A 72,089-nucleotide genomic window follows, 5' to 3' on the forward strand; every position below is an offset into this window, starting at 1 on the left:
TATTTTTTTTCTCCAGCCTTTGGAGTTTTTTTTTGTTTTCTCTGTCCACCCTGGCCATCGGACACTCTTACTCTTATTCTATGTTAATTAATGTTGACTTATGTTTATTTTTTATTGTGTCTTCTATTTTTCTATTCATTTTGTAAAGCACTTTGAGCTACATTTTTTTGTATGAAAATGTCCTATAGAAATAAATGTTGATTGATTGATTGATTCCCTGCATGGAGTTTCCATGTTTTCCTGCTGGGTTTCCACAGTGTGCTCTGGTTTCCTTCCAAAGATATGCAGATGTGGTGACACTAAAATGACGCCAGTGTGTGTATGTGTGTGCTTGTATTCACCTTGCAATGAGCTGATGCCCCGTCTAGGGGTTGTTTCTGCCTAGTGCCCAATGCTTGCTGGAATAGACACATTCCTGGATTTAATCATTAAACATCCTTTTGAGAGATATTGCGGTAAGGTGTCATCGGAATTTAATAAATGTTTCAGGCAATTCACAACACAGCAAAGCTGAACGTGTTCTTACCGTGATAATATCTCACACTGCCACCTGGTGGATTCTTCCAGATTTCCGTAAAATACGCACACAAGTATAATCGGCACAACACTTGAGCGTGCGTCACGTGAAGCATAAACCTGGCCTTATAGTCCCTGGATATGCCTTCCTCTTTTTCATAGGGTTCAACTTCTTGTCTTGTGTCTTCTGTGTTCATGTTTGATTCTTTTGTTTGGGTTAATGTTATTTTGGTTTATTATTTCCATTCTTCTTTGTATTTGATTTTGTCATTGTATGCATGCCTCTGTTGTATTCCCTGTGTTTTGCGGTTGGTTTCCGTGGAGGCGGGGCCTCTTCTCCATTAAGGGACTGTTCCCAGATCTATAATGGCTCATGGGAATTGCAGTCCCTTGCGGTACATTGTATGCGCTCTGGCAAAGGTGTTTTCATCTTTCTGTGAATATTGTGAATTGTTATAATTGTTCGGTGTTTCTGAGTTGTTTTTTTTTTTATAAATGTTTGCTCTGTTTAAGAATTCTGGTTACTGGACTTCATTTTTGTTGGTTGAGGATTGCCTTTTCAGAAACTTCGTTTTGCCTCTTTCAGCTCTTTTGAGCTTTTGTTCTTTTTTTGACCATTTTATGTTAATAAATCTTCAACTTTTTAACGGTTCTTGTGGACTTGTCTCTACTCCCAGTGTCCCCTGGGTGGACTTTATATTCATGTTTCTTTTATTCTTTTTTCATTCTTTTGTTTATGCTGGTTATGTGTATATATTTTTTTTATTTTTGATTTTGTATATGTATATACGCCGCCTTTGGTATGTTTCATGTGTTTTTTGGATGGTCCCCCAAGAAGCAGGGCCATCTGCCAATCACCACCAGGAACTGCCCTCCGCCGTATAAATTCAGAGGGTTTCTGGTGGTTCATTGTGCATGTCGGAGTCGGTGAGTTGTTTGTGCTTTAGCGGAGTGGTGGCTCTGAGGCTAAGGATCTGCACTGGCATTTGGAAGGTTGCCGGTCCAAATCCCGTAAAATGCCAAAAGGGACTCTGCTCTGTTAGGCCCTTGAGCAAGCCGACCCTTAACCTGCAATTGCTAAGCGCTTTCAGTTGTGAGAAAAAGCACTATATAAATGCAAAGAATTATTATTGTTTGCTTGTGCCTTTTCTTTTTTTGGAATTTTGATCCTCTTGCTGGTCTTTGACCACCCAGTTTGGATTCTGCATTGCAACTTTGTTTGACTTGGATTGCCTTTCTTACTGGCAATTCCATTTTGCCATTGTGCTTCACAAAGCTTCATTGTGATTGGAGTACCTTTCCTGACGAAGAATTCCTTTATTTTATAAATGATTCGGTGCTTGTTCTTTATTACTAGCCAGGCTTTGATGGTGATATCCCCTTCTAGTGGCTATTATTTAGAACTGTTTGTTTTGGAGCCCTTTAGTGCTCGGGACTCCTAGTTCACGACACAGCTGGATTTCCCCCCTGGAGGAAAATACTTGGTGTTTTTAGAGACTCGTTACTATTCTTATTATATTTAAGCCTTATGTTCATTTTTGAGGCCTAGTCAAGCCTTAAGCCTACCATTTTCCTAGGGCAGATTCTGGCATGTATTTTCTGGGTCTTTTTGAATGCACAACCTTTTTGCCATTTGTGTGCTGCTGCAGCACCACACATAGTATAGTAGACTGTCAGTGCTTTCCTCATCAAGGACAAGGTGACAATGTAGCTCCATTACTTTTATAGTGGCCAGCAGTGGTGGGAAGTTGTATTCACAAATATGATGAGGAAGGCTTCAATGTCTTGTGATCTTTGTTGTGGGTGAGTCCCTGTGCCTGGTTGTACCTCCTTGGAGTCAGTTGCAGAAACTTCTTCCTCCTTGTTCTGTGCTGCTGAATCTTCAAGAATCATTTGGTCCGTGGCTCCTTAATGGTGTTGTTATTGTTCAGTCAGACAATTCTGAGTCTCCAGATAGCCTGCTGCTCGGTTAGCTCAGACAGCTCTCATTTCCGATCTGCGTGATTGTGCTACTGTCAAAAGAAAGCAAATGGGACTCATAAAAAGGGCTGGTAATTCTCCTGAGAAATCCACATTTAATTGACAACTCACTGAAGGAAAAAAAACAAACTCTGCTCTCTAGTACGAAGAGTAAGATACTCCTGCGTTGGTTGAGCCAGGGTACCATCTGAAGTTGTTTATCAGAAAAGACATAAATCCAGTGTGTCTTCAAGGTGAAAAGTCCAGGGGAACAGAAGGTGGAAGGCTGGCAGTGAGTCTCAGGTGACATTCAGGGCAGTTCCTCTTAGTTGTTGTCCTTGTAACTCTCGAAGAAACAAACAAGCCAGTAAGTGACGGTGAAACCTAGAAATCCTCCCCTGATGATACCTCTAAATCAGTCCCCAAAAGGCTTCTGCACAACACCTTCTGCACTGGTGACCCTCAGCACACACTCATGGGGATACACATGGCCCAAAGCAGGAAGGACCCGCTACCTGCATAGCCTCATTGGTGTCATCATTTTCACCAGGATAGTCTGCAGAGGCTTTACCTGAAAACAAGCAAAGAATGGTGACAGGCAACATCTGCCATTTGTCAATATAAGGGCCTCTGCTTCAACTTCTGTTCTGTTTTACCAAGAGAGAAATTAAAGACAGTAAGGATTACGTTATGAGTGCCTGCAAGATTGTAATCATATTCACAGGGATGGGTGTGTGATCAAGAAATATGGGAAGAAGTGGAAGGACATGGTGACACCGAGTTGTAGGTAAGGCTAAGCTACGCTTCATTTGTCTGACTAACATCTGCCCTCGGTGTTGCTCTGCTTTGATGGATTTTAAAAACACGTGAAAGAAAAAAAGGTCAGGTAAACACAATGCAAATAATGGAAATCTGCACCTATGGGGAATAATCTTTGGGGAACACTTTTTCTCAGTTTTCCATTTGTTTTAGAAGCGCCGTTTGAATGCATGTCTAAGTTTATTCCTATGGAGAATTCAGTTCTTTCATTTCCATTCACCTCTGAAGTCATTTTATTATGCATGAATGTGTTTTCGTGTCTTTCCATGTTGATATTTTTACAGTTGCTAAGTATGGAGAAACAAAACTGCGCACCACCTAATGTCAAAGTTGTGATGGTATAAAGAGTTCATGAGCTAGGGGTCCCAAAGTATTGTGACGTTTCTTGCCATTGCATGGGCTGTAGGGAGTGAAAGTGATGATGGGGTGGAGTCTTGGGGGGGCACCAGAGAGAGAGAGAGCTGAGTGACAGGGATGAGGGTTAATTAACAGTGCGTGGAGAAAAGGGGAGGTGGTGGTCGGAAGTGGCAGTTGTTACTGGAGCGAGAGAAAGACACCATCAAGTGGTGAGGGGAGCGAACAGGTAAAGAGGTAGATAGGATGAAGATGAATTATCTTTGTTATTTTGGTCGTGTCCCCGTGACCCAGACAACGGGCGGTGGTAGGGCACCGTTTATATCGAGGCATATTCAATAAAAAGCCAGTCGGCATTTGGAAGTCCCCATCGGACAAGCGGCTCCAGAGTGTTAATTCGCCAGGACGAAAGCACTTCCAGAAGGAGAGGCAGATCACCATTAAACCCCAGCTTGTAAAAAGATGTCTTAAGTCTTAAAATAATAATACAATCAATATAAAAGATTTATCCTTCACACAACTTCTCTTTCACAAGAGTAAAGCTCTATATAAGACAAAAAGTAGTTGCTGTAACACAAATGGCAATTCAGGCAAAGAAGTCTCAATACAGACACATGAAGAAAGTTCGAAAATTGAGCAACAAGGTCAAAAATCCAAAAGAATTCTCAAAGCACAGAACTACACAAAGATACACCCCTCACTCCTAAGGGCCTTCGAGATGAACCACCTGCAACTATGGGAGACCCTCCAGATCCTGGTGGTGACTGGCAGGTGGCCTCTCCTCTGTCTCATCCACTTTATTGAATGATTTGAGAATTTCTCTAAGTGACTTGAGCTGGTGTTATGTTTCTAGTTAGAGGTTTATAGTGTGACGAGAAAAGGAACCAGGACTCTTTCTTGGTGCTGCAGTGTGGCTCACACAGTCCTTGAGTCTGCTCCACAGCTGGTCCACCATTACCAGGACCACCACAGGCTCACCCACCTGCTTATCTCCGAGTTTACCCCTTAACAGGGATGGCTGGATGGTATGGAAGGCAGTAAAGAACTGATTTTATTTGTCATTATAAAATACAAAGATATCTCAATTTTTTAAAGGAAGCCATACAAATGTTACATCTGTACATTTAGTTTTATTGGGTAATTCAAGTAGTTTTACAGATATAAGCTATTAAAAAATTATACTGTAAAAAAAAAATATGGCACTATGGGTAACACGGGTTGGGTGGCATCCCCGCTGGGATGGATGGCTCCTTACTGGGCTGGGAGGCCCTTTTAATAGAAGGATGTGAGCAGACGGATATCCCACCCAGATGGCTAGTTGTACCTTTCCTGGTTGGGAGACCTTTATGATGGATGGACAAGGGGAGAGTGCTTCCCAGGGCCATGTGCTTCCCCAGTACACCGAGTGGCGACATCCTTCTGCCGTGTATTCCATTTGAATACTCGCAGATCTCCATGGACTTGTAGTTTTGGTAGGAAGCCCTGTTGGGGTTCTTGGGTGCCACTAGTGGGAGCTGCTGGAGGAAGACTCTCCTATCACAGGAAGGTCCCGACTGACACAGAAGAGCTTCCAGGATGCAACGTGATAGTGCTGGATGTACTCCAGGGTCCGGTATAAAGGAAGCTGCTCCACTTTACTTGGGGGTCAGAGTCAGGAGAGGAGTCAGACAAAGTGAAGTGGAGTGGAGTGAAGAAGGGAAGAGGAAATACTTCTGGAACTGCGGACTGCATTAAGGTGTTTATTGTCTGTGGTTTGGGATGTTGCAGCGCCTCCTAGCGGATCACAACAGTTAAAAATAGGTGAGCTATGGGTGCAAGCCAAAACCTTTAAATGACAATCATTTACCACATTAAAAAAATAACATAAAATACCCCTAAAATCCATCCATCCATCCATCCATTTTCTAACCCGCCGAATCCGAATACAGGGTCACGGGGGTCTGCTGGAGCCAATCCCAGCCAACACAGGGCACAAGGCAGGAACCAATCCTGGGCAGGGTGCCAACCCACCGCAGGACACACACAAACACACCCACACACCAGGGCCAATTTAGAATCACCAATCCACCTAACCTGCATGTCTTTGGATTGTGGGAGGAAACCCACGCAGACACGGGGAGAACATGCAAACTCCATGCAGGGAGGACCTGGGAAGCGAACCCGGGTCTCCCCTAAAATCCCAGTATTTTTATTACATCATAAAGTATGGGGCCCTTCGCTGCAGTCCACACCCTTATCAACACTGCTCCTTTACAGTAATGGCACTTCACTGGTTGTGCGGTTCAGTGCTGTGAAGGGCTCTTTGCACATTCATTTGGTTTATTGGCCTTTGACCTGGCTCCTATGCTCTGGATAAAACAGAAATCTTTAATGTCTAGTAGGCAACCTAGCAGGATACATCAGATCAAGAACACCTGAACTGAGCTTGAGTAAGCAGCAAGATTAGGAACCTATTGGGATTTCACAAATCTGTTATCATCTGTTCATGGTCACTTATGGAGCCTGTTAGGGATCTAAGCAGATAAAAGCTACTTCTGAAACTTCATGTAGGTGTTCCATCTGTGGAATCAGTAGGGGGCGTCAAAGTACCCTAAACATAACCATGCAGACACAGTCACAGGTTCAAAACTCAGACTTCTTTTTATTAAACAGAGTTCCTTCATCTCCATTCAAACGGCACAGTACTGCACCGCAATAGTCTTCTTCTTCCCTTCACTCCTCCCAGGCGAGTGTGGTCCAATTCTGCTACTGACTCTGACTTGCCCGGATGAGGGAGAGCTTCTTCCTTTATACAGAACCAGAGAATACTTCCAGCACCACAAGTTTGTCCATAAGAAGCATGGCTGTGCCAAGTGGAAGTCCCATTAATTCCTGCTGTGGCCCCTGGAACTCAACAGGGCTGCCTCACTGGACTGCAGTTCTCAACATGCCCTGTAGATATCTGTATGGGACACTGCCCTCTAGTGTGTCGGGGGAATAAACAGTCCCAGTAAGCTGCCTTTCTGCTGTTCCCCCTGTTTTATGTTAGGTTAGAATGATGACCAGAAGGGGCTGGCCGGGTGGTCTTTTGGCCTTGGAACCCCTGCAGATTTTCTTTTTTTTTCTATCCTCCTTGCCATCTGAACTGATCACTGAACTAATCTTTGGAGACTTACATCATGATATTGTAGATAAGGATGCTACTCTTGTACTAATTACATATCTGCTTCATAAGATCGTATAGATTAATTTGTTTTTTTCTTTGTTACTTTTTTATTATAATTTTATTTGGTTTTCCTGTAATGTAACTTTCTTTTTGAGATCTTGTGAAGCACTTTGAGCTCCATTCTTTGTATGTAAATGTTGTTCCAGTATACTGACCTCCCAGCCAGTTAAAGGATCCTTGATCAAGTCCTTCTGGGATGCCAGCATTTCCATTTCTGTCCATGTCCTGACTGCAGCAGAGACCACCCTTCCTATCCATTGTCAGGGTCCCGTGTCCTTGTTGAAAGTTATTTTGGGTCTGCTGATTTACAGGAGTGCACAGCACACCGAGCCCATAAAGATCAATGCATTCATTGACATTCAGTTGCCCTTCTCGATTAGAATGACTGACCTATAAGCAGCCCAGCGCGAGTGCGTCTGCAGCGGTCCGCGCCCGAGTATAAATGAGCCTTTACTCTGTGACGTGTGGTACTCCAAGTGCTGTAGCTCTACGAAATGTCATAAATATCGCTGAAGAGACATTGGAACTCAGATCTGCCAGTGGAAGACATCTAGTATTCCCGTTGTCTCTGTGGGGCTGCTAAGATGGTAAGACACTGAAATCCCCCTGGGCACCATTTGTTCATCTTGTTGCCCTCTGGCCTCTTGCAATTTAGTGCAATTTATTAATCCTCGAGGGAAAAATCTCTTTTTGTTTGACCTATGGAGGTCAGAGCGCAGGGTCAGACATTGTATGGCACCCCTGGAGAAATTTTAAGGTTAAGGGTCTTGATGAAGCACACAACTGAGTAGGGACCCTCTGGCAGTAACGGGGTTTGAACTGGCAACCATTGCAGATCCTCAGCCTCAGGGCCACCACTCGGTCTCTGATATTGGGACAATTATTGAATTAAATTTAGCACTGAACTTTATCATTTATTCTTTAGTGGACTGGTTTACTCGGCTAGCACAGGTAATGTTCATGTGGATGTTCATGACTATCTATATTCTTTTAATGCACTCTGTGGGTTCTTATCAGATTGTTTATATACAGATAGGACAGGCTATGTTTCGGTTTCATTTACACTTATGTCTTTGTTCAAATGTATGTTTTACCGGGAGCTGTCATCAAACATTGTGCAATGGCAATAAAGATGACTGTGTTTAACTAACCCACTGACGCAATGAGGCCCCCAAAATCTCACATTACAGTGCCTGACATCAGTCCGCAGGTATGAGCCCAAACGAGTCGGACTGGCCACCCTCAGCAGAGCACAATTGCAGGGGTGAGCTGGGTGGGGACGGCGTAAGATATGTGGGCTATGGAGGCGGAGGGTGTCAACTCTTCTGTCAGCAGCGTCCTTGTTTGTTTCTGCTCTTTGTTTCATTCTTTTATGGTCTGTTGACTTGCACAGTTGATTTTACTAGGAGGGTTAAGTGGATTTGAAAATGACTATGAGAAGGAAAGGATTAGGTTTTCTTCTTATAAAGTGTGTTTTGAAAACAAAGAGTGTGAAATTGAGTACTGAGTTTATTTATTTCAAAGTCAAAGTGAACTTTATTGTCATCTCAGCCATATACAAGTATACAGACAGACGAAATTGTGAAGCTCAGGGTCCACAGTGTAACAACATGAAGTGCAAATAATACATTAAAAATAGAATTAAAATTAAGATTTAAATTTAAAATTAAAACACAAGACAAGACATTGTGCAAAAGACAAGACAAAGGAGTAGCAGCAATATTGACGTGTAGTTAGCAATATGAACATTGATGCAATGTATGGTATTTGCAATCTAGATACATAAATATAGTCAACAGATATGTAATATAATAAATAAATGATAGATATAGATAATACAGAAATGATCAGTGTATGATAAGAGTTGTTTAAGACGTGCAAACAATGACAGGTCAGAGTGTTTCAGAACAGAAGGATATCAAGAGTGTCAAAATATTTAAAGGTCAGTATGACATTTTCAGTTCTTTTCTCCATGCACATCAGTCTTTATCTATCTATCTATCTATCTATCTATCTATCTATCTATCTATCTATCTATCTATCTATCTATCTATCTATCTATCTATTTATTTATTTATTTATGTATGTACTGTATCTTCAGTTTCTGTAGGCTTTGCTGCCATCTATTTTAAGGGTTGAATGAGTGGATATCGCAGCAGGACCTCTGTGGTGTGGCAGTGAATAAAGAGCACATTCACAAGCCAGTGCTTGCTAAAGACGGATCAGAAAATGAATGAATTCCTTTGGGCTCATTAGCTGGCATTGTCACCTCACATCTCGTGAGATCTGAGTTCAAATCCCAGAATAATCTCTTTGTAAAGCTTCCATAGATGGATGGAGACCAGTCCCTGTGTGCAGATAGGTGGGACCTTAAAAACCCGTCCTACAGTGCAACATTCATAAAACACTCGAGCTCTCCGGTTACTGTTGTTCTCTGTTGCAACATTAGAAGCAAAGACACAAAGGAATGATTTGTATGAAAATGTGCTGTATAAACAAATGTTGTTGCTGTTCTTGAATTGTCAGAATTGTGGTGTGGCTTCACCTGGAAGGCCCTGCTTATTAGCCCAAGACTAAAGGAAGAAGTACTATCTAAGGTTTAGGTTTACTTTATTAGCACTGTATGTAAAATTGTGTTGCAGTACAAGAGATTTACATTAGCTGTCCTTTATGACAGCAACTGATTGAACCAGACGCACGCATGTAGAATCCCATTCATGTACAATTAAAACACGCGCTAAAATAAAAAGTTTCATGAGAATAATAAATAATTCCTATATCTAAGATTTATTGAGCTGTATGATTGATGCTGGAACAAAGCTATTTTTATGTGTTTTTGTTCTGCTTTTGGGAACAGTAAATCCTTTTCCAGAAAGGAGTAACTGAATTTCAACGTGCAAAGAATGAGAGACGTTACTTAAGATCAACCTTGCCATATACTTTAGCTGCCTCGAGTGCACAAATGATGAGCCCCCAATCAGCCTACGTGACCATTTAACAATTTGCTTTATCTCTCTGTTCTAAAAAAAATCTTAGAAGGTTGGAAGGAGACGAGACGTGATTTTCTCAGAGAGACACTTTCACGTCTTGCATGATGAGTCTTTGTGCCAAGAGATTTACCCACGCACTGGCCGGAAATCAAACAAAGAGTAGATGACAGAGTAGAACGTCGTAAAGAATTCAAAAACGTTGGCGCAGTACACATGCAGAGCGGGTTAGAGGTAATGGAAGTATGAAAATTTGAAATTCTCCAAAAATTATAGTAAAGATCGCATTAGCGCAAACAAATGGAAATTATTACTCAGTGAAATAACGGAACAGCGAAAAGAGATTGAATATATTGTTCGGATTTAAACTTTAAGTCGGAGACTTGTAGATTGTATAATTCATGTTGCCATCAGGGAAAAAAAAGTAGTGTTTCTTCCCAATGAAGAGGCGAATCCACGAGAATTAAAAGATTTGTTGTTTGGTGAAAGTGAAATCCCGCGAGAGAAATCATTTCTTATTTGTGTGAATGCTATTCTCAGACACATTTCTTGTAGAGAGAAAGAAACGATATTCCCTCACGGCAGTTATATGTTGCGTTGTCACGATGTAATTTCAAACACGGAATCAAAATTCAATGCGATATTGACGAAAAGGTAAAAGCGAAAAAACATCAAATATATGGATATAGATGATATGACAGAAGTGCGCCATGTGAGATGCAGATCACGCGGCAGTGCAGCAGCAGCAGCAAGCCAGCAGCTGATCGAGCAAAAAAGAGATAAAAAAAAATGTATTTGTTTCCCATTGTATCACCATTTAAGAGGGGGTTTCGGAGGAGAGACTGCGTCTTCTTGGGGTGCGTTCAGCCCCCCATTCACAACGCAAGCATCAGAGATGCAAAGTGGCCGGAGTTGGCAAGCGAAGCGAGCAAGGGGCAAAGCCCCCTAGTTTTGTTTAAAGTAAAGCTTTCCAAACCAAGATGCCGGAGAGAAAGATAAAGCAGATTCAGTAACAGCAGAGTAAAGCAGTCTTAACAGTCTCAGTCTGCAAATAAAGCAGTTGTCTTAAACAGAATAAACGCTGGTGTGCCCTTTGGCATACAATATCACAATTTGCCTCTAGTTTAGAATCAATTATTGTCCAAAACATTTGTACGATGTCACACACTCTACTGTACAATCTGACCATTAATACGTTCACCTTCATGATTACTACTGTTATGTCCTTAGCTTTAGATACATTTAACTGAAACAACATAGGATTCTAAATATGTTCAATTTTCTTTAAGATTTCTGTCTTTATCAACATTTCAAATGATTTAATTAAGATGGATGTGAGAGCCACCGGCCTAAAATCAATGAGTTTTGGGGGAACTGATTTTTGGAATAGAGACCACCTTAGCATCCTTCCATACCTTTGGTACATGTTCTTTATATAAAAACTAACTAAAAAGGTAATGCAATATAGGGCTTAGTTCATTTGCACACAATTTAATGGTGAATCTGCAAATATCATCAGGGCCCTGACTCTTTCCGTATCTTTATGTTCTGTTTTAAAATGCAGACTATCTACCAGATTCTCACTCAATATTTGAGAATCATTGCTAAAATCCTAGATGTTAAAATGATTGTAAAAACAAGAGCTTTGGCAAGGTCTATATCTGAATGAAAACCCTCCAGTGTAATTGAGAATTATTTTTGTTCCTTATTCCTGCTATGGTTTTCATTCTGTTCAGAGCTGATCCAAGTTCATTTGCTGCCATCATATTCTGTAGTTTAGATTTATAGCTTTGTTTTGCCTTTAAAATTTCTACTTTTAGCTTTTTTGTAGCTGTTTGCAAATCAGGCTGTATTATTGTGATATTCCCCTCTCCTTACCCTTTACCTAGTGGTAAGTGTACTCATCAGATTTGTTACTGGCTTGATCTAGTGTTGCACCTTAAGAGTAACACATGCATACATACTGTAGCTATACATACACACAGAGAAACTCAACAGTGCCCTATGAATGACACACGCACACAAACACACAGCTGGTTAATCACTAGCACTTTAAACCACACAAGTGCCTTAGGAATAACACAACTTGTCACTCTCCTAGGATTTCATGAAACATACACCCAGACCCTAATCACAACAGTGCCCCATGTATGACACAAACACACAGCTGAATAACCTCTGGCACTTTAAACCACACAAGTGTCTTAGGGAGTAACACAGCCTGTCACTCTCTCAGCACTTCAAGAGACTGACTTATTATTGGCACGAACAACATAAAATGTTTTAAAGATATCTCAGACCTAAATATTACATTTGGTCTACTAGAATACATTTAAACATACAAAGGCTCAGCATCCTTGACCATAGGCCATTTATAAGTCAAGAACACCTTACTTTACGTACTGTTCCCTACTTTTAGGTGGAGCTGACACCCTCAGCCTTAATAAACCTCACAGAAATCTCAGGCTGCTCCAGGTGCTCAAAGAAATCTACCTTATTACTTCAATCACTCTAGACATTAAAACAAAGCATAGAAAGTTAAAAGCAGCATGGTATTTATTACAGCAGTGGCTCTCAAACTGTGGGACGGGCCCCCCTAGGGGGGTGTGAAGATATCAAAAAAAGAAAACAAGAATCAAAAATATGAAAAATACATCTATTGAAACCAAAACAAATGAACTTAAACTACAGGGTGGGCCATTTATATGGATACCCCTTAATAAAATAGGAATGGTTGGTGATATTAACTTCCTGTTTGTGGCACATTAGTATATGTGAAGGGGAAAACTTTTCAAGATGGGTGGTGACCATGGTGGCCATTTAGAAGTCGGCCATTTTGGATCCAACTTTTGTTTTTTCAAAAGGAAGAGGGTCATGTGACACATCAAACTTATTGGGAATTTCACAAGAAAAACAATGATGTGCTTGGTTTTAACGTAACTTTATTCTTTCATGAGTTATTTACAACTTTCTGACCACTTATAAAATGTGTTCAATGTGCTGCCCATTGTGTTGGATTGTCAATGCAACCCACTTCTCCCACTCTTCACACACTGATAGCAACACCGCAGGAGAAATGCTAGCACAGGCTTCCAGTATCCGTAGTTTCAGGTGCCGCACATCTCGTATCTTCACAGCATAGACAATTGCCTTTTAGATGACCCCAAAGATAAGAGTCTAAGGGGCTCAGATCGGGAGACCTTGGGGGCCATTCAACTGGCCCAAAACGACCAATCCACTTTCCAGGAAACTGTTCATCTAGGAATGCTCGCACCTGACACCCATAATGTGGTGGTGCACCATCTTGCTGGAAAAACTCAGGGAATGTGCCAGTTTCAGTGCATAAAGAAGGAAACACATCATCATGTAGCAATTTCACATATCCAGTGGCCTTGAGGTTTCCATTGATGAAGAATGGCCCCACTATCTTTGTACCCCATATACCACACCATACCATCAATTTTTTTGTTCCAACAGTCTTGGAGGGATCTATTCAATGTGAGTTAGTGTCAGACCAATAGCGGTGGTTTTGTTTTTTAACTTCACCATTCACATAAAAGTTTGCCTCATCACTGAACAAAATCTTCTGCGTAAACGGAGGGTCCTGTTCCAATTTTTGTTTTGCCCATTCTGCAAATTCAGTGCGCCAATCTGGGTCATCCTCGTTGAGATGCTGCAGTAGCTGGAGTTTGTAAGGGTGCCATTTGTGAGTAGCTAATATCCGCCGAAGGGATGTTCGACTAATGCCACTCTCCAGTGACATGCGGCGAGTGCTACGCTGTGGGCTCTTGCTGAATGAAGCTAGGACAGCCACTGATGTTTCTTCATTAGTGACAGTTTTATGCGTCCACATTTTGGCAAATCCAACACTGAACCAGTTTCATGAAACTTAGCAAGCAGTTTGCTAACTGTAGCATGGGAGATGGGTGGTCTCGTAGGGTGTCTTGCATTGAAATCTGCTGCAATGACCCGGTTACTGCATTCACCAGACATCAACACAATTTCTATCCGCTCCTCACGTGTTAACCTCTGCGACATGTCAATGGCTGTAAACAAAGAGAAACTTGTAAATAACTCATGAAAGAATAAAGTTACATTAAAACCAAGCACATCATTGTTTTTCTTGTGAAATTCCCAATAAGTTTGATGTGTCACATGACCCTCTTCCTATTGAAAAAACAAAAGTTGGATCCAAAATGGCCAACTTCAAAATGGCCACCATGGTCACCACCCATCTTAAAAAGTTTACCCCCTCACATATACTAATGTGCCACAAACAGGAAGTTAATATCACCAACCATTCCCATTTTATTAAGGTGTATCCATATAAATGGCCCACCCTGTACATTCTGATACTGAAAAATAAATATAGAGTTAGATAAACGTTGATAAAAGTTCGTATAATAAAATCGGCATCTATGATATATCATTAAATAGCAAAATACCCGCGCTTCGCAGCGGAGAAGTAGTGTGTTAAAGAAGTTATGAAAAAAAAAGGAAACATTTTAAAAAATAATGTAACATGATTGTCAATGTAATTGTTTTGTCACTGTTATGAGTGTTGCTGTCATATATATATATATATATATATATATATATATATATATATATATATATATATATATATATATATATATACACACACACACACACAGACACACACACACATATAAACATATATACATAAATACATATAAATATACATATATATACACACATACACATACACAGATATACATACATAAACACATATACATATATATGTGTATATATATATATACATAATCACATAATCACATATATATACATATCTAGTATATATACTGCTCAAAAGAATTAAAGGAACACTTTTTAATCAGAGTATAGCATAAAGTCAATGAAACTTATGTGATATTAATCTGGTCAGTTAAGTAGCAGAGGGGGTTGTTAATCAGTTTCAGCTGCTGTGGTGTTAATGAAATTAACAACAGATGCACTAGAGGGGCAACAATGAGATGACCCCCAAAACAGGAATGGTTTAACAGGTGGAGGCCACTGACATTTTTCCCTCCTCATCTTTTCTGACTGTTTCTTCACTAGTTTTGCATTTGGCTACAGTCAGTGTCACTACTGGTAGCATGAGGCGATACCTGGACCCTACAGAGGTTGCACAGGTAGTCCAACTTCTCCAGGATGGCACATCAATACGTGTCATTGCCAGAAGGTTTGCTGTGTGCTTACGCCATGTTATAGTGTGACTTCTACGCATGGCGTTATGCATGAGGCCCCAGGTCTCTGTGGCTTTCAAACCCCAAAACACGATATGGCAAAAATTGGTTCACCCCAAGGATCGGGTGCCCCGGCACAGACAGAGTAATATAGTTTACGCAGTTAATTGCCAAGAGGATTGCCGTGAATCATACATCGGGGAAACCAAACAACCATTGGAGAAGCGGATGGCACAACACAGAAGAGTTTACATCTACAGGACAGTGGTCACTCTGATGAAGATGTGTACATCTTGGACAGGGAGGAGCACTGGTTTGAGTGAGGAGTCAAAGAGGCCATTTACGTGAAAAAGGAATGAACATCTCTGAACCGGGAGGGGGCCTAAGGTTCAATGCGGTGATTGCAGCCATTCCCCAACTCTCTGTGAATGGTACTCATGGCCATTGGTCAATGGACAATTTGCATATCATTGATCACACGGCCCATTGTTAGTCAATGGTGCTAGTTCGGTCATTAGGCCAAGATACTATTTATAAGGTTGGAGAAACCTGCAGTCAACCGAGACTGAGGAAGTCACTTGGATGAGTGATGAAATGTATTGGAAAAAAATTATGCCCAGATGAACAGAATCAACTTTTTAGAAAAAAGCAGCTAACAGTCATATTTAAATGGCATGTCACAGCCGGGTCAGACTGACAGTAAAGCACCAAAATCACCTCAGAGGCTTCCTGCTTATCAATTCCAGATGCTTGTTATGCTGGTCTAACCACCAGCAACAGTGCAGCCCTGTCAGCCTGGCAGCTTCAGTCCTCTGCTGACACCGAGATTTGTGGGACTGCGCAGCACACGCCTCCAGTGCCTGTGCCTGTGCCTTGTAACTTGTGAGACGTCTGCTTGCGACTTAGAAAAAGTAAGAGACAACTTGACGGGTTTTAAGGGTGAGCTGCCACACGTGATAGAAGGGTGTGAGTGCAACATATCAAGTATCAAAGAAAAGGTAATACTTAATCTTGTTGTTTGTTTAATTGAGGAAACGAATGTGCTGCTCTGTGAATTGAGTAAAAGTCACAAGGATCAAGAATTCAGCGTAACAAATCCAGCTTGTCATTTGCTCCTCCAATGGTGAAAGACACTGTTTGTTTGTTTTAAATCCTTCTGCAAGTTCTGCAAGTGCGAGACGTCCACGAGTACTACGCTCGACTTCTTGAGAGATTTAAAAACTGCAGTCATTTTTCAGAAGTTCAACAAAAATACAAACTCCCTGGATGTGCTGATCTTATTCATTTCATGGAAGAGTCACAAGAAACGTGAGACAAGGATTTATTAACTGGGCGTGTAACTGAACAAGTGGAGACAGGAGGAAGGGGCGCTTCAGGTAGACTGATTTATGTTTTCTTATACTAAATAAAATGAAGCAAGGCATTTGTATATACAGTATTTGTATGTATTTGTTGGGTCGACATAAACTCCTAAATCCTGGTCAGAGGTTGCTTCCTGTAGCTCATCTTCATTTATAAATGATGTTCCTGTTGTCCACATGTAGCACTTTGCACTTTTCTACATTAATTTAAACTGCATTTCCCAGGTGAAGTTTGTCCAGCTCTTTCTGAATTGTTTTCGCTGCCTCCTCAGTGTTTACCATTCCTTCAGTTTTAGCATCATCTAAAAATTTCACAGGTTTACTTACTACATCAAGATTGAGGCTATTAATGTAAATTAGAAAAGATAATGGTCCGAGGAGAAACCCCTGAGGGACTCTACTGATGACCCCATTCTCTTTTTACCTGTGCTCTTTGTCTCATGCTGGTTAACAAACTTGAGATCCAGTTTTTCAGGTTACCTCTGATGTGTCAAACTTTTTGAAAGATGTAGTCTTTTCTGTTGTATGCTTTGTTTTTATCAAATATTACATTTGCCTGATCAAAAAAATCTAAAAGATTGGTTTACCAGGACTATCATGTTCTTTACTAAGTTACTTTCATACAGATACTTTTCTAATTTATTTTGTATTATAGTTTCCTAATTTTTCATGGTACAGAAGTAAGACTAAACTGGTCCGTATTTATCAGATCCATTTTGTCTCCCTTCTTGAAGACTGAAGACACATTTGCAGCTTTCCAGTCCTCCAGTACTTCTCCTTTCTCAATTGACGGCTCAGATATGTCTACTAAGGGTGTTTAGTTGACTCCTTTCAATGCAACTGGTAGACCATTAGGTCCAAGGGTTTTATTAGTCTTCAGTGTGTTTAGTGCTCCCATTTTAAAATCTGTGAACTGGGAACTTGGAACTACTACTGGTGCAACATCACTGGAATTGATGTAATCAGCTGTTTTTAGGTAGTCAGCCCAACCTTCAATAGTTCAGAAACACAGCAAGGTGATCTTTGAAGGTCTCAGAAGTGCTACGGCCTATTGCTATTAGACACTTGTACTGGAGGACTTACATCCAAAGGGGATCAACTATCTGATCAGTGGGAGTTTGAACTATAAAGAAAGACTGAAGAAGTCAAACATTTCAAATCTAAGCAAACAGAGATAAAAGGCATTTTCACACCTAGTTTATTCTGAGCAGTGTTTCTGAAATCTGGAGGGAATTCCCTCCCTAGTCTGATTGGTTTAGGTAAATATGAACACACCAATCCGAGTCTAGCGTGGACCAATACAACCCTTCAGGAACCGTTCTCGGTGTGATAATAAATGAACTCTGCAGCGGTTCACATGAGATATGGATGTGATGTGACACAGGACCAATCTGTGGTTACCACGTTGCACTATTTCTGCCAGTACTTAGGTGGATATAAGTGGATAGGACTGGCAAGCTTTGTTGGGCTGAATGGCCTGTACTCGTCTAGAGGGCTCTAATGTAATTTCTAATGTAATCTCATCATAAACATAAATTCATATCTGTATACATATGGGCGGCACGGTGGCATAGTGAGTAGCGCTGCTACCTCGCAGTCAGGAGACCAGGGTTCGCTTCCTGGGTCCTCCCTATGTGGAGTTTGCATGTTCTCCCTGTGTCTGCGTCGGTTTCCTCCCACAGTCCAAAGACATGCATGTTAGATGCATTGGCGATTCTAAATTGTCCTTGGTGTGTGTGTGTGTGCGCACCTTGCGGTGGGCTGATGCCCTGCCCAGGGTTTGTTCCCTGCCTTGCGCCCTGTGTTGGCTGGGATTGGCTCCAGCAGACCCCCCGTACCCTTGTAGTTAGGATAGAGCAGGTTGGATAATGGATGGATGGATATATACATATTCTCATAAAACAGTTCGTACAAGTACCAGTCTGCAGCAGTGCTTCTTAAAATTGCCAACAACTCCCAGTAGCCCTGGCATTATTACACCATCGGGCAGATTCAGAGCGTGTGGGTTTTGCTGGAAAGAAGATTAATTAAGTGGGCTTTTTAAAAAGGAGTCAGAAAGACACTGAGGGGCTTGCAATTATCTGTCAGGGTTTGTTTCTACTCACCACACAAGCCATTAGGTTACATCCACCACTACCTTGGATTACAGTTTTGTCTGTTATGTACAGTCATGTGAAAAGGTTAGAACACACCACGGAAACTTTTCACTTTCAAAATGTTTGAATATGCAAACAGTGCCTACAGTTTAAAGTGATATAAAAGTGCTATTCAAATGACACCTATAATCGACACAGTTTCAATCTAAATTACAAAAATGCAGAATTCCACATGGAAAAAGTAAGTACACTCTTAGTGCGGAGATATACTTGATGCTATGCGACTTGGAAGCTCACAGATGCTGACTATACTTGCGTGCCTTATTTTATATACAGCCAGAAGATTCCACCAAGAGGCAGTTTACGAGATATGATCAAGGTGAGAAAACAATGTCTGGTTTTGCTGTGTTGTAACTTGAGGGAATAAGGATGTTGAAGATATAAATTCATTGCATTCTGAAGCTGTTATGAAGGTAAAAAGACAACAACAGCAACACAGAATATGGAATGTGAGACCTTTAGATGTATTGCTGCATTACGCTGAGGAGTATGTGATGACTGCATTGTCTATGAGAGAAATGGATGAAGAAAAGCACCATGAATACTTTTTTATGTCAGCATTTAAGTTTGATGATTTGCTTCACTGCATCAAACCATTCATCAAACATTGAAGCAGGCACATTGATCATGTTAGAGCAGCATTACGACTTGCCATCACATTGCGTTAATTTGCAACAGCCAAATCCACACTTCTTTTCTCAAACATTTTCCGCTTTGCATCCATTTATCAACACTTCAAACCCATAAAATTTGAGTCAGGTTTTTTGGATAAGGTGCTAGTGATTAGAACCTCCTGAGGGGGTCTGCAAGCGGACCTGACTGTCCTATTTAAACCACAGATATCTAGGGTCTGGTGTTCTCTTTGCTATGTGGTGCCATCATGCCAAGATCGAAAGAGATCACTAAGGCCTTCTGAAAGAAGGTTGTGGATGCCTTTGAGGGTAAGGGATTTAAAAAGATCATAATATTATTTGAAACAAATCATTCTACAGTAAGGAAACTCATCTACAAGTGGCATAGATTTTGGAACATTGCTAAATGTATCCAGGATTGGTGAGTCCAGTAAATTCAGCCCAAGAGCTGATCATCTGATACTAAAAGGAGTCTCCAAGAATCCCAAAATGTAATTGCAGGGATCTGCAGGTAACTCCTACAACAGCTGGTGTCCAAGTGCATCTGTCTACAATGAGAAAAAAATTACACACATTTCACCTGCATGTTAGGTGTGCCAGGAAAGAGCCTTTGCTGTCCAAAATGAAAATCAGAGCAAGACTACAGTGTGCCAGTGAACATCCAGGCAAAGACCAGACCTTCTGGAACAAGGTGCACTGGACAGATGAATCAGACATAGAGCTGTCTGGCCACAGTAACAGCAGACATGCTTGGTGCAAATCAGGGGGAGAACCTCTTAACAACTGTGAAGCATGGTGATGGAAATGTTCTGGTTTGGGGTTGCTTTTCTGCCACAGAGCTTGTGAGTACCCTCTCTGGTCAATGTGATCAACCATTGACTGGCTTATGTCCCCATTCACTGCCATCCCTCAGAGCTCATGGTCTCTTCGCCAACTGCAGTTCTTTGGTGTCCATGAAACTCTCAAAGTGGGTGGTCGCTACTGAACATCAGCAGTATTTAGCAGGGAGTACCTCTGCCCCCAAAGAGCCAGTACAGTACAATCCCGCAAAGTCGCGGTTCAGAGTTCGCAACCTCATTCATTCGCAGATTTTTCCTTAGAACCTAACTAATAATTGTTAGTGGAAACCGCAAATATCCTCTGCAATTTTTATGGCTTTTTTCATGGCAATACTGAGAGAGAACCAGAAGCAACTGTAGAGAAAACTGCGGCTTGGGATGGTGAAAGTAGCCAACAGAATTTGAAACTGCAACTCCCAGCAGTCCCTGCAGTGGCTCTTATTGGTCTTCTGCTGAGGGTGCTGGGCATAGACATATATAGGTAGACGCCGCATTCACTGTGCTGCCCAGTCGACACGATACATCAGTGCGTCAGCCATATTGCGAGTGGCAAAAGTGCCATTTAAACTAATGCAGGTAGACGTGGAAACCAGTTTTTATGATGAAAAAACAATAACGTTTAAAACAGTATTATTTGCATAAAACAGACTTTGACGAATCGTTTAAATAATGCAATTATTTATATCCATTTATACACTAATAATGGCAATTATTAAATAATAATAATAATTATTATTAAATAATTCCTCCCATACAAGTAACATTTCTTAGACTGCCTTCTTCCATCTCCGAAACATTCTAGACTTCATCCTGGTCTTATGCAACACAGTACTGAAGTATCGGTTAATCCCCGAGTCACCTCACGTATAGGTTACTGTAATGCTATTCGAACTGGCATCCCACAAAAATGTATCCATTGCTTACAACTTCTTCAAAATATAATAATAATAACCTGCTGTTCTAAACCCACTGAACATATCACACATATTCTCTCTCAACTTCACTGGCTCCCTGTTAACTACAGAATACGATACACAATCCGCTCTTAACATTTAAAGCTCTCCACAACCTCACTGATCTCCTCCAGACTGACACTCCTCTCCTCACCCACTCAGATCCTCATCTGCAGCTCGACTTTCTGTACCACACGTCAGACTCAGTGCTATGGGAGCTCGAGCGTCTCTCATTGTGCTCCTCGACTCGGAAATTCTCTTCCCTCTCATATATGTCAGCTCGATTCAATAACACATTTTAACACATCTTTTCAAACTGGCATACCAATTGTGAATTTTGCATTGTTACTGCTAGTTATCTTTGTTTGTTTGCTAATTATTGCTTTTTGATTTATCATTCTCTGTTTTAATTTTACAAATGTTGTTTAATTTTATTGTAAGGTGACATTGAGTGCTAAGAAAAGCACCTATTAAATAAAATGTATTATTATTATTATTATTATTATTGAGATGAAAACTTGACCAATGTCTGAATATCAAAATAGTAAGACTGCAACTGGCAGTCTGGTGTTTCTTTTAACAGTGAAATTATACACTCAATGACAAAAAGAAACAATTTTACTGTATACAAATTGACTTAATAATTTCTGAAAACATTTCACTCATTCCTCTCTCAATCTCTCTTTCTGTCACACACACACACAATGTGGTTACTTAAATATATACAGGACAGGATCTCAAATCCTTGAAACAGAACTGTCTTCCATAGCTTTTTCCGTGTGTTGCCACTCTGTAATTTGAGAGGATTCAGTCTGGCAATATGGTGCAGCCTTAGTTTGTGGAAGACAAAGACAACTGAAGACGTGAGCATTAAATGATGGCTGTCAATTTCAAACTGTGTTTCCTCGAAGTGCTCCTTCATCTGAACCAATGTGAGCCTGAACAAACTGATTGGTCAAAGATCCACTGACAGCTTGTCCTAATGTCGACTGTCGGATAACACGCTCAGCTACTTTGACCACCTTGACTGGACCCTCAGAAGGAATCACCAGACCTCCTTTGTTTTTTAATGTGAGCGAGTGGTAGCTTTGATCATATGATGCCGGTACAGCCTCTGTTACCAAACTAGCACGGCACACGTCACAGGACAGCTTTCTCAAAATCCCATCTAAGGGCTAACTGACCTCCCACTGCTTCCTGAGATGGGAAACCTTCAAAGTTTGAGAAATGTTAACAGCTAACAACAATCTACATAGTTAGTGACTAAATACGTTTAGCCAAAACGTTGTTTGGAGGCTCACTTGAGCACATAAAAGCATAGCTTTGCTATCTTAGCCTGGCCTAGCTAAAGTTAAGATTATAAAACAGGATTTTCTAATGGCCAAATATAACCAAAACAATTGTTCAGCCTTACCTATGAAATGTAATCCCGCGGGATCTGATTTGGACCGTACAGCAGTTTGTTACAATCCCAAGCAGCACATGCGTGAGGCATCTTTATCCATTACTTCACTCCACAGCAGTGCCACTCGCAATTTGGCGGCGATTTGATGTACGTTGCTGCTAGTCACGCGGCGTCTAGTAATTCTATATCTATGGTGCTGAGGCTGTTGAGGTCAAAGGGTGTCAGTGCAGCTTTTAAAAAGGATACCAGTGACCAAAAGCAAAAAAAAAGTTTTTGTAATTTGTGTTTCAAGTTCCTGTCTGTCTGCCTTCTGTTGGGTTACCTGTACTTATTCGTTTTGTCCTCGATCGTTTCATGCGTCTGAATTATCTGCCGTCTGCCTGTGTAAATGAGGACTGTGAGTGGATTCATGGCCATCCTACAAATAAAGGAGCACTCCTGAACCCATCCACCCGTTTTCACCATTTCAGGAATTACCGGTAGGACTATCTGTACATTTCCATTCAATGTGCGGATCTCTGGACTATTTTCATCATTACATTTCATCCGTTGCTGTTTTTCATGAACTTTTGTTTCTGCTTTGTTGTATTTAATGTGTAATCGCCGTAAGGGGAACAGGGGTGGTATCGTTGTTTTCTTATTTCATTTGTTTTCATTACATTCTTTATTTGCTGTTTGATTAACGGTTTGCTTTGGTTTTGTCTCAGTTTGTGAGGGTGCGCGGGTCAGGTCAAGGCTGGGTGCATCCCTGGAATCTCCACCATAAAAATAAATAAATCACCGTCTTCTCAATGGTGTGAATCTTAGCGGCAGCCCCCTGTGAGCAGGGGGGCTGAACGCACCCCTAGAAGACACAGACGCTACTCAAAAGCCTCCTGTTAAAAAACGCTGATAGATTACCTTCACATTGTTCCCTTACTCGCTGGGCTTACTTGCGGCTGCTCTGTCGCCTGATATGCTTCTCGCGCAACACTACGCTTACTTAAAAGCCTGAACAGTGCCTGTCCTTTTTGGCTGATTGCTTTGTTTCTCTCTCCTCCCCCAGACATTCTCTGCTCCTATTGGGGGTTGTGCTCCCCTATGATGTTTGTCTATTCTTTAATCGATAACTAACTGCATACTGAGCTCCTTTTACTTCTGAAAGAAGTGTTAGAATAAAGTTCCTGTCTCTACAATCTCCTGTGTTTCTGTGCAGTTCTGTGATCCAAGTGTCAGTACTGCAGCCTCACTGTCCCTGGGATTGAGCCGCTGCACTAAGACTAGCCTGCAAGCATCAGGGCTTACATCTGTGTGCTTGCGTACAGCCAGTTCAAGTGCAGTTGGCTCAGTGATTTACTGAGTTTCATCCAAGTTGCAAAAATAAAAAAAATTAAAAAAGACGACACAAAAGATGGTATGTGAGACTTTTAAAATGTATCATTCATGTCATTACATTCGGGAACTATCTACATGTGACAGAAAGCCTCTATGCCGACATACAAATGCATTCGTGGTGCTTTTATATTCAAGCGTCGCATATTCCCGATCGTAATGACACGATACATTTTAAAAGTCTCAGTGCATCTATTTTTTTGCAACTTCACATCGGCAACATAATGTATAGCGCTGTATTTGAGCCACTGAGAAAAAAATAAAAGACACGGTGAAAATGTGTATTTTGTGATTAAAGTGGAAATTTCGGCTTTAATCTCGAAATGTCCATTTTAACCTCGTAGTTTACTTTATTATTAAAGCAGACCATCGTAAACGTCATCCCAGTTTTTAATCGCTACAAGCTTCTTGGACCTGACAGCAGGTAAAGCAAAAAAATAAAAAATAGATGGCACAAAAGATGGTATGTGAGACTTTTAAAATGTATCGTGTCATTACGATCGGGAATATGCGACGCTTGAATATAAAAGCACCACGAATGCATCTGTATGTCGGCATTTTGCTTCAACACTTTGAACCATTCATCAAACAGCAAAGCGCGCACATCGATCTCCGAAGGATCTCCATAGAGGCTTGCTGTCACATGTAGATAGTAAACAGAGACTCTGACGTCACGTTCGACTTTTAGCACACTGCGCCCCCCGACTTTTTGCTGGTACTGCAACTCGAGCACGCGTCTCGTTAATTTCTGAGGACCTGCTCAGAGGACGCCAGCGTGAAATGAATGCTGGGAACGCGTGGCAGCCATGATGCGGACGCGTACGCGTTTTGAGCGTGAAGTATAAATGAGCCCTAAGGGTTCATTAATACGGGGGAATACAAACAGTGCGAGTGAAGAGCTTATAAGTAAGAGGAGCGCAAAGTTAGGAGAAGAGACAGAGAAAAGTAAAGTTAACCTCATAGAAAGACAAATAGCAGGCAGCTGAGAGGGAAAACAGGACAGGAGCTTAAGGGGAAAAGGTGGAAAATATCTGGAGCAGATCTCAGTGTTACCAAGGAGCAGCTGAAAGAAGAAGAAATTTAATTTTAAGAGAAAAAAAAAAAGTTAGGCAGTTTACTAATCCCAAATCAAATTTTAATAATGAGGCCAGTGCAATGCAAGTCCTGTTGGATGTTGGACTTTTTAGATGATGGTTTGGAAGAGCCAGTTGTCTATGAGGGTACATCTGCAAGAGAAGAGCCCCAACGGGCCACCTCAAAACCAGTTCCCAAAAAGAGAGAGGTAGTGATAGTTGGGGACTCAATCATTAGGGGGATTGAAGCGCAGGTGTGCTCCAGAGAGAGAGAGTCTCGTACGGTGTGTTGCCTTCCGGGAGCACAGGTGGGAGACCTCCCTGGAAGGGTGGATAGGCTCTGGCCAGAGCGGGAGTGGATCCAGTTGTCATTGCCCATGTTGGAACAAATGACATACATAAGGGTAGTCTGTCAGTTCTGCGATCCAAATTTAAAGAGTTAGGTACCAAGCTGAGGAGCAGAACTGACAAGGTAGTCTTCTCCGAAGTTCTGCCTGTGCCACGCGCCAGTCCAGGTAAGATTGAGGAAATTAGAAGGCTTAACGTGTGTCTCAAATCTTGGTGCAGGGTAGAAGGGTATAGGTTTATGGGGCATTGGGACTCCTTTTAGAACAGATGGGACCTGTTCTACCGTGACGGGTTACATCTGAACTGGAGGGGCACCAATGTATTGGGGAGGCGTATGTGTAGGCTAGTCGAGGATTGTTTAAACTAGGGAATGGGGGCAGGGAGTTTAGGACAGGCCAGATTTAGATCTATACATGGAGGAACAAACAATGGTGTAGAAATAAAAATGCATATTAATGTAAATTTTAAGCAAACACGTAAAGATAGAAGGATTAACACATTAAAAATAGCTTGCCTTAATGCTAGAAGTATCAAAAATAAGGTAAGTGAGTTGGAGTTGTATGTAGCAGAGCATAATTATGATATTATAGCAATAACGGAAACCTGGCTAAATAACAAAGATGGGGATGAGTGTAACATAGAGGGATACACATTTTTAGGAAGGATAGACAGAACAGAAAAGGAGGTGGGGTTGCTGTTTATGCCAAACAGGAATTAAATGTAAGTCATCTTCAGTTGGACGATGAGCCCCATCTTAGTGAGGACATGTGGCTTCGCCTGGAAAATATTAGGGAAAAGGTCTTATTTTAGGAGTGTGTTATAGACCACCCAATTCAGACAGTAATTTCAACACACATCTTTTAGTAATATCAAAAGGCAAGTTTACAGGGGATATTATAGTCATGGGGACTTTAATTATCCAAATATTAACTGGGATAACCTTACAGATGGAGGAGCACAAGAGCAGGAGTTTTAGAAGTAATCAGCGACTGTTTTTAACACAGCATGTTAAAGCACCAACAAGGGGTGAAGCCTGTCTGGATTTAGTATTCTGTAATAATCAGGATAGAATTGAGGGTGTAGAGGTGATTGAACCACTAGAGTCAAGTGACCATAATGTAATACAATTCTCAGTATTTTGTAAGAGCAAAGACTAAAATTGTTAAGTTGAACTTTAGTAGGGCTAATTTTGAGCAGATGTGACAAAGTCTAAGTAGGATAGACTGGGATAAGCTTTTAAATGTGGAGACAGTCGAGGAGCAGTGGAACAGGTTTAAAAATGTAATGCAGGACAGATACAGACCTAAATTTGGAAGTAATAGGAAACTAAAAAAATCTCCACGATGGATTAATAAAGATTTAAAAAGAAGTTGCAAAGGAAAAACTGCTGTATAAGGCATATAAGACTAATGACTGCAAAGAGAACCGTAGAGCTATGAGAACATGAGGGCAACCATTAAGAAGGATATCAGAGAGGCTAAAAGACAGTTGGAGAGGAATATAGCAGATAAGGCGAAAGAAGACCCCAAGAGATTCTTTCAGTATTTTAGTAGTAAAAGAACAGTTAAGGAGGAGGTCAAGTTCATCAGGAATAGTAAAGGGAATTAAAAGATACAGACAATGAAATAGCAGATGCCCTAAACTTACATTTTTCTGAGGTGTTTACAAGTGAGCAAGTGGATAACCTCAGAGGTAAACAACTACTAAGGAGGTACTGAGGGATTTGGAAATTGTAGAGGGAGAAGTGCTGCTCAGATTAAATAAGATGAAATCAAACAAATCACCAGGCCCAGATAATATTTATCCTCGTGTTCTTAAGGAGGCTAGTGAGTACATATATAAACCCTTGACACATATTTTTAGGAAGTCACTGTGCACTGGAGAGATTCCAAAGGACTGGAAAATGGCAAATATCATCCCATTATATAAAAAGGGTGACAGGGCAGATCCAAGCAACTATAGGCCAGTAAGCTTAACAAGCATCACAGGAAAATTAATGGAAGGAATTATTAAGGATAAGATTGAGCAACACATGACAAGGACAGGAGTTATTCTGAACAGTCAGCATGGGTTCAGAAGAGGGAGGTCGTGTTTTACTAACATGTTGGAATTCTATGAGGAGGCAACAAAAGGATACGATCAAAGTGGAGCTTATGATATTATTTATCTGGACTTTCAGAAAGCATTTGATAAGGTGCCACATGAGAGGTTGGGCATCAAGTTAAAAGAAGTGGGGTTCAGGGTGATGTTTTTAGATGGGTGCAGAATTGGCTCAGACACAGGAAGCAGAGGGTGATGGTGCGAGGAACCTCATCAGAACTGGCGATGTTAAGAGTGGTGTTCCACAGGGGTCAGTGCTAGGGCCGCTGCTATTTTAATATATATAAATGATTTAGATAGGAATATAAGTAACAAGCTGGTTAAGTTTGCAGATGATACCAAGATAGGTGGATTAGCAGATAATTTGGAATCCGTTATATCATTACAGAAGGACTTGGATAGCAGCATACAGGCTTGTGGCAGATGAAATTTAATGTCAGTAAATGTAAAGTATTACACATAGGAAGTAAAAATATTAGGTTTGAATACACAATGGGCAGTAGGAAAATCGAGAGTCCACCTTATGAGAAGGATTTAGGAGTCATAGTGGACTCTAAGCTATCAACTTCCAGACAGTGTTCAGAAGCCATTAAGAAGGCTAACAGAATGTTAGGTTATATAGCACGATCTGTGGAGTACAAGTCCAAGGAGGTTATGCTCAACCTTTATAATGCACTGGTGAGGCCTCATCTTGAGTACTGTGTGCAGTTTTGGTCTCCAGGCTACAAAAAGGACATAGCAGCACTAGAAAAGGTCCAGAGAAGAGCGACTAGGCTGATTCCAGGTCTACAGGGGTTGAATTATGAGGAAAGATTAAAAGAGCTGAGCCTTTACAGTTTAAACAAAAGAAGATTAAGAGGTGACATGATTGAAGTGTTTAAAATTATGAAGGGAATTAGTACAGTGGATCGAGACTTGTTATTTTAAAATGAGCTCATCAAGAACACGGGGACACAGTTGGAAACTTGTTAAGGGTAAATTCACACAAACATTAGGAAGTTTTCTTTACACAAAGAACGATAGACACTTGGAATAAGTTACCAAGTAGTGTGGTAGACAGTAAGACGTTAGGGACTTTCAAAACTCGACTTGATGTTTTCTTGGAGGAAATAAGTGGAGAGGACTGGCGAGCTTTGTTGGGCTGAATGGCCTGTTCTCGTCTAGAGTGTTCGAATGTTCTAATGTTCTAATTGTGATGCTCTTTGCATGAAAAAAAATGTGTTCCATTAAAATTTCACTTTTTCTTTGTGAATTTTGACATTTACTTAAAGTGCAGCAAAAAAAGTATTTGGCGTCCAAGGTTGCATTAACTCCCAAGTTTGTAGCAGTTTAAAGGTTAAAGCCCCAAGATGCTGCCGAAACGCCCTGCACCGTCTAAGGCTTCTGGCAATGAAAATGCACTTGCATGAATTACAGTATATACAGTATAGCGGTAACATTGGTATTTGACATTCTAGCACTGTGGGAAACATAGCAGTACAGTATACAGGTTTACCTTTACATTCTTTATTTTTAGGTAATGTATTAAGCTGAGTCTGAAATTAAATTAAAGTGTTTTAGGGCCATACTTAGGGTTTACACTATGAAAATAGGCACTTTTTTAACCACATCCAAAATTTGCGTTTTTCACAATTCGTGGGTGCTCCAGGAACGTAACCCCTGTGAATTTTGGGGGTGTACTGTACTTCACATGGGGGAATTGTCCCAGACTACCATGATTCCTCTCAACATTACCAACTTTTCCTTGATCCTGCTGTCCTACTTTCTTTTGCTGTTTTATGATTTTATCCCCAGCATTCTTTCTCACTCTTTTCACATCCTTTCCCGTTTTTTCTCCTCAGGCTCTCTTTATACTTTACTGAGTGTAGGTGTCTTACTTACAGATTCCAGGATGCTAAACTGATGATATCTGCATGTGACTGTGCAAACAGCCAATCTCCTCATCAACGCTCCAGAGTGCTACTGTGGGCATCTAAACCGCTCCGTGCCTGAGCACACTGTTTTTAAAGTTGAAAACACACATTGTCATGACCTCTAGTTATCAGATTGGCATACTGCTCACCAAGCAATACTTGGAAAACAACCCAGATAAGTTTGCAAATGAGGTGGTGCACAAACACAGCTCTTTCTTAGACCTTCATGATCATTTTTCCTGAGAAAAAAAAAAACTGCCCAGTGAAAGAGGTCCACATGACACCTATGGGGTGTTTGTCGTTACGTCAGGTTCACTTGAAAGTTTGCTGTGTGAAATGAAGCTGAGCTAACTGAAGATTGAAAAGAATTAACTGATCATCTCCTGATTCAGAACAAAGCAAATTAACTATGAACATGAAAAAACCTTAAGAGGGGACATGTCGTTTTAAAATACATTTTTCAATAAGAACATAGGGACATGGTTGTAAACTTGTTAAGAGCAGATTTCGCACAAATGTTAGAAAGTTTTTCTACACGCAAAGAAACCAAGAGACTAAGTGGTTTAGCGGAGAGCAGGACTGTAGGGACCTTCAGATCTTAACTTGATGTTACTTTCAAGGAATTACATGAATAGGATTGATGACTTTGTTTAGCTGAAACTAGATCAGAACTGAACTAACACCGAATGCTAGGCCTACCTGAATTTTTTTTTATTACAATCCATACAAATCAATCAAGTTTTTACAAAAAAAAGAATTATGCTAAGAACAGATCGATCCCCACCCCTGAGAGAGAGAGCAAGCCAAAGCGTAAAATTTAAGGCTTGTAAAATACCTAAATTAATAAATTCTCTGTGCTTTATAAACTTATTTTAAAATATTACTGATTAGATCCTGCCATGTTTTGAAAAACGTCTGTACAGATCCTCTAACTGAGTATTTGATTTTTCCAATTTCAAATAATATAACACATCAGTTTCCCACTGACTTAAAGAGGAGAGTTTGGGTTCTTCCAGTTTATCAGAATAAGTCTGCGTGCCAACAGTGTAGTAAATGCAATCACAATTTGTTTGTCCTTCTCCACTTTAAGCCCTCTGGAAGAACCCCAAACACAGCTGTTAATGGGTTAGGAGGGATTGTGAGTCCAAGGCTGTCTGAGAGGTAATTAAAATTTTTGTCCAGAATAATGTTAATTTGGTGCAGGCCCAGAACATGTGACCCAGTGAGGCTGGGGCTTGGTTGCAACGTTCGCAGGTTGGATCATGCCCTGGAAACATTTTGGAGAGTTTTAGTCGAGACAGATGTGCTCGATATATAATTTTGAGTTGTATAATTGTATGCTTTGCGCATATGGAGCTCAAGTGAGTTCTCTGCATTGCTACTTTCCACTCCTTTTCTGATATATTAATTGAGAGATCATTTTCCCAGTGTCCTCTTGGATCTTTGAAAGGAAGGGATTGTAAAAGGATTTTATATATTGTAGAGATGGAGTCTAACTCCTTGAAATTGAGCAATATTTTTCCAGCGTGGATGAGGGTGCAAGATGAGGAAAATCTGGAAGGTTCTGTTTAACAAAGTTCCTGATTTGAAGATAGTGAAAGAAATTTGTAGCTGGAATGTTAAATTTGGAATGTAATTGTTCATAGGATGCAAAGACGTTGTCTATATAAAGATCTCTAAGCAAGTTAATTCCAAATTTTTCCAGATATTAAAAACTGCATATGTTTGTGAGGTTGAAAGAGGTGGTTCTTTGCAGGGTGCCACAGAAGAAGCTTCTCCGTCTTAAAATGGTTGATTCTAAGTGAGTGGAGCACAATTGGGTTATTAGTGTATTGCCGATAGCGTGTTTATTGGAGCACAGAGCAAGGAATACAAAGAAGTACTGCAAGATTTTACTTCTATTGCGGTCCATGCCTGTGTATGTTCTTCTATTTGTGTCCAGGTTCTTATCGACTGTATATTTGCTGCCCAGTAATAAAACTGGAAGTTAGGTAGAGCCATGCCGCCTTCTGCCTTTTGTCTTTGTAGGGTCGCTCTTTTGATGCGTGGATGTTTTGAATTCCAAATAAATGAGGTTATTGTTGAATCTAATTGCTTAAAGAATGATTTATTAATGTATATTGGTATGTTTTGAAATAAAAAGGAGCTTAGGAAGAATATTCATCTTAACAGTGTTAATTCTTCCAGCTAGTGTGAGATGAAGGGTTGACCATCTATGCAAGTCTTGTTTAATTTTTTCCATGCAGACGAAAATTTTGTTGATAAAGAGCTTTATGTTTACTTGTGATGTTTACCGAGGTATTTAAACTGTTCTGCAATGATAAAAGGTAGGGTGTCTAATCTAATATTATATGCTTGAGAATTCACGGAAAGAGTACACTTTTATTCAGATTAATTCTGAGACCAGAGAGCTTTTGAAATTCTGTGAGTGCTGCTAAGACTGCAGGCACAGAATTTTCTGGGTCGATATATACAGTACCATGTCATCTGCATATAATGAGATTTTCTGTTCCAGTCCTTCTCTGCTAATCCCCTTTATCTGATCAGTATTTCGACAATGTATTGCCAGTGGTTCAATGGCAATTGCAAACAGCAGTGGTGACAAGGGCATCCTTGTCTTGTGCCACGTTCTAGTTTAAAGTAGTCTGAGCAAATGTTATTGATGCAAACTGAAGCTTCTGGGTTAGTATACAGTAATTTAATCCATGCACAAATGTTGGGCCAAACCCAAACTTCTCCAAAATAGTAAAAGGTATTTCCATTCAATCATGTCGAATGCTTTTCTGCATCCAATGATAATAATATTTCTGGGGTGTTTGATTTAGTTGGTGAGTATATTACATTAAACAGGCGTCGAAGATTTGAAGATAAGTGTCGGCCCCTAATAAATCCAGTTTGGTCTTGTGATATTACGAGGGGAGCACTTTCTCCATCCTTCTAGCTATGATTTTAGAGAGTATTTTAACGTCGTTATTCAGAAGTGAAATTGGTCTGTATGATGCACATTGTAATAAGTCCTTATTTTGTTTTGGAAAGACAGTGATTAGTGCTTGGCGAAAGGTTTGTGGAAGAGATTGGTTATCTCTGGCTTCTGTAAATGTTGCTAATAGGAGGGAGCTAGCTGAGCGGAGAATTTCTTGTAAAACTCTGCAGGGTAGCCATCAGGGCCTGCTGCTTTTCCACCTTGGAGTGACTTTATAGCATCCAGTAATTCTGATAATGACAGAGGTTTATCAAGTTCCTCCACACTAAAAGCGTCAATTTGTGGTATCTGTAATGTATCCAGAAATGCATTAGATTGTATATTGTCTTCTTTAAACTCAGTAGTATATAGGGATTTATAGTAGTCTCTAAAGTGTGCATTATATTTTTGTGTTCGATGATTTTATCTCCGTTCGTGTTAGTAATTACGAGATTGCGTTGCACATCTTGCTTGTGAATTTGTTGCGCTAAAAGCTTATTAGCTTTCTCTCCATGTTCATAATAATGATGTCTGGATTTGTAAATTAGTTGTTCAGTTTCTTTAGTTGTCAAGAGGTTTAATTCTGAATGTAGAGCCTGCCTCCTCTTATGTAGAGTCTCGCTTGGTAGTCTGGCATGTTCTTCATCTATTTTAGTAATTTCGCTTTTTATCTCTGCTACTTTCTTCGCTTCGGATTTATTTCTGTGGGAAAGATATGAGATAATCTGTCCTCTTAAGAAGGCCTTAAGAGTTTCCCAGAGTATTCCTGCAGAGATCTCAGGGGATGTATTTGTCTCTAGAAAGAATTTGATTTGTTTGGATATAAATTCAGTACAATTCTCGTCAGCTAATAGAAGCGGATTGAGGCACCATCTGCGGGGTGAGTGTATGGGGCTTAGTAATTTCAGCTCCAAGATCATCGGAGCATGGTCTGAAATAACAATAGCATCGTATTTACAAGATTTAATCTTAGGCAAGAAGTTATTATCTATAAAGAAGTAATCAATCCTTGAGTAGCAATGATGTACTGGTGAGTAGAAAGAATATGTTCTTGAATTTGGGTTTAAAAACCTCCAGGGATCTGATAAGTTGTGATCAGTTATAAACTTTGTAATTATCTTTGCGGTGTTAGTTGCGTTCCCCTGTGGAGGAAGTCTTATCTAAAAGTGGATTTAGAACACAATTAAAGCCCCCAGCCATTATAAGTTTATGAGTGTTCAGATTGGGAATGGATGCAAATAAATTTTGTATAAATTCCTTATCATCAACATTAGGTGCATAAACATTTATCAAAATCATTTTACAGTTAGATAAGTCTCCCATGACCATCACATATCTCCCTTCAGGATCCAATACTACATCTGATGCTACAAATGGTACAGTTCTATGTATGAGAATTCCCACACTCTAGTTTTCTTTGTAAAACTAGAATGGAACATTTGGCCAGTCCAGTCTTTTTGCAGCCGGAACTGATCCTTACTTAGTAAGTAGGTTTCCTGTAAAAATACTATTTTAGCATTTAGACCTGTTAGGTGAGAAAGTACTTTCTCTCTCTTTAATTCGTGATTCAGGCCTTTAACATTCCAGCTTACGAAGTTAACTGTGCCATCATGGAGACATTGAGTCTGAGTTTTTGATGTCATTTTATAGTCTTAACTGGAAGTGAAATAGTTTAGGTCTTAATTTCCTATTCCCCAAGAGTTGTTGCCATTCAGCTTATTATTACGTTGGTAGTTATAATTATAAAGATTGAGATGATAGATTAGGTATAGATCAGGCCTGCTCTCTTTCTCTTCCCCCCTTAACCCCCACCCTCCCTTATTGCCTCCCCAGGTGAGGCTAAAACCGACTTCACGCAGTCCCAGTCCTCTGACATACCCAGAGACAGAGCACGTCCAAAGCACAAGCCCCCATGCAGTGGCGCTTTAGGGTTAAAAGATAGAGATATCTGTTACCAATATAGTCTTTAAAAAAAAAGAAAAAAAGAAAAGAATTTTGCTCTTAATATATAAAGGAGGAAAACGTAATTAAGCACAATAAAACATAAACAGATAGCGCCCTAGTAATACTAAGTAATAATAAGAATATATGAGAATATATGCTGATAAAAAACCCGTATTTTAAAACGAATAGATCAGACAGTAGATTATTAATCCTAAACTTTATCATTTACCGCCATGACTCACTATTATGTATCAGAATAGTCCCAGGATCAGCTTTCTTAATTCATTTTCTGCTCCTTCCTTGCTAGCGAAGACATAGAAATGACCTTGCCATTCCACTTTCAGTTTTGCCGGATACAGGAGGCTGTATTTGATGCTGGCTTGCTGTAGCCGCTGTTTAATATTATAGAAGGCTGCGCGTTTAATAGCTGTTGCTGGAGAGAAGTCAGGGAAAATACGAATGTGGTTATTTTCACATATAATATCTTCCTTGTTTCTGAGGAGTGCCATCACCTCTAGCTTAAATGATAATCGTTCAAAACGAACTATAAAAGATCTTGGTCGGGGTCTGACGGTGTTTGATCCGCGTACGCTGTAAGCCGCTGCTATCTCAGATTCTGCTTTAAAGTCGCCCCCGATTATTTTAGAAAAAAGTTCAGCTGCGAATTTCACAGGGTTTGAACTTTCGATTCTCCGCAGACCTTCAATTCTGACATTATACCTTCTACTCCCATCTTCTAAAGCAGCCAGTCTGTCTCCAAGTTTTTCTCCGAGTTTTTTACATTCGGAACTGACATTTACTGCTCTTTCCTCGGCACTGGCAGCTAAATGTTCGGCCATTTCGATCCGATTCGTGAATGTCTCCTTAAGATGCTCCAATTGATCAGCAAGCGTGCTCAGTTTAACCGAGTTTTTCTGAATGCATTCTTCAATTTTACCCAGCACCTTTTGAAGCTCGAGTTGTACCTCTTGACGCAGCCTTTCATTTGCCTGTTGGAATTCATGTCGCAGCCATTCATTGGCCTGTTTCATCTCCTGTTTCAATTCCTGTTTCAGTCTCTCAAGTGCCTTTGCCATTGCTTTCTCATTAGCCTTCTCGCTTTTCTTTATATCTTGCGTGAGCTCAGCGAGCAACACTTTCAGTTCAGATAGCTCAATTGTGCCTTCTTGTACCGTAGATGAAGCAGCAGACTTTGCTGAAGCCGGTGTCCCCGCTGCTCCAGGCTCGCATAATTGCGTAACTGAAGCCGCGGACTTCCCGGCCCTTTCCAGTTTCAGGTAATCTTCCCCAATCGGCAAGCTATCCACATCTGCACTCACGATCGCACCTTTGCTCCCTTTTTCACTCTCAGCCAGCGACGATGTAATGGACCGTGGTCCCGAGGAGTCTGTGCTTTCGCCCATCTGATCCAGGTCTGTCTCTGATAGGCCGTATCTTGAACTGGGGCTTGCTGATCGCAGCTTGGATGTAGCTTTAGTTTTCGATTCTTTCGAACCCCCCTTCTTGCTGGCCATGTTTATATGTATTTACATATACTGTAGCAGTCCCTCTCGGGTTGAATAAATACAGAATATCTCAGAATAATAAGCAAATAATATGAAAAATAGCACCACTGCTAGCGGAGCTCCACTTCAGACGTCCATCTCTCGCATCGGATGAGACCAAATCCAGGCCTACCTGAAATTAAGCAAACTGTCATTAAAGTATCAACGAAGGGTTTGATTGAACTGGTGCCATCGTCATCACTAGAAAGCCTGCAACCAGGGGGACTAGTCTTTTATCCCAGGAATCAACACGTCCATAACCTGATCAAAGAGGTGAGGACTTCAAGATGATCCCTGATGTAAACCTCCTCTAACTGGGATCTTATCTGTTACCCCACCATTGCTTTTAACCCAAGTCATCACTCCCTTATATATATCCTATTGTCCTCGTTTCTCTCTCATGCACCTCCAGACCTTTTGACATGGCAGTCTATCATTAGCCTCCGTCAAATTAATAAACACCATCTGTTTTTCTTGATGCTTCTCTATTAGCTGTCTCAATACAAAAACTGCATCACTTGTTTCAATTGAGTATAAACAATAAAATACATAATTTATGCATATTACAATATCAACACTGCAGATATAAATTAGGACATTCATACTTAGATTTCGTGCTGGTTGGTATTCCTTCATTTTAGATCCTGATTATAGATCAATTGGCTTTTCCCAGAACTTTTTATCTCTGTCCTTCCTTTAACTTCTTTGAGACAGTTTTTAATTAAATTGGCTCACTAGCTGCATACAGGTGTTCACTGTGTTTTGTAAACTGGAGAAACATTAAAATCCCTGGTCATGCCTCCCATTTTTCATAAAGCAGTCATACTTATTAGGTGCCATCCTATTTATTTTCTGGTCTGGGTGCAGTTTGGTATCAGCAAGCCTGATAACATTTTTGACAGTGCAGGACTCTGATCGTTCCAATCACTAAGGTCTGAATTCTCAATGTCATCCTCTTGAGAGCGACAGTGACATAGCAGGTGCTCTTCACATGTGAGGAGGTGGATAATCGCAGAGTGATAACAGTGACTACTAATGAGGTACTGAGTGATTTGGAAATTGTAGAGGGAGAAGAGCAGCTCATATTAAATAGGCTGAAATCAAATAAATCACCAGGGCCAGGTAATATTTATAAGAGTGTTTAAGGAGGTTAGTGAGTACAGATATTAACTATTGATGTATATTTTTATGCAGTATCTGAAATCTGTGGAAATACCGAAGGACAAGAAAATGGCAAATATTATGTTGTTAATTAAAAAGGGTGACCAAGCAGATCCAAGCAACTACAGGCCAGTAAGCTTAATGTGTTTCCCGGGTAAATTAATGGAATGAATTATTAAGGATACAATTGAGCAACACATGGCAAGAAAAGGAGTTTTATAGAACAGTCATCATGGGTTCAGAAGAGGGGGGTCATGTTTTACTAACACGTTAAAATTCTGTGATACAGTCAGAGTGCAGCATATGATATTATTTATTTGGATTTTCAGAAAGCATTTAATAAGAAGCCACATGAGAGGTTGGGCATCAAAATAAAAGAAGTGGCAGTTTAGTATATGGTGTGTAGATGTGTGCAGACTTGGCTCAGACACAGAAGGCGATGGTGTGAGGAACCCCATCAGAATTGGGTGAAGTTCATGGTGGCGTTCAGTAGGGGTCAGTGCTAGGGCTACTGCTATTTTCAATAGATATAAATGATTTAGATAGTAATATAAGTAACAATCTGATTAAGTCTGCAGATGATACCAAGATAGGTGGACTGCCAGATAATTGAGAATCTGTTGAATTATCACTTCGGGATGTGGACAACAGACATGGCAGATGAAATTTAATATCAGCAAATGTTACATGTAGGAAGTAAAAATGTGAGGTCTGAATACACAATGGGAGGTCTGAAAATTGAAAATACACCTTATGAGAAGATTTAGGAATCATAGTGTGCTCGACGCTGTCAGCTGCCAGACAGTGTTCAGAAGCCATTAAGAAGGCTAACAGAATGTCAGGTTATATAGCGCCCAGACATGTGGAGTCCAAGTCCAAGGAGGTTCTGCTCAAGCTTTATAATGCTCTGGTGAGGCCTCATCTGGAGTCCTGTGTGCAGGTTTGTTTTTCAGGTTACGAAAAAGACAAATCAGGGCTAGAAACAGTCCAGAAAAGAGCAACTAGGCTGATTCCAGGCCTACAGGGAATGAATTATGAGGAAAGATTAAAAGAGCTGAGCCTTTACAGCTTAAGCAAAAGGAGTTTAAGAGGAGATGTGACTGAAATGTTTAAAATTATGAAGGGAATTCTTTATGTGGATTGAGACTGTGACTTTAAAATGAGTTCATCAAGAACACAAGGACACAGTTGGTAACTTGTTCAAGGTAAATTTCACACAAACATCTTGAAGTTTTTCTTCACACAGGGAACCACAGACACATGGAAGAAGTTATCAAGTAGTGTGGTGGACAGGAGGACCTTAGGGACCTTCAAAACCCAACTTCATGTTAGTTTAGAAGAATGGATGAAATGTGGAGAATGAATTTGCAATGTTTCATGCGCTCCTGAACACGTTTTGGCCAATTATTCAATTATGTCTGTGTGTTTGTATTTGCCTAAACATGATAATTTGAGAATGCTTTGACCTAGATAAATTAAATTTGGCATATGCATGTTACATCAAAATGTTACTTTTGTATCAACTTTTGAGCACCATACGTCAACGAGACATGGTACTTTGCCTGAACACCTTACAAAATTTTTCAAATAAACTGGTACATAGTTTAAATAAAGAATTAATTGAAATTTTGTATAGTAGTTTTTCATTGTGAAATTGCATTATAAAAGAAGAAAATAATTGAAATTTTATATTGTCCTTAGTTAGGGTAGATATAGAATTTCACCTTAATCGGATAACTGTAAATGATATTTTAATAGTATCAGCACTATTACATGTGCATTACTAAAATTACATAAATAGAGATGGTATGATCATTACTTATTGTTAGATATAAAATTTGACCTTGACCAGGTGACTGGAAGTGGTATACTAGAAGTGACCCGCCACTTTGATTGACTGACAGCATTTCAATGTAATTTCTTGACAGCTGATTCTGTGATATTGTTGAAGCAGGTTTATCTGTTAAACAGATGATCATATTTCAAAATGTAGATACCTGTTACTATCTTTCTGAAAGTAAATTGTGTTCCAGAATGGTTTTCTGAAATTTAATTTTTGCTTTTTTTAGTTTTGTGCTTGAAATACAGAACTTTTAGTGATTTAGTAGTGTTTGTGAAATTTTCTTCATTGTGCAGGTTCTGAATTTCCACAAAACATTATTAATTCATTGGTGAAATTGCACTACTTAGTATTAGTAAGTATTTGGACTCAATAGTTGTCAAGTATGATTGGCTACATATGAACACTAACAGTTGGTAAGTTTGTTTTTCATTGTTACACATTATTTTTGTCAACAAAAGAAATTTGTTTTATTGGTAATTACGGTGGTTGTTTGAACTACTATAACAAATTATATTACGATCAATGAAATCATTGTTTTATAATTTTTCCAGTAAGAGATCATTTTTAGTTAAAGTAGAGATATTCTTTAAAATTTTAAAATTTCAAATTTACATACCATTCCTTTCTGATTTCCACTACGCATTTACTTCTTTATCCTTAAGTTTAATTCCATTTTCCAATTGATCTTTCATCAATTTTGTACTGTTTGTCATAAATTGATATTTCTTTTCGTTTTCTGTACTTTTTGGTGTGCCTGAACTTTACATTAAAGTTTTTTATTTGAAAATGAAAAAAACAGCATCACAAATGCAGAAGAAAATGAATCAGTTGCATACATATCTACCTCTAATTTTTCATATAAACAGAATGAATGAGTTAAAGACAGGGTCAGAATAATATATAATTGTGGGACTACCTAATTATTCTTCTTATTTAGTAACAGTTTGTTAACTACAGTATTTTGCACATATTATTTTTAACTGTTCTTTAACTTATCAAGAATGCAAAGAAATTCCATGGTACAAACAGAAAATAACTCTGTAATTGGCAGTGTCGTTCAAGTTCACACCTCAGAAGAACTCGCTCAAAGTTCAGTTCACACAGATTAAAATGAATAAATTCATGTTCAAAGTTCACCATTTCAATTTTAAAATAGTTCATGTTCAGTTCATTTTGTATTTTTAAGGAGTGAGAATAAATGACCCATGAGTTTACATTTTTCAATTTTACATGCCTTATATTAGGCTACTAGCAAAATACCCGTGCTTCGCAGCGGAGAAGTAGTGTGTTAAAGAAGCAATGAAAAAGAAAAGGAAACATTTTGAACAGAACGTAACATGATTGTCAATGTAATTGTTTTGTCACTGTTGTGAGTGATGAGTGTTGCTGTCATATATATATATATATATATATATATATATATATATATATATATTTACACACACACACATAAACATATATATATACATATCTATACATATACACATATATATACATACACACACAGCTATTTCGTATCAGTGCAATACGCTGCTTGTTAAAATGGATAACTCCCGCTCTTACGTGCAAGTCTGCGTGGATATTATGAACTATCGTATTTGTTCAAGTTCTATTTAAATTTTAAATAGAAGGAATTTTTATTTAGTCGACAGAAATATCTTTGGTAGGAATGGTAAAAACAGACAGCAATATTATTCGTGAATAAATCAACTCAAACCTTAAACAACTTATAATATTTTGCTCTCCATAAAAATATATCCTGTCTAAATTATACAAGTTAGAAATAAAGTAAACGTTAAAAGAACAAACATTCAAATTTCTTTACTCTTATGTAATTTTATATAAAAAATAAACTTAGATTTTAAATATCCCAAAAGAGTTTGCTCTCCATAAAAATATATCCTGTCAAAATTATACAAATTCAAATATGAACATGCTGCATAACAAAACCTGGAAATATAAATAAAATGTGTTCCTTTCAGCAATAACAAATCAAATCATTCAGTTGTCTTTGGTCAGATGTCATTTTAGAGCTGGACGCCTGGCATCTTTTTTTGGCCACAGGTTCGTTTCTGTTTGGTGTGTAGTTCTGTGTTGTGGAGATTCTCAGGATGGACTGCAGGTGCTCATCAGTGAGGCGACTCCTATGTGCTGTTTTGTTAGTCTTTATCACTGAGAAGAGCTTCTCACACAGATATGTGCTACCAAACATGCACAAGGTTCGAGCCGCATGTAGACGGACTTTTTTTGTTCTTCAAAGTCACCAAAGCGCCGTGCAAACTCAGTGCGCTCAGTTTATCAGCAAAGGGCGTATTTGGGAACACCGTAGTGACGACTTGGTTTAACATTACTTGGCCAAAGGGTAAAGTGGGGCATGGTGCACTGGTGCATTTGTGTCTCCCATAAAAGCAGCTTCACTGGAAATCACTTTGTGATTGTGCACGGGTAAAAACGTCCGCTGAAGTGTCAGATTCTTATTTAATTATGCTGTTTTCTGTATCTTCTGAATTGCATTCAGGTTACCCTGATGTTTTGTCTCATAGTGCCGTCTTAGATTAAATTCTGTAATTACAGCCACATTAGCTCCACAAATGAGACACACGGGTTCAGTAAACATATACTCAGCCTCCCATCGGTTTTTAAAGGCTCTATTTTCAGAATCAACTTTTCTCTTCAGCATCGTGTGAGCTAGCTTCGCAATAACTTGCAGCATCATAAGCTAGACTTGATTAACGGTAAGTGTTGGCAAGGCAGCTGAAGCGCTGCATTATGGGATCTGTAGTTTATTGTGTTACCAGCGCTTCATATACCCGGGCCATTAACAATAATACAGTATATAAAATGATCTCGGGGCCGGATATAATTACGCCGGGCCAGATGTGGCTCGCGGCCCTTGAGTTTGACACATATGGACTAAATAGAACTTGAAAAGATATATTTTTTTAAATGTGATCGCGCAATTCAGATAGAGTTGACGCGCACTACAGCCTGCATGCCTCAATAAGTCATCCTCCCCTCGCTCTTACTTTTTACCGTTCATCTAATGAATTCACTGAGTATGGCTTTACCAAAACAATCATTGATGGTGAATAAAGTATCCATTATTCGAGTATGTAGATCGGGATATATATATACATATATATATACCCGCGTATCGCAGCGGAGAAGTAGTGTGTTAAAAAAGCTAGAAAAAGAAAAGGGAACATTTTAAAAATAACGTAACATGACTGTCAATATACAGTATTTGTTTTGTGAGTGTTACTGAGTGTTGCTGTCATCAAAGATTTGATTATCATTATTTCTTTCAATCAGGTTCGTATTTGTAGGATGTGTTGTGTTCAAGTTACATTCCGTGTTTGTCAATCGTTGTAAAGATGACAGGTTTCATTCATCGATTCGTTTCTTACTGCATCAATAAACAGCTCGTCTTCTTCTTTATCTGAGACCTGACACACTGCATGCACGGGTTTTTTTTACACTGTCTTCCTTTAGCGGGACATTGACTTTTTCCACCATGTGCTTTGTTTCCGCAGTAGCTGGATTTATGAATATGCTTATATGTATCAGACGCTTCATATTTTTGCTGCTTTTTCAATTGTGTAATTTGGTTTTTGTTCAGCGCTCTTTGGAACTGTTGCTTTTTGTCTGTGTACTGTGTCAGTTCACGTGAGCCGCTCGGTGTACATGTATCGAAGGTTCCCAGCTGTGCTGGTGCCATCTCGTGCTATGTCCATGGCTGTATCTGAAGTTACCTTAGTCCTGGCACTTAAAACTTTCTCTCGCAGTTTCGCTGAGTTTGTGTCAAACACCACCCTGACCATCTCATCTTCCTCTCCATAAGCACAGTCCTTCACCCGTGAATATTTACCCGTGGCAGTTTGCTATTGGATTGCCGCTGACGGACGGCCTTATATGGGCAGGCACTAAATTACAAACGCCAGCGGCAGCCTGTCTATGAACTTACTTTAAAGTGTAGGTTTACATCGTGCTTTGTTTCGAGTAGCAGAACTCATGAATATGGTTGTATATGTCACTCGCTCGCTTCTTATTGTTTCGCTGCCTTCTCAATTATATAATGCATGTTTTCTTCAGCGCTTTTTGGAGGTCTTCCTGGTTTTTTATGTACTGCGTGATTACGTGGGAGGCGTGATGATGTCACACGAAACTCCGCCCCCACGGCGTTCAAGCTCATCTCCATTACAGTAAAATGAGAAAAACAGCTTCCAGTTATGACCGTTACGCGTAGAATTTCGAAATGAAACCTGCCCAACTTTTGTAAGGAAGCTGTAAGGAATGAACCTGCCAAATTTCAGCCTTCCACCCACACGGGAAGTTGGAGAATTAATGATGAGTCAGTCAGTGAGTGAGTGAGTGAGTGAGGGCTTTGCCTTTTATTAGTATAGATTACAGTATTTTTGGATAAAATACAATAATTATGAAGACTTTCATTTAAATACACTTTATTGAGTTATACTCAGCAACAAACACATATAGCCATATATACTAATATCCTCCCAGTCAAAAAAGAAATTAAATAGATGCAAATATACATATAAATTACCGCTCTATTTCCAACTGTGTGGCACAAATGGTGTAGGTGAACTGACCGATTATACTGCCGGTCAAAATTCGTGTCACATATTGCATGTCCAATGGGGAAAAATATAAAATGGCCTCACAAAGTACAACATTTTCCTAAGCGGAGCTTCACCGCGTGCTCGTGTCACCGGGGTCGCATCTTAAGCACAAGCAGGAAGACACAGACAGTGGTGATTTGATGTTACGTTATATTTTCCATATACAAATAAATGGCAAATAAATATTTGTAAAAATCCACTATTTTAGTTTATCCGAATACCAGATTCGGCTCCACTCCTACATTACAGGGTAAAGCAAAACGTTTAAGCAGGACCTCAACTAGTTCCAGAATTTCACATAAAACTGAACTCGCTCACGTTCAAGTTCTTCACATGCAAATACGTAACATTAAGTTCACCGTTCTTAGAAAAATGAGCTTGTTCAATGAAGGCTCTCTTTAGACTGGTAACTGGAAATGTATCTAATCAGGTAAAAGAATACGTGTATGAGAAAGTCGCCTGAAGAACACTCCAGATTTTATAATCTTAAACTCCTAGAATTATCTGCGGCCTGATTCAATGGGCCACTCACCTCATGTATTATAAATTGCCACTCCTTTGTGTGACCTAGAGGGGAGATACAGTCCGGTGGTTTGTATGGTATTGTTATGCTTCGACCTCAAGGTGATCTTTATGTATTCAGGATGGATGTGTGTGTTTTCATTGTTGAACATTAACTGTTACCGTTCTTGGTTGCAATTGCTCATAGCTTTCTAATTCACTAAAATATATTTGATCACAGAAATAACACAGGTGTAAAATATCCCACTTTCGTTCCCATGGACATACAACTCTACATGGAAAGCCTCTCATACTACCTAATTGTAATTTATTTAATGCTCTATAAAAATAGTAATCATTCTTTACATGAATATAGTGCTTTTCTCACTACTGAAAGTACTTTATATAGTGAGTGGGGAGTGAGTCATTTCAACCACCACCAATGTGCAGCACCCACCTTGATGAAGCAATGGCAGCCATTCTGTGCCAGTATGCCCACCACATGTGAGCTGTTAGGTGGTGAAGGGATGAGAGAGAGAAAGCCATTTAGAGACAGATTTTCCCTACAGATTTTATTTTTTCTCCAGCCGTCTGGAGTTTTTTGTTTTTTCTGTCCCCCCTGGCCATTGAACCTTACTCTTATTTGATGTTAATTAATGTTGATTTATTTTGTTTTCTTATTGTGTCTTTTATTTTTCTATTCTTTATTATGTAAAGCACTTTGAGCTACTGTTTGTATGAAAATGTGCTATATAAATAAATGTTGTTGTTGTTGAGACAGGCCAGAATGACAAGGTAGCCAGGACATCAGAATACTCCCTACTTGTTTTTGAAGAATGCCCAGGGATCTTTCATGCCCACAGAGAGTCAGGACCTTGGTTTTATGTCTCATCTGAAGGACGGTGCCATTTTTACAGTTCAGTGACACTGGGATCCACACACAGATCACAGGGTAAATGCCCTCTGCTGGCCTCACCCACATCTCTTCCAGCAGAAACTCAATCTTGTTCTTGGTTGGTCTCCCATCCAAGTGCTGGCCGGGCCCGAATGTGCTTAGCTTCAGGTGGATGACTTCTTCAAAAGTGCTTAGGGTATGGCTGCTTTTGTATAGTACAGAAATAGCAAAGTACAGCAGCTACCTAAATGTGTTTCAGAATAAGACTATTCTAATGAGAAGGAAATTAATCTATCTGGATTTGACATGATTTACACAATTAATAACTGTACCGATTCAATAAAAATTGTACTTAATCATTTAGATAACTGGACTACAGCATTTGCACTTTTGGAAAAACAATGAAAAAATGCCATTCTGCTGGTGTGGACGTTTTCACGCGTAGAACCTTAACTGTCATTTGAGTATTGGTCCAAAGCAACTAAGAAAAGCAAACTCTAATACCAGACAGAGTTTACTACTTACTGTATGTAATTTTTGCACAACAGCACCATCTGCTGGCATCACTTGCTCTTAAATCAGTTTCCTAATTAGAATAGAGTCCTTGCTGATAATGAAGTGTTGTGTTTAACTGCCCTGCTTATAAGGTGAGCAATGGCATTCTGTCCTACAGTATAAACCATCATTTAATCTGAAATTAAAATAAGGGGCATCTTTTTAATAATATTAATAACTTTACAAAAATATGTTTGCAGCAAGATATTATAGTCACGGGGGAACATTAATCACCAAAATATTAACTTGGCTACCAGTGGAGCACAAGAGCAGGAGTTTTTAGAAGTAATCAGTGACTGTTTTTAACACATCAACAAGAGGACATGCCTCTCTAGATTTTGTACATTCTCATAATCAAGACGGAATTCCGGGAGTAGATGTGATTGAACCATAACGATTTAGTGTTTTAGAAGAATACATATTAAGAAACCCGATGAAGCCAGAAGGACCACATTATCTGCAAAAACCAGAGACGTGATTGTGAGGCTACGTAACTGGACACCCTCTACCTCTTTTCAGTGCCTAGAAATTCTCTCCATAAAAATTATGAACAGAATTGGGAATAGATGGCAGCCCTTTTGGAGTTCCACACCCAGTGGGAATGAGACTGACTTACTGCCAGCAATGCGAACCAACTTTCACTTTGGTTGTAAAGGAGCTGAATAGCCCACAACAGCAGTCCTAGTACTCCATACTCCTGTGCATCCCCTACAGGACATGGTTGCCTTCTTCAGGTCCACAAAACACATGTAGACTACTTGCCTGTGCCTGTTAAACCCACCAGAATCCTTGTGAGGATAAAAAGCTAGTCCAGTGTTCCAAGACATGGATGAACTCTTTCCTTCCCCTAAAGTTAGAACACACCCATTGGTTCCCTTTCTTAAAGATGAGGGCCACAACCCCAGTTTGCCAATCCAAAGGGACTGTACTCAACATCTACACAATGCTGAAGAGGCATTTCAGCCAGGACAACCCAACAACGTCCACATTATTTAAGAACTCAAGATGAATCTCATCCACCACCAAGGAGTTTTTTAACTACTTCTACAACCTTAGCTCCAGTAATGGGTGAATCCTCTGACTCAGTTTCCTCAAAGGAAGGTGTGTCAATGGGATTTGGAAGGTCCTCAAAATGCTCCTTCCACCACCTGACAACATCCCCAGGTGAGGTCATCAGCACTCCATTCCTGCTATAAACAGCATGATCTTCATCAGCCTGTGAGCTCACACATGCAGTGGGGCTATTTATCACCGAGTGTGAAGTCTACAGGATAAAGATCAACACCTCCAAGTCTGAGGCCATGGTGCTTAGCTGGAAAAGGGTGGAGTGCCCTCTCCAGGTTGGGGATGAGGTGTTGTCTCAAGCAGAGGACTTTAGGTATCTCATGGTCTTTTTCACAAGTGAGGGAAAAAGGAAAAGTCAATCATGCCAAAAGGCAAAGCACACAACTTACTGGTCAATCTACATTCCTGCCGTCACCTATGTCCACAGATTAGGGTAGAGACCAAAAGAACTAGATCATGGATACATGTAGCTGAAACAAAAATCCTTTGCAGGGTGTCTGGACTCAGCTTTAGAGATAGGGTGAGGAGCACAGTCATTCTGAAGGAGATCATCAAAGTAGAGTCAATGCTCTTCCACACTGAAAAGAGTCAGATGAGGTGGTTCAGGTATCTGATTAGGATGCCTCGTGGATGTCTCCCTGGCAAGGTATTTCTAACATGTTCAGGAGGAGACCATGGGGCAGACCCAGGACATTCTGGAGAGATTATATGCCTCAACACTCCTGGAAATGTCTCAGTATCCCCCAGGAAGATGTTGGAATAGGAGTCACGGAAAATAGACACCCCTGTAAACTTGAACCCAGATAAGCAGCATAATATGCAAGGGTGGATGGATAGCCATGTTAACAAATGTTTACTGGTAGGTTTATCTTTATTATGGCAGATATTGAGTAGATGTGTCTGAGTCTAAAAAAATTAAACCAGGACAGGCTTTTGTGTGGAGACAGCCAGGGAACAGAAGACCAAATTTAAACGTGTTTTACTGAATGACTTCATCCTGAAATTTAGAAGCAGTGAGGGATCCAGGTCAGTAGTGGATAAATAAGCAGCTTCAATAAGAATAACAGGGACACAGATGGAAACTTGTTTGAATTTGCACAAACTTTCAAACATTTTTCTTCACACAGATGACAATAAGTGACCAAGTACGGTGGTAGACAAAAGGACAGTGGAGGCTGGCGAAGCTCAAATTTATGTTATTTTGGAAGAGCTCAATGAATGGGATCGATGAGCTTTGTTGGAGTAAACGGCCTGTTCTCCGCAAACTTGTCCTAACATAAACGAGTATAAGTACCTCTATCTACACAATATAACAAAATGTTGTGGAACTGACCATCACACCAACAGTGTTTGATCTTATTAGACATCCCATCCCAAGGGCTCCATTCTTCTGGGAACTCTCACCACAAAATTCCGAACTGTGTCTACGGGAATGTGAGCCCATTCAGCCAACAGAGCAATGATGTGAGACGAGAAGCCTTGGCTTGCAGTCAGTGTTTCCAGTTCATGTCAGAGGTGTTCAATAGGATTGAGGCTGAGGCTGTTTGCAGGCTATTTGAATATCTCCATGTCTTTATCGACATAACTTTATGCTCAGGGGCCCAGTCATGCTGGAACAGAACAGGGCTTTAAACAACCTAAACTAACAGTGTCCTTCACAGGCACCGAGGGGCTCAGCCCAAACCCCACCATTATCCCTCCCTCCACCAAACTTTACAGTAGACACAATGCAGTCTGAAGGTAGCATTCTCCTGGCATCTGCCAAACCCAGATTGGTCCGTCGGACTTCCAAATAGTGAAGTGTGATTCATCACTCCAGAGAAGACGTTTCCAATGTCCAATGGTGATGTCCTTTACCCCACTGCAGCCAACACATGGCATTGTGCATAGTGATCTTAGGTTTGTGGGCAGCTGCTTGGCCATGGAGAGTCCATATCATGAAAGCTCCTGATGCACAGTTCTTGTGATGATTTTGCTTTCATAGACAGTTTGGACTTTTGCTGTTAGTGATGCCTCAGATGACAGGCAAGTTTTACACACTTCAGCACTCGGCAGCCCTGCTTTGTAAGTTTGTGTGATCTACCAGTATGTGGCTGATCTGTTGTTATTATGACTTCACAAGAACAGCACTTACAGTTGACCAGAGCATATCTCACTGCATAGAAATTTCACATATTGACTTGAGACAAAGGTGACATCCTATGACAGTACCATATTTAAAGTCACTGAGCTCTTCAGTACATCCCAATGTTTGTGAATGGAGATTGCATGACTATGTGTTTGATTTTATGCAATTGAGAACAATAGAAGCTGCTGAAACATCTAAACCCAATCATTTGGAGGAGCCTCCACAATCTCTGAGCCATGTAGTAGGTACAGGTTTTTTCAGACAGTATGGAAATCAGATATTAAACACTCTTATGAGAAGTTCACTAGCAGAAGTAACCACAAAAGGACCACTAATAAATATCTAATAGAAAGTTGTGGTATGCAGGCTGAGGGACCAGCAGCTCCTTAGTAAGACAGAGACCAGCAGGAAAGCCCTATAAGTCATACACACCCTCACTGCACCCATAGGACGAAGCCTTTAACAGAGAACTTTTGGGTCAGAATGTCTACAAGGAGGGCTGCTCCCATGATGGCTTCCAAAGACAACCCCAGGCTGAAGCTTTAAATCACTTCTGTCAATAAGCTTGGAATTAAGAGGTCAGATACTGACAATGGCTCAATGTTGCAGGAGGAACAAAGGACAAGCTGTGGAGTAGACTTGTTCTGAAGGAAGGTGAGCAGAGCAATGAGCTGACATGTTTTTGGGTGAGTGGATTAACCACAGCATATGGCAGTCATGTGTAACCAGATGTTTAATTAGCCTCTGCGGGGCTTTCATTCTTTTTTACTTCCTGTGCATATAAGTTATTCCTGTGTTTAGACCCTCTCTATAATAAATCTCCTTATTTTGTACTCTTGTCCTCCTGGGTTGTTCATGAGTCTGGAAAACCTCAAGAGTACCCCCTATAGTCTAGAGTTTACATAAAAGTGTATATGAGGTAGAAGCTTTCAAAGCTTATAGTATATCTCCCCAACACTAAGGATCCTCCTAAACCCCAGCATTCTGTTATAAACAAATTAAACTCTTTCTCTAGGGTAGATTTACCTGATTTACAAAATATAATATCTCAATTAAAACCCTCCACCTGCGTCCTTGACCCGATACCAACAAATTATTTCAAAGAAGTATCGGGCGTGCTAATTGATAATGTTCTTGACATAGTAAATTCGTCATTAGATACGGGGGTCTTCCCAGACTGTCTTAAGACTGCTGTAGTTAAACCCCTTCTTAAGAAACATAATCTCAACCCCTCGGCTCTTGAAAATTTTAGACCCATCTCTAACCTGCCTTTCTTAAGTAAAGTTCTGGAGAAGGCAGTCATTATGCAGTTAAATGACCACCTAAATAAACCTGCTATTCTTGATAAATTTCAGTCAGGTTTTAGAACAAATCACAGCACGGAAACTGCACTCATTAAAGTAGTAAATGATTTGCGGGTGAATGCAGACAGAGGCCATTAATCTGATCTCATCCTCGTAAATGTGAGTGCTGCATTTGACACCATTGATCATAATATTCTTAGAAATCGCCTTAGTCAATGGGTGGGCCTCTCTGGGAGTGTCTTAAAATGGTTTGAATACTACCTGACAGGGAGAAAATTTTTTGTTAGTTGTGGGAATTACATATTAAAGACACATGATATTCTATATGGTGTTCCACAAGGCTCTATCCTGGGTCCGCTGCTCTTTTCGATTTACATGCTTCCGTTAGGTCAGATTATCTCAGGGCACAACGTGAGCTACCACAGCTATGCTGATGACACACAGCTGTACTTATCAATAGCACCTGATGACCCCGATTCTCTTGATTTACTAAAACAACGTCTGACTTGTATCTCAGAATGGATGAATAGTAACTTTCTCAAGTTAAATAAAGAGAAAACTGAAATCTTAGTGATTGGCAATAACGGATACAATGAGGCTATTAGAAATAAACTGGATACATTAGGATTAAAAGTCAAGACAGAGGTAAAAAGCTTAAGGGTAATTGTTGACTGTAATCTGAATTTTAAATCGCATATTAATCAGACCACTAGGACAGCATTTTTTAACTTAAGAAACATAAGTAAAGTTAGACCGCTTATATCACTGAAAGATGCTGAGAAATTAGTTCACGCGTTTGTTTTCAGTCGACTAGATTACTGTAACGCACTCCTCTCAGGACTACCCAAAAAAGACATAAATCGTTTGCAACGAGTGCAGAATGCAGCTGCTAGAATCCTAACTAGGAAAAGAAAATCCGATCACATTTCTCCAGTTTTGATGTCACTACACTGGTTACCTGTGTCATTTGGAATTGACTTTAAAATTCTGCTTAAGGTTTACAAAGCCTTAAATAATCTCGCCCCATCTTATATATCGGAATGTCTGACACCTTATATTCCAAATCGTAACCTCAGATCCTCAAATGAGTGTCTCCTTAGAATTCCAAGAACAAAACTTAAAAGAAGTGGTGAGGCGGGCAGGCGGCCTTCTGCTGCTATGCACCTAAAATCTGAAATAGCCTGCCAATAGGAATTCGGCAGGCTGATACAGCAGAGCACTTTAAAACACTGCTGAAAACACATTACTTTAACATGGCCTTCTCATAACTTCACTTTAACTTAATCCTGATACTCTGTATGTTCAATTCATCATAATAACTATTCATGGTGGCTCTAAAATCCGTACTGACCCCTACTCTCTCTTCTATTTCTTTTTCCGGTTTCTTTGTGGTGGTGGCGCTACTCAAAGCATCATGATGCTCCAACAATGATGGATGGATCAAAAGCCAGAAGTCTAAATGAGCATCATCACCAAGTCCTTCTGTGAGAGCCCTAAATCCAAAGAGGACTGTTTCATTTATGTTAGGTAGAACATATGGTCTTGGGGGGTTGAGGTGTTAAATGTACTATTTCTCCCATTGGTCTGAGATATGGCTGTTTGGAATTGGCTTGTCTCAGAGGCCTTTAAGTACCATGATGTCCTATTGGTTCTAGGAATTGGAGAGAACATCTATAAATGTACTGGCTCAACCACATTCTCTCTCTCTGACCCACATATGAAGAAGAAGCATCTCTCTTGCTAACCTCTGATGATGAAGACCACACAATGAAGAGCACAGCTCAGCAGCCATATTGAACAGACATGTGGCTGAAAGCTGAGCACCAACGATACCTTAACTAGAGACATTTTAAGTAACTGCAAGTCTGTGTGCCACCTGAGTTACACATCACCATTTTATCAGGTTGTATGGTTGCCAATATTCAAATGTACTTTACATTTTGTTATTATTTATGAATATTATCAGTAACACATTACTTTATGTGTAACTTAACTCCTGCTTGTCTTTTTACTACATCTAATTGCCTGAGGTTATAGATATAGAAGGGAAGGTGGGGATAAGTTATATACAGTGGTAAGTCTGTGAGATTAGGTATTCTAAGGCTGCATATTAATAATACAATAGGGGAAAGTAGAGCAATACATATATTACTCTACCAAGATAAAACAATTGGCGTAGTCGGGTAGGATTTTGGGTTAACCAAATTTTGCACCCTGTTTGCAAATACTGTTTTGATGTATGTGTTTGTTTATGTATGTGAATTTTAGGGCACCCAGTGTACAAATGCGGTGGAAGTAAAACATTGTTTGGTTGCTGAATTGAATATAACCAACAAAGTGTAGAGACTTCATGTGTGTCACAAGGACACCCGCATGTTTGTTAGTACTGGTCGTAGTGAGTCCCTAATTAAAGTGCTAGGGAGTGGTGAAAGATGCATGCGTCATTCATACGGCATTTAAGTGGTTAAAGTGCTAGGGAGTGATGGGACATGCATTCATTATTCATACGGTACTTATTCGTTTAGGATCTTTGTGTATGTATGTGTATGTTTGCTTACAGGGGCAAAAGTAGGCCAACCCATAACGAATTTGACAAATTGTATTAGAGAAAATTGTAGACTTAGAAATGCCTAAGTTCATTTTAAAGTCAGCCATCTTCCAGTGGAGTGGCAGAGGGAAGCAGGCTAAAGCTAGGAAACCTGTAGTTCAGGTAGAGAAAGCAGAAGCTGAGCTGAGTGTGCCACAAAATGGAAGGGGGCTGGAAGGATTAAAAGCAAGAAAACAGAGATCAGGTTTAAAGAAGACAGCTGCTGTTATAAGAGGTTTACTAGCTTGTATTATTGGTAATAAGGAAGATCATGATGAGGAAGAAAATAGCAAAGTGAATGAAAGTGAAAGTTGTGGAATGTTGTGTGAGAGTTTTGAAAGATGTAACAGTTGGTGTGATAATTGTGAAGTGTTAGCATGTAGAACACCCGCTGCTAAAGTAGAAAGCAGTGAAAGAAGTGGAAAAAAGAAATGTAAACCGCCCATGGTGAAAGTTAGGGCAGTAGTAACCAGATCGGACTGGAACCCTAAAACATGGGTGGGTGACTTACATGAGACAGATGAGTGCTCAGATAAAGAGTGGGAATGTGAGTGTGAGGAAAAGGAGAGAGATGAAAGGAAGGGAAAACAGCAAGGGTGTTTTCTTCCTTTATTCTCCACTGCACCACAATCTCCAAGTAATTCTGAGGCCTGTCCAGTATTTAAAGAACATGCAACACTGATAGATATTTCACCACTTTTAGGAAAGGTAACCAGTGCTGCACTGAAATCTGATTTAGGACAAAGAGATCAGATAGAAAGCAGAGGAGCTGGTGAGTGTGAATGGCAATTGTTGACTAGAAGGCATGAAATGGATATTTAAACAAGGAACAATGGAAATGAAAGGAATTCAAATGCTTGTGTGTGAAAGGTCTGAATATGCTAGTGCAAGAATGGCTGAGTTAGAAAGTGCACCAGTTTAGGAGTTGGTTTGAATGAAACAGGACAAGCCAAAGAACAAAGGATGGGGGATGGTGCAGCAGGAAGCTCAGCCAGCAAGCCAGGAATGCACAGGGGTGTGAGGGTCCTAACAGCTGTGCTAGGGCCAGCAGTAATTAAAAAGCACACACACTTAGGTTCAGTAATTCGAAACCTGACTGACCAGTTGTTTAAAAAGACAGCCTATGACTCTCCATGCAATAAAATGGAGAAAAGTGAGCTGGTCTTTAGTAAAGAACACAGGTCAGTTTTAGCAGAAATGCTGGATTTAGCACTTGGATTCTGGAGAGGTTTCAGCCCACACTTTCAGGTAGTAGTTACCATACAATAAAAAAAGACACACAGGCAATGAAAAAATAGAAGGGTAGTGCAGGAAGACAGCAAAGGGAAAACAGTTATTTCTGTTTCAATTTTCTGGCCTTCTGTAAAAGTGCTACTTCTATTGTAAGGTTTTATGGACTTTGGGTTTGGTGCAGGTAATAAATAGTGAAGGCAATTAGCAGAGTAAAATCCATGCAGGAGATCGGGTTACCACTAGCACATTGGAGCAAAGTGGCACTAGTGCCAAGCTGTTCCAATGAATGCCTGGAAGCAAAGTTTGAGTGTTGGCACCAGGTCGACAGCCAAGAAAATGAGATGGACAGAAACTGCTTTGTCACCTTCCATTTTGCAGACCTGCCTACAAAGCAGAATGAAAAAAAGAAAGAGGAAAAGACGACAAAGACAAAAAGCAAAGACTAAAGACAAAGACATGAAGAAGAACTGAAGAGACAGCAAGAAAAGACACTTACTGGGGTTTAAGTGAGTAACAAGTCCACAAGTCATGCAATAATAATAGGACTAGTCACAATAGCTATAGTTTAAAAGGAAAGGTTTGTTCATTACTGCAGCAAATTTATATTCCAAGGGGTGGAAACTGAACAAACCAGTTAGGAATGCCAAAAATAAGGGGATTACTTTTGTGCTCATAAAGTATACATTCTGGGTATTAATTAATTAAGTGGGATAATTAATATAAGGTATACTGAGCAAATTGGTGAACTTTTCAGGAAAGCAGGTGCAGCTTTGTACATTTCCAAGTCATATGGGCTCCGATGTTTAGGTATAGTCTAATTGGGAAAATATGGAAGCCCTGCTGAGATTGTCGGCTGTGGTACAGGCACAGGACCAGTGGGCCAATTCTGAACCGAGGTGTTTAGCACAACGAGTATGCATATGGTGAGCAAACAACTCTAGGGGTGGCCTACGGGGAATGATGAGAGTTGCATAGCTTTGATGTCTCATGGTGGTGATGCCAGCCTATACTGGTAAAGGCTGATGGCAGTCAAGAGTTGCACCATGGGTAGGAAAGCACAAGAGGCAACTAAGTCAACCCCAAATGTGTGCAGAGGGGCCACAAATGTTGGTTTGTGAACAGTTTATGCAGTGGCACATGTGCTGTCACTTGGGCAGAAGTGGTTGTACTGGCACCTGTGGCATGTTACCTTTCAAATTTTGATGTTAATTGTACAGCTGCATATGCTTAAACAGATAGTTTGGGACAGGGGTCTAATTAGCAGTCAGACAGAGAACAAGTACAGAGTAAAAATTCACACAATAGACTAAATTGTAGTGGGCTAGTTTAGTGGAAGGTGTGGACTTGTCTCATTTTGAACCACCAGATCTGATGACATATGAAGACTGCAGAAAGCTAAAGAAACAGTTGAAGCAAGCTGGAGCAGATACAAGTCATCAGGAGTGCTTCCAAGTTCTTCAGATTGTCTTTGAAATAAAGAAGATATGTAATGGACAAATGGTCATGGACAACTTTTAAAACTGGGAGAGCAAATACTGCCAATCAAAGCACAAGTTATTCAACAGACTCTTTAATAAATTTAAAGACATTGTTTATAAAGACATTGTACAAAACATTCATCGGGGTGGAGTGTTGTGATGTGGGATTTTACATATAACTTGATAAATGTTTTGTATGCCTTTATTTATAATTTAGGCAAACCAATGTCATTTAGAGGTATTCATGTTTGCCTTGCACCCACCCCCCTTTTTACAACTGTCTCTTTGTAATTTTATGAGAGGATTTGGGGGGATGTCTTAAACCAGTTTTCCCCCACACAAAGCCAGTTTAGCTTAACATATGGTCTTGGGGGTTGAGGTGTTAAATGTACTATTTCTCCCATTGGTCTGAGATATGGCTGTTTGGAATTGGCTTGTCTCAGAGGCCTTTAAGTACCATGATGTCCTATTGGTTCTAGGAATTGGAGAGAACATCTATAAATGTACTTGCTCAACCACATTCTCTCTCTCTGACCCACATATGATGAAGAAGCATCTCTTTTGCTAACCTGTGATGATGAAGACAACACAATGAAGAGCACAGCTCAGCAGCCATATTAAACAGACATGTGGCTGAAAGCTGAGCACCAACGATGCCTTAACTAGAGACATTTTAAGTAACTGCAAGTCTGTGTGCCACCTGAGTTACACACCACCATGTTATCAGGTTGTATGGTTGCCAATATTCAAATGTACTTTGCATTTTGTTATTATTTATGAATATTATCAGTAATACGTTATTTTATGTGTAACTTAACTCCTGCTTGTGTTTTTACTACATCTAATTGCCTGAGGTTATAGATATAGAAGGGAAGGTGGGGATAAGTTATATACAGTGGTAAATCTGTGAGATTAGGCATTCTAAGGCTACATATTAATAATACAATAGGGGACAGTAGAGCAATACATATATTACTCTACCAAGATGAAACAGCCGGCCATGCTATTTACTTTCTTGTCATTGTGCTGCAGTCTTAAAAAAGCTGCTTATTTTTTTAACTTTCATTTTTTTTAACTTTCATAACTTTCATGATAATATATTAATTTGTTATATTTTAGAAACATCATATTTTGTTTTTCAACAACAAAACAAAAGTTACTATTTGTAACAAAAAAATGTTAATACCAAAACATCAACATAAATGCAGTAGGCCAGTGGTTCTCAACCTGTGGGGTGGGGCGGGCCCCCCTAGCAGGGCGCGAAGTAACAAAAAGGGGGGTGCGAAGTAACAAAAAGGGGGGTGCGAAGATGTGTAAAAATGAAAACGAGAATCAAAAATATGAAAAAACCATCTGTTGAAACCAAAACAAATTAACTTAAACTACATTCTGATACTAGAACAATAAATATAGAGTTAGATAAATGTCGATAAAAGTTAAGTAGGTATAATAAAATATGCATCTACATTTCAAAAAAATGTTAGGGGTTGGCGCGATTAAAACTGTTACTAATACTTAAGGTTGAGAAACGCTGCAGTAGGAAAGGTCTGTCAAGTGTCCACTGGTGCACTGCTGCGGATGATTTAGTACACGTCCTTCGTGTGACATGTTTTGAAAGATGAGTTGACAGTTTGGGTCTGTGGTGACTGCCTGAGTTGGCACAAAGGGATGTGATGGGCTTTGGTCTTGAGTCCTAAGGTCCTGATGATAGAAGTATACAAAGGATTACCTGTCCGTGAATGGCATATTTTTTAAAAAATTTATTGGTATTTATTTCCGTTTAATTTTAATGGCAGAAATTTTAAACAATAATTATTTCTTGAATTTTTATTTGGAAATGTGCTATTTTACACATCTTTACATTTTATTTCATTTTCTTAATAAACTCTGGTATGACTTTTGTAATGTAAGCCTGGCTTGTCTCCTCACTTGCCCTTTTACATAACTATTGATGCCAGGATGAAGGAAGTTGACTGTGGCTGTGGGTTCAGGGCATCACAGAATGGTGGCAGCGGTGGGATGGATCAGCAGCGGTGAGGAACTTTAAAGGTCCACTCTGAATGAAGGAGAAGCATGACAGATTCTCATCCCATAGATGATAGAGGACTATAAGAAAACACAAAAGACAACTGGCTCGAAAAATAAAGAGTTTTTAATTGTTTTTAATCATTGTTCATTTCTCCAATGTTTGCGTTTTATTTGTTTTTATGGAGAAAGATGGGAGAATTTTATTGTTGATTTGCTTATACAATGCAGTGTGTCATGGCCCATACCTTGGCTTACAGATTTGTCACATGTTGGTCTGATGAATCAACATGGCTGTGCAAACAGGTAGCCTGTGGAGTGTGTTGTGAGATCAAGGCTGGGGGTCTGAGGCATCACAAACACAACATTCTCACACTCACGTAATTCATGGTCATAGTCATGGAGACATTATTTTAATCATGTACAGTATGTATGTATGTATTTATTTTTTTATTTCTTTTTAATTTCAGAGATGAAGAGGATAAATCGCCGGCTGGAGTTCATTGCACTTTTGTTGTTTGGATCACTTGGTCTTTTAATTCTCCTGTTTACTGACAATAGTGATGATTTGTTGGAAGTGCCGGAAAGTGAGACAGCCCAGTCGATGCCAAAACGGCATACAAACGGCGATCAAGCAACCACCCCACAGAGCTCTAAATGTAAAATGAACACATCGGTAGCTAAAATCCCTGAATTCACCCATTTCAACGAACCAATGAAGGAATTTTTGCGATTCCGCCACTGCCGTAATTTTCCAATTTTACTTGATGCTCCTGAAAAATGTGGCAAAAGACCTCAAGATTCCTCAAAAGTGTTTCTTCTGCTGATGATTAAGTCTTCTCCTTTAAACTATGACAGAAGGGAAGTCATTCGAAAGACTTGGGGTAAAGAAAGATTACAGAATGGGGTCTGGATTCGCAGGATCTTTGTCTCTGGTGTTCCTCAAAGCAATGTCGATGCCCGCAGGTACAGCTCACTCCTACAAATTGAGAATGAGCAGCACAACGACATCCTGCAATTTGACTTCATTGACACCTTCTATAATCTCACCCTAAAGCAAACGCTTTTCCTGGGGTGGTTGGAAACGCAGTGCCCTCATGCTCACTTTCTTTTCAATGGGGATGATGACGTATTCGCCAATACAGAAAATATGGTGCTGTTTCTGAAAGGCTTGAAAGATAATGATGGCAGTGAGCATCTCTTTATGGGTTTCTTGGTTATTGGCAATGGCCCCATTCGAGATGCATACAGTAAATATTTTGTTCCTGCTCAGATCTATGAGTCTCACTTGTTTCCTCCTTACTGTAGTGGTGGTGGCATTCTTCTGTCCATGTTTACAGCTAAGGCCATCTACAAAGTGTTACATGCAATGGAAATATTTCCCATCGATGACGTCTTTCTGGGCATGTGTTTGGAAAAGGCTGGATTGCAACCCATGTCCCACAGGGGTATCCTAACTCTTGGTTTTCAAATGCTATCCAATACCTTTGAGACTTTTGACCCTTGCTTTTATCGGGAGTTGCTCTTGGTACATTCATTCTTGCCACACGAAGCCATTGTCATGTGGGAAAAAATCCATAATCCTCAAATCAAATGTGGTACATTGATGGCCCCCAAACTTCCTGTATGAACAATCTTGTCAGTCATGTTTTTGGAAGATGTTAAATCTTAAAAACCATCAATAACTGATTCTAATTTCAATACAAGCTATGGGGACAATTTAGAGTTGTAAGAGAATAATAGAATATCTGCATAAAATGTAAAATGATAACGTACAGAGAAAGTGCAAACTCTGCCTATGCTTAATGATCGCAAAAAGAATGAAATTAAAAGGATTAAATATTTTTATAATAATAGCAAAAATAATAATAAAAGTAATAATTATATATTTTATTTATAAAGTGCCTTTCCCATGCTCAATTTTAACCTCTGTGTATGTTTTGTATAATAAAATGTTGCTTTTTTACAAATAGTTACATGAAACTGCTTGGCAGGAATTTTACTTTAACTGTTGTGGAAATAAAAGCTTTTATAGAAAACACTTCAAGTGCATAGAAATCTTAAGTGGCTTAAAATCATTTTACACAGCACTGGTTTTCTTTGTGGAGTAGAATCTGTTTAAATTAGGAAATTTCAAAAGTCTACCCTTGGGCTCTTACAACATCTCAACATTAAGAAAGTGACGTTCAAAGATGAGGTGAAATGTACTAAGAAGGTGAGGAAGCCTGAAAAAGACAATCAGGAAACAAAGGGCTTGTGGTCTCACAATATATTTTTCTGAGGGCTTCACGTGTGAAGAAGTTCAAAATCTTCTAGTAACTACAACAAATTCATAAAAAACTACCAAGTGACTTGAAGATTACACACTTGTGCTTCTACGATTAAAAGTCTTGAAATTAAACAAATCCTCAGGACCAGATAACGGTTATCCTAGACTTCTAATAAACCCCTTGATGGCATATTTTTCAAAGACCAAGGCACAATGGTGATATTTTGAAGTACGGATGGCTAACAAATACCATACAGTTATATAGAGAGGTGGTTGAGCTGGGGATTGAGGAAATAATCGAGCATCACATGGCAAAGAACAGAAGTATTATGAGTTTAGATTGGGAGATCATGTTTCAGAAATAGGTTGAGACTGTATGGGGAAGCAACAAAAGAAAACAAACAATCATGGAATCACATAATGTTGGAGATAATTGGCCTTAAAAGAACTGTTGGTTTCTTTACAGTTGAACCTGCTGTCTCCTTCTTATGCTGCTCTGATCTTCTGCAGTTTCACACTTTCAAGATTGGCTTCCTTGCCTTCTATGCCTGAAAAAGCCCTCCACCACCTGCCATACTTTCCCTGCCTTTGTAAGTTGATCCAAACCCAGAATGATATCCAAGGAGCCCAGTGACTGAACACCTAAGCTGATGGAATTCAGCAGTGGAGAGATGCCTCTCAAGTGTGTCTACTAAAGTGCTTGCTGTCCAGACCTTCTAGAGCCACACCACTAAGGTTGGATTTACACTCGACTGCCCCTGTCACCTCCGTCCTTTCAGAACATCAGTTCTCTCAGAGGTCCAGCACTAGGTCATTACAGTATTATTGATCTGAGCTGTCTTAGATAACATCTAGCTGAGGTTAAGGTAAACTTTAAATACTTCAGAAATTTGGTATCTGCAGATCAGATAAGAATTTGCACACATAGTCGCCATTTAATCGATTATGTGTTGGTCACGACCTCAGAAGCTACACCCCTAGCAAAGCTAAAAGCGGACCTAGCAACAGAAATAAACACAAGCGGCCTTAGAGGACCCAAATTCAAACCAAATTATGACACCTGGATTTTGTGCTCAAAGATAATCACACCAATCCTATTAACTATAGGCCTGCGAGGCTAATGTACATCAGGTGAGAATGAATTCAAATAATATTTAAAGATAATAAATCAGACAGCACACAAGTATAGAAGTACCGGCAGATGGTGTATATGGGCTTAGTTAGGGAAATTGTGTCCAACAAACATGATAAAATGTTATGAGAAACACCACATTCAACTTATATGACTGACATTATAAAATACCAGAAATTATACAGTAAAATCAAGTCCTGACTTATCCGTGAGTATATTCGGTACTCCAATTGGTTCCCCTTTCAGAATCTTGAACCTCCAAAACTTCACTTACATTGCTAGGAAAACAATGAATTCTTTTCAATTCAGAAAACGATCACATCACAGAAACAGAACCAATAAAAAAGACGCAGACCCTCCTGACTCGTTACGCGGTTATATAACACCCTGAGCTGGGGAGTGCGAGTCAAGAAAGGTTACACATAAACTCTATAAAGTGGTAGTTGTTAACTTGCTATTTGAGGAACCTTGTTAGAATTTATAATTTTATTTTTGTCAAAGACATTTCTTCAATTTCTCCATTATAGATTATTTGGGATTTGTAACCCCAATGAATGTTTCTTCATAGGTGTTTTGCAGTAAGAGTTTATTTTGGGATACATATAAATGTTTTGTCATTTCTTCATCTTGTAGCATCAGCATTTCATTATTCAGTTGCAACATTCATGCACAAGACTCTACGTCATGATGCTCAGCTTTATAACCCCACTCAGTGGTCAGTCCAGTGTCGAGATTACAAATTAAATGTCTCATTTTAGTGCTCATAGTGTTGAAAGCTTTCTGGTTAACAACTCTTAGCATTTCATTTCTTAGCTTGGTTTGTGATTTCAGTGTCTCGTCCTTTGGTTAATGACTTCTCGTTTAGGCTCTGCTTTCTGGTTTTTCTGAATTTTTGATATTGACTCTCGTCACAGTTTCTTGAACTCATGTGTATCTTACATATGGGTCTGTTTAATGCCACCCTCTCTTAATTTACTGCTAGCAGGCACTTCAGAGAGGTCCACTACAGAGCAACTAGGCTGATTCCAGGACTGTTATGTTTGAGCTGTGAAGAACGACTGAAAGAGCTGAACCTTTTCAATTTCTATTAACACTTGTGGGGTGTTAATCTTGCTGCAGTACTGACCAGGTCATTACATCATGTGTGGACGGCAAGCTTTTGGGCTGCACTTTTGTTTTCCAGACAATGCAGAAGCAGCTGCAGCCCTTCACTTAAACTTGCATATCTCACGTTAACAGGAACCTTTAATAATCTTTTATTTTTCTGGCAGGTGTTCTTTCTTTCAGACGGTGAGCGGTGCTGCGGGTTCTGCCTCCCTTCAATTTGAGAGCTTTGAGGAAAACACAGCTGAATTCTTTGAATTCCCAATGAACCCAAAAGTTATCAAATGTGATGTGTGTTTAATAACCAGGTTCCGATTGTGTTTCTTCAAGTTCAAGAATAAAGTCTGTTTCCAAGTATCTTTCTTGTTGTTCATTGTGCAACTCTGAAGCCCGATAGCATGTATAATGTCATATTCGGCAACAGAACAGAAGTGAATCCAACACTGTGCTTCAAGCAATTAACCTTCTTCATTCAGTTTGTGGGTGTGTGTGCCCTGTGGTGGGCTGGTGCCGTGCCCGGGGTTTATTTCCTGCCTTGAGCCCTGTGTTGGCTGGGATTGGCTCCATCAGACCCCCGTGACCCTGTAGTCAGGGTTGGATAATGGATGGATAGATGGATTTTATTGATTTTAATAATAAATAACATTCCATACAAATAAGTTTTACAAGACTTTGTTCAAAACAAATCAACCCCCACCCATGCGAGTAATACAACTTTAAGCTGGTAAAAATAAGTAAATAGATAAAGTAATAAATAATTAAAAATAAATAGAGGAAAAAAAGGAAGGAAAAAAACGGGAGAGAATCTGCTTCCAAAATGTAATTGATTAATTTCTGCCAGGTTTTAAAAGGTTTTATACAGATCCTCCAGGTGAGAATATAATTTTTTCCCAATTTCAAATAGTATATAACATCAGTTACCCACTGACTTAAATAGGAGAGTTAGGATTCGTCTGGTTGAGTAAAATAAGTTTATGTGCCAATAGTGTAGTAAAGGCAATTCTAGTTTGTTTGTCCTTCTCCACTTTAAGGCCATCTGTGAGCCCACCAAACACAGCTGATAGTGGATTAGGAGGGATTGGGACACCAAGGCTGTCTGACAGACATTTAAAGATTTTGCTGCAGAATGATGTTAATTTGGTGCAGGCCCAAAACGTGGAGCAGTGAGGCTGGTGATTGATTGTAGCGTTCACAGGTTGGATCTTGCCCTGGAAACAATTTGGACAATTTCAAACGAGACAGATGCACTTATATAATTTTAAGTTGAATAACTGTATGCTTTGTGCATATGGAGCTCGAGTGAATTCTCTGCTTTGCTACCTTCCACTCCTTTTCTGAGATGTTCAGTGAGAAATTCGTTTCCCACTGTACTCTTGGATCTTTGAAAGGGAGGGACTGTAAAATGTTGTATCTATTACGGAGATGCTGTCTGATATTTTTTCCGGTATAGAGGGAGGTGGGAGGTGAGGAAAATTTGGCAGGTTCTGTTTAACAAAGTTTCTAATTTGAAGATAGTGAAAGAAATGTGTTGCTGGAAAGTTAAATTTGAAACGTAATTGTTCATAGGATGCAAAGATGTTGTCTACATAAAGATCTCTAAGCAATTTAATCCCAAATCTTTTCCAGATATTAAAAACTGCATATGTTTGCAAGGATTGAAAGAGGTGGTTCTCATGCAGAGGTGCCACAGATAAAAGCTTCTCTATCTTAAAATACTTCCTACATTGGTTCTATATTCTGAGTGAGTGAAGCACAATTGGGTTGTTAGTATATTAGTGATGACTTGCATTTATAGGAGTACAAAGCAAGGACTATAAAGAAGTACTGCAGGATTTTACTTCCATTGTGGACCAAGCCTGTGTATGTTCATCTATTTGTGTCCATGTCCAGGTTTTCATAGCTTGTATGCTTGCTGCCCAGTAATTAGATTGAAAGTTAGGTAGAGCCATGCCACCTTCTGATTTAGGTCTTTGTAGGGTCGCCCTTTGGATACGTTTTGAATTACAAATAAATGAGATTATGGTTGAATCTAATCTCTTAAAAAAATGATTAATTGATGTACAGTATATTAGAATGTTTTGGAATAAAAAGAGAAGCTTAGGAAGGATATTCATCTTAACAGAGTTAAATCTTCCAGCTAGAGTGAGTCTTGCTTCATTTTTTCCATACAGACAGCAACATTTTGTTTATAAAGAGCTTTATGTTTACTTGTGATGTTTACCCCTCGGCATTGATCTATGATGATAAAAATGAAGATGTCCAATCTAATACTGTGTGCTTGAGAATTCACTGGAAAGAGCACACTTTTATTCAAACTAATTCTGAGACCAGAGATCTTTTGAAATTCTGTAAGTGCTGTTAGGACTGCAGGCCCAGTATTTTGTGGATCGGATATATACAGTACCATATCATCTGCATATAGAGAAATCTTCTGTTCAAGTCTTTCAGCTCCTTGTCATTTATGTTTGGTAGAATGCCTAGAGGGGGCTGGGTGGTCTTGTGGCCTCGGAACCCCTGCAGATTTTATTTTGTTTCTCCAGCCGTCTGGATTTTTTTTTTTTGTTTTTTTCTGTCCTCCTTGACCATCGGACCTTACTTTTATTCTATGTTAAGTAGTGTTCCCTAATTTTATTTTCTTATTTACTTTCTTCATCATGTAAAGCACTTTGAGCTGCATCATTTGTATGAAAATGTGCTATATAAATAAATGTTGTTGTTGTCCTCTAATAATCCCCTTTGTCTCATAAGCATTATGACAGTAGTGGCTCAATGGCAATTGCAGAAGTAGTAGTGACAAGGGGCATCCTTGTCTGGTACCATGTTCTAGTTTAAAGTATTCTGAGCAAATGTTGTTAATACAAACTGAGGCTTCTGGATTGGTATACAGTAATTTGATCCAAGCACAAATGTTCAGGCCAAACCCAAATTTCTCCAATGTAGTGAAAAGATAGTTCCACTCAACCATATCAAATACTTTTTCTGCATCCAACAATAATATCATCTTTGGGGTGTTAGATTTTGTGGGTGAATATATTACATTAAACAGGCATCGAATATTGGAAGCTAAATATCTGCCTTTAATAAATCCAGTTTGGTCTTACTGAAGGAAATACTTTCTCAATCCTTCTAGCTAGGACTTTGCAGAGTATCTTCACATCATTATTCAGAAGTGAAATTGGTCTGTATGATGCATATTGTAATATGTTCTTATTTTGTTTAGGAAAGACGGTAATTAATGCTTGGTGAACCGTTTCAGGTAGAATTTTATTGTCTCTAGCTTCTTTAAATGTTGTTAAGAAAAGAGGAGCTAGCTGAGTGCTGGAACTGATGAGACTGTCATCCAGGTACGACTAAAGTCAGAAGTTTCCATACACTTAGGGTGAATTCTTTAAAACTCACTTTATAACCCCTCCAAAGATTTTATACTAACAAACTATAAATTTGGCACATCGTTTAAGACGTCTGATTTGTGAAGAGCAAATGTAATTTCTTCCAACAATATTCACAGATTTTTTCACTTTTTATCGACTATATCACAATTCCAGTGGGTGACAAGTATACGTATACTTTGTTAACGTGAGGGATGTTCAAAAAAGTTTCCACACTTTTATATTTTCATTGGAAACGGTGAAGTCGGGAGAAGTAGTAATTGGGCATTAAAAACTTGGTACGACGCTGGGAAAATTGCATCACAAAGGAAGGTGAATATGTAGGAAAGTTATATAATTTGAGCTGTTTGAGTAGTGAGAAAAGCGCTATATAAATATAAAGAATTATTATTATTATTATTTGTTTTTGAAAATCTTAATAAAACAGAGTTAAAAAAAGTGCTGAAACTTTTTGAATGTCCCTCATATTTGGTAGCATTGCCTTTAAATTGTTGAACTTGAGCCAAACGTTTTGGGTCACCTTTAACAAGCTTCTTACAATAAGTTGCTGGAATTTTAGCCCATTCTTCCAGACAGAACTGGTGTAACAGGAACAGGTTTGTAGGCCTCCTTACTTGCACACACTTTTTCAGTTCTGCCCACAGATTTTCAGTTGGATTCAGGTCATGGCTTTGTGGTGGTTACTCCAATACCTTGACCTAAGTGTATGGAAACTTCTGATTTCTGACTGTAGATAGCACTATAGGCATTATGGGGGTCCTAGAACTTTAGCCACCAGATCTGAAAGGTGGCCGGTGCCCTGTGTTAATCAAATTTAAGGACACAATACTGCCAATGCTTGCTAGGGGTGCTAAAAGCATTTTTTTTCGTTAAGGGAATTTTCCAGTGCCCTTTCGTCATATCCAGAGGTATGTGATTGGTTTCATGTGCCTGTTAACAATGTGTGTGGCTGAAACACCTAAACTTAGTCAAAGACCTACTTGTTTTCTTCCGCCTTTCACAATGTATAATATTATTGTGGTTAATGTTCAAATTGGTTGTTTTATTAATCTGATTCTCCATGATTGTTTGCATTGTGTTTATTTTAATGCTTTTTGTATAGCTCTTTAGCGCAACCTCTGTTGTTTTAAATGTACTTTTATAAATAAATAATCTAATCTAATCTAATTTGGAGGGGTGTCCACATACCTTTGGCAATTTAGTATAAATTCACAACACCAAGAGTTAAATTCTGTTGTTAAAAACTGTTTATTCCACGTGAGACTTTTGGCAAAAGTAAAGCCTTTTCTCTGCTTTATTACTTTGAGAAGGTCATACACGCTTTTATTTCATCCCGCCTTGATTACTGCAATTTTCGGTACACAGGAGTCAGCCAGTCTCTTCTGTCTTTCCTGCAGCTCGTTCAAAATGCAGCTGCTAGGCATATCGCTCCTATATTGGCCTCTCTTTACTGGCTGCCTGTTAGCTTTAGAGTCGATTTTAAGCTTTTATTGCTTGTTTATAATTCTCTAAATGGTTTAACACTGGTCTACCTCACCAGTCTGCTTAACCCGCATGCCTTGTCTCAGTCTCTAGGATCATCTGACCAGTAAGGCTGAAACAGAGGGCTGATCGCATGTTTGCGGTGGCTGCTCCACAGCTCTGGAACCACTTGCCACTGCAGATTAGATCTGCACCTATTTTGGCCAATTCATTTGAATCCATTTTTAAATCCCGAGCAGCTGGGAAGATGCAGTGTTTACCATAACGTGAAACTGAAAGTGAGAATGTAGGCTACTGTGTGCTTTCACTCTCACCCCGGAGCCTCCTGAATAAGTTGAGCAGTTTTTTTTTTCCTTTTCCTGCCTGTATTACAGTCTCACTCTTGGCGAAATTACAAGTTTAAAGTAACGGTGTTGGTGAAGGTATGTGATAACAATGTTCTATTTCTGCTTGGAATGATTTGTGGGTTGAGTGCTGGGGGGGATCGTTGGACTTTGATTAACCAACGGACTTTAGTGTTTGATGAGCTGCTCTTTGTCTTTTTATACATTATGTCACATCATATTCTCTTCTTCCTCTGCCTCCGGACAAACCCTCCCCCTCTTCTTCTCCTTCTTCGGCCAACAGTAGCCCAATTTCCACCAGGACAATGTTGGCTAACAGTACTGGTGACGGCCATTGTTAACCTGGGCCGTGAAAGATCCGGTAAGGAAATCAGTATTGTTGTCCGCATATTGGCAAAAATTTACACTGGATACCCTTCCTGATGTAATCCTCCCCATTTAACCGGGCTTGGGACCGGCACAAAGAAACACAGTGGTTTATGCATCCCCTGTGGCTGGGTTATGTCAGAGGACAATGAGTATGTGAAATTCCTATCCTCCTTTTAACTGCACATTGTTCTCCGAGTGATCAAATTGTTTTAACCTAATTTATTAATTAGAAGGTAATTCTTATCATTGACTTGTACCCCACATATCAAAGCACTACATAACGTAACATCCTCACTTCCTTCCATCATCATCATTATCATCATAGCCATCCGTCAGTCTGATGATTATGCTGTCTAGCCATTTGACCATTTCTGTTTCTCCCCTACTCTGTGTATGCTGGTGGGACAGCAGCTCAAATTGGAGAAAGGCAGACCTGGTGGCACAACAGGGATGGGGCTTTCCCCAGAAGATGCAGGGTGGTGTTTTTTATAAACAAGTCTTCTCCCAAGGGCAAGGTTTCTTGCAAACTCCATCAGGTTTTCCTCAAGGATTTCTCCATATTTTCTTGCATTCATTTTACTCTCATGTGCCTTCCAGGGCCTGCTGCAAAAAAGCATCCCAACAGCCTAATGCTGACTTCACCGGGCTTCATGGTGGTTATGGTGTGTTTGTAATAATGCACTGTGTAACATGAAGTCAGTTTCGGAGAATGTTTGGGGCATTTGGTAGTGGTCCATGTTTATTGTGGGATGTTTGAAATTCCAAAAATAATAAACAGCAAGAAAACATAGATGCAAGAGGAACATCTACTCAGGCAAGAGCACATATGACTCAGGTGACCCTCATGGGGACCGGGCGGAGTTACGTTACTATTGAACAACAACTTCTAAGTACAAAAGGTGCCCAAAACACGAATGTGTTATTTTATAGACAAGTAAAATAAATAATTAATTATTTAACAGCCGTGTTTATGACCTGAATGTAGTAAGCAGGAAGCCAAAAGTAGAGCTGGCACGTGTGACTTAAATCTCATACTGTAACATGACAGACTATTTGGTGAGCTTTGTCTCATTCAGTTTCGAAATGTCGCATTAAAGCCAATCATTATTACAATAAATGAGGACTTCTCTTAAGTTGTGGTGTATGTAGCTGTCTTCACTCCTGATATTCTACTTTTTAAGTTCTATCTGACTGATACCCAGGAGTTTGTTAGTCTTGGTAACAGCAGGTCTGGCTGAGCGCTGGTCACACAAGGAGTTCCACAAAGGTCTGACCTCGGCCCTCTGCTCTTCTGTATCCACATGCTTCCCCTTGGCCATGTTAATCACAGCTTTGAAGTGGGTTACCATTTTTGCAGATGATACTCAGATCTAGTTTAGTGTTAAAAGTGAAACTTCATCAGAGCTTTCTAAGCTCACAACTTACATTACTTATTTATCAAATTGATTCCAGTATGCACAGAAATGTGCTGACTGTACTCCATCATTATACTCAGAAGTTAAATAGGGTGTCCCACAGGGCTCAGTATTGGGACCTTGTTTTATTATGTAGGGCAGGGGTGCCCAATGCGTCGATCGCGATTGACCGGTAGATCGCAAAGGTAGTGCAGGTAGATCGCATTGCATTCAAAAATTTTTTTTTTATAAACGTTAGTCTATCATATATCCTCCATATGGCATTTGCCACTTGATTGACATACAGGGCGGCCAGTCTAAGATCTCTTTTCTTCTGTCATCCTGCATGCACAATCAAATGCTACTGCAAAACTCCAGCTATCTCAGTGATCCAGTTAACTTTCCAATTTATATCGACTAAAGAAGGGATTTAAAAAAAAAAATTATTTGGGGAGGGTATGGGCTGGATGTGGAATTGGAAGAGGATCGTTTTTCTCACAATGTCACAATCAAAGTGTGTTTGTCTGATCTGTCAATCTATCATTTCTATTGCAAAGAAGAAAAATGTGGAAAGGCATTTTCGAACTGTTCATAAAAATTACAAAACTGACTTCCTTCCAAAAAGCGATCTGAGAAAGAGAAAGAAGAGGGAACTAAAATCGCAGTTAATCGGACAGCAGTCATTTTTCACTCGGCTGAATTCAAAAGCTCCTTGACTGCATTATTCGGCTCTACTTATTTATGTGAGTCAGCCTTTTCCCACATGACGATTATTAAATCCAAATACTGTAGTGACCATAAATGTATTGAATTGTTATTGTGTTATAAAGGTTATTCAGTTATGCAAAGTACAACAACACACATTTTATGTATAAAGTATACTCAGTATATACAGTATATATATATATAATTTTTAATGTAGGTAGATCATTTCGACCTGGTCATTTTAGAAGTAGCTCGCAAGCTGAAAAAGTGTGGGCACCCCTGATGTAGGGTCTTATGGTGGCCCTATTTTCCCTTTTTATACTCTTTATTGTGTAGACCTTAATAAAATGTGAATTTCCCCTTGGGGATTAATAAAGTATCTATCTATCTAAAATGTCTAAAATCCCATATACATACCACACTGATCAGGTTCTTTAGCACTTCCTTTCCCCTTCCCTTCTACATCGGTAATGAGGCAGAGTAATGAAACAGGCAGGAATTCAGTTACACATTTAGTTATGTATTATTGATAGCATTTCCAGAAATATTAAGGAAACAGAATACTATGTGAATGTTGGCACACCACACCATGACAGCCTAAGTAGCAGTGCGTCTTGTGTCCAGAGACAGCTCTCAGCTCATCTTCAGTCTGGCTTGCTTTGCTACCACATGGCCTTTGAATGGAGTATTGAAACAGGCCACATGACTGTCTCAATATGGCTGCAGAGATAGAGTTGTCTTCAACATGTGCTTCTAGTCATAGCCAGAAGGTGAGAAAGAGAGTGAAAGGCAAGCTGACTGCCTTTATACTATTTTTACCACAACACACAATGGGGTGTTGTAGTACAGAATTGCGTCCAATTCAAACTAATCACAAACAGTCCTACTTCAGACCAATAGAATTAGTTTATCTGTCCCTTCCTTGGCCTGTTACCAATGAAAGCACTCAGGTACAACCTAGCCCCCGTTGGTTTGTTTAGGCAGTTTATGGCCTTCCTGTGGTGGATGACTGATAGACTTGAGGTCCAAACACAGTCACCCTTGCCAGGCTGGTCTGAAGGATATGCGTCGTCCATCTTACTATAAATTTCCCATTCTGAGTCAGTCCTAAAGACTGGTGGGTGATTCCCAGTTTCAAATAAAAACTAACAGTGTCAGATCCCTAGGGCAGTAGTATGTATCGCGATCGTGAGTGAGAAAATAAAAGTGGAAAAAAAGGTAACTTTCCCAAGTACAGTACTATAAATGTATGCGTGTACTGTATAATATTAACAATAAGAGCAGCTCACTACTGAAAACGGCAAATGTAGGAGGCAGTGGAGATCGAACCGGTAGCCCCATGATTACAGCAAATCTTACCGCTACGCCACAGAGGCTGTTGTCTTGTCCTTGAACCTTTTTGTGAAAGTGTTTATTTGATCTTTGGACTTCAGGCTTCACACATTCTATGGTTTATGCCTACATTTTGTAACATTTATTACTAAAATATAAAAAAGTTTCTGTTTTAACAATGTGTTCACACAGATTACTGTAAAAAGGGAACACACATGAAAATGCATGTGTTCCAAATAACAATCTATTATTTCCACTCTAAAACTCCAGCAGTTCACTCCCAGATAATCAAACAAAGCACGAGAGCTGGGAGAACTTAGTGAACGTTCTGCGACGGTGGGGGATGGAATAGCCGGCTGATAGCTGCTTGTCTTAATCGGCACATTTACAGGACAAAAGAGGCTGACGGAGAGGTGCGAAAGGATTTAAGGTGGGCCGAATTTACGAGTTTTCTCGTAAGCTCTGGTAATTCTAGTGTTAAAGCGCACATTACAAAGCTATCCAAAACATGTTTTCTCCATCTTATAAATGTTCGAAAATTAAGGTGTTTTCTAAATATGCAGGATACTGAGAATTTAATTCATGCATTTATTTCTAGTAGGATCGACTACTGCAATGGAATGTTCATTTTCTGCTCAAATTTTTTAATACAGCTTTCAGTTAATGCAAAATGGTACTGAGAGAATTATTACAAGAACAACAAAGTATGAACACATAACTCCTTACACTGGCTTAAGTGTAAGGTTAAGTTTAGGGCAGATTTCAGAATCCCCATTTTAATATATAAAGCTTTAAATGGCCGAGGTCCGGCTTACTTATCTGAACTTAATCATGACTTACAAACCAGAGCGCACATTAAGATCACAAGATGCCAGTCATCATGTGATTCCAAGGATTAATGAAATAACAGTTGGAGTTCAAGCTTTTAGTTACAGGACCTCAAACTGTTGAATGGTTTCCCTGCTACTTTAAGACTCAAGTTAAAGACTCACTACTTTAGCCTGGCATACCCTGACTACAGCTTCTGATTAGCTGTATATACTGTATCTGTTTATTAGCCGTTAATACAAAAATATAACTAGTATGGTATTTATAAACCATTACTAACCCTTACCTATTGTGTTTCTCTTCTCGCTATCCTAATGTGACACTTGGTGCCAGTTCTCTACTGCCAAGTTGTTTGTCTGCCGTGGAAAAATCATCTCAGATAATGGAGCTAAGGAATCAATGGTTAGAAGGGTCCTTCATCTGATTGGCCGGTCCAGCACTATCTCAGCTGTAGAATATCCAGTAGGCAGAGGCGGCTTGTTGGCCACGGTCTCCAGTACTCTGACTGTATCTGGCTTGTCTGACTCCTTTTCTACAATCTAGCTGTGGTTCTACAATTACCTGACGGACAGATGTTGTTTTTAATGTTCATTCATTTTTACTTTATTTTTGATTTATTTGAACGAATCTGTATACTTATATGTGATATTTCTGTATGTAGTGAGTGGTAACATCTATTCT

General features: G+C 39.6%; 1 protein-coding gene across 5 annotated transcripts; it reads left to right on the plus strand.

The window, feature by feature from the left end:
• Positions 1-3,188: 3,188 nt before the first annotated feature.
• LOC120515032 (N-acetyllactosaminide beta-1,3-N-acetylglucosaminyltransferase 3-like) lies at positions 3,189-58,939 on the plus strand. Of its 5 annotated transcripts, XM_039735724.1 has the most exons (3): positions 15,867-16,423; positions 18,841-18,883; positions 57,531-58,939. In XM_039735724.1, the coding sequence occupies exon 3, from the start codon at positions 57,533-57,535 to the stop codon at positions 58,688-58,690; it is 1,158 nt and encodes a 385-aa protein (XP_039591658.1). In that variant the 5' UTR covers positions 15,867-16,423; positions 18,841-18,883; positions 57,531-57,532; the 3' UTR covers positions 58,691-58,939. The 5 variants fall into 5 exon arrangements, with proteins under 5 accessions (XP_039591659.1, XP_039591658.1, XP_039591657.1 ...); XM_039735725.1 differs by lacking the exons at positions 15,867-16,423; positions 18,841-18,883 and adding an exon at positions 3,189-3,262; XM_039735723.1 differs by lacking the exon at positions 18,841-18,883.
• The last annotated feature ends 13,150 nt before the right edge of the window (positions 58,940-72,089 follow it).

The sequence above is a fragment of the Polypterus senegalus genome, chromosome 14 (genome assembly GCF_016835505.1).
Source record: "Polypterus senegalus isolate Bchr_013 chromosome 14, ASM1683550v1, whole genome shotgun sequence".
Classification (NCBI taxonomy): Eukaryota; Metazoa; Chordata; class Cladistia; order Polypteriformes; family Polypteridae; genus Polypterus; species Polypterus senegalus.